This window comes from Phyllostomus hastatus, unplaced genomic scaffold, assembly GCF_019186645.2.
Source record: "Phyllostomus hastatus isolate PE091 unplaced genomic scaffold, TTU_PhHast_1.1 phas_contig_16, whole genome shotgun sequence".
Taxonomy (NCBI): domain Eukaryota; kingdom Metazoa; phylum Chordata; class Mammalia; order Chiroptera; family Phyllostomidae; genus Phyllostomus; species Phyllostomus hastatus.
The window spans coordinates 16,060,843-16,132,931 of record NW_025333643.1 but is presented as its reverse complement, the minus strand read 5'-3'; positions in this window follow the sequence as shown (position 1 = coordinate 16,132,931).

Genomic DNA, 72,089 nt, shown 5'->3' with positions numbered 1-72,089 from the left:
TCAAAACTGCTACCATCTGTTTGCTTTTTAACAATGATCTCTCTGAAGTGGGACAAGGTTCTGTTGCACTTTTCTCTACAAGTTGGCTCCTCTCTTGTATCCTGGTCTATGTAATCTCCAGATTACACATGATGTAAATTACATTCTTGGAAAAACAATAAAATAAAGATGGCCGTTTCTGTGTTCTGACTCATCTCAGTCACTTTCTCTGGGAATCGCACAAGAAGGAAGGAAGCAGGGTGGGCCCTCTCTGGACCCTCCCTGCCACCAACCTCAGAACCCCAGGAGCATGTGGCATCCAGGAGCCCAATGTCTCCAACTCTCCCAAGCTCTCCGCACCTTCAATCCAATCCTCCTTTGATTTCCCCATTTGAATTGTCACAAATGCAAGGTAATTGGAGATGCTCTTGAGAACTTGTGTCTTCTTGTCAATATTCTTAGAGATGTAATATAAGAAAATAAAAAGGAGCAGACTGATCACATTGTTGGGAGCAGCCAGGTTTTGCAGACAGTTCTGCCCCCTCAACCCACACCGGAGGCAAGAGGGTCAAAACAGCACATTGAGTCGGTCTGAAAATTGGACCTCCACCCTGGTCCTGAACACAATTATAATACTTTTTAACATAGGTCAAACAACCCCAGTGGATATTTTCCCTGAAACTATTGAATTTATCTCTTCCCTTTAGAAATGCTAAATTGAATCTTCAATGGAAATATCCAGAATATCAGGCATAACTCATCTTCTTTAGATAAGAAAATAAACTCATATTAGTTGTGTGTATATGTTTTAATTCTGGCACATGTAGCATTCCTAAGTCATCTTCACCTTGAAAACATCATTTCCTCCACCTGAGGGCAACTGAGATCTTCCCTGAGCTAAAATACTATATTCTTAGCAGGGAGTTTCTGGCTAAAGAACTTCATCGATTCTAGGCAGCCTTCTCTGTGGCTTCCAGGACCCTGATCTGTCTCCTCTAGGTGAGCCCCAACTCCAGGCCAGGAGGAATCAATACACAAACCATTATTCTCATGGAGGAGCGGAACAATTACTAAAATCTATTTGCTAGTAAATGTGCCCTGTCTTGTAAATCATTGGGTCATTAACCTTAACAATGGTACTGTGCCTTGTCTATCCAATTCAATTAAAATAGAGAGGAAAGTAATGCTTAAGAATACATTCCAGGCTAAGGAATATGCTATTATAGTATTAGATACTCATAAATTAAACAATACATCTATTTCCCTTCTTGGAGGAAAAACATTGTACAATAAACACAGGGTAGAAAAGAAACAAAGGCAATGATTCTAAGATTCTCAAGAAGATTAGAGAGAAAAGAAGAATCTGAAGGCACAGCAAGCACCCACAGCCACCCCTCTCTCTCTCGCATTCCTGCAGAATTTCTGGTCCAGGTGAAGGATGGAACCCAACAGTGTACTCAGACTGTTAGGGACTTTGGAGACAGATGTCTGAACTGAACCAAAGGGCAAAAACAGGTCACTACTTGTTCCTAGTCTGGCATGACTGTAGCTGAAAAATTCAATGCCAACAGCAAGTAGAAAGCTGAGCCCTGACACAGATTCTCCATAGTCTGGGAGGGAGCCTTCTCTTCCATAAACATTTTGAGAGTAAATCAAGGAAAGCTTCCCTCCCAGCACTTTCTCAGTTTCTTACAGTTTCCTGCTTTAGCGGTCAGGTAGGGATTAAGCAGGAAAATATTATAACAGGAAACACGTCTCAAGAGTTACGGTATCTGTCACAAGATTAGATAACATAGATATGCACATTCATATTCTTCACAAGGGGCTCAAAATGAAGCTTCTCTGCCATCTTTTCTCTCTGCGATTTTTTCTCCCATAATGCCTCCAACTTGATGACTTTAGCTACAACCAGCATAGTTTAATTCACAAGATGTATTTGTTTTCTGTTACTACCCCCCCCCCCAAAGTTGCCACCAACATAAAGGCTAAAAACAACACACCTTTATTACCTGACATTCTACAGGTCAGAAGTGCAATGCAGGTCTCATTAGGCCACAATCAAGGTGGAGGAAGGCTGTCTGAACTCCTTTCTGGAGACACTAGGAGATAAACTGTTTCCCTGCTCATTCAGATTTGAGGACCAAGGTCCCACCTTTCTCCCTGGCTGACAGCTGAGGGCTGTTCCCAGCTTCCAGAGACCACCTGCATTTCTCAGTTTATGCACCCCCCCCTACTTCTTAAAGCTAACAACAACAGGTCGAGTCTTTTTCATGCTTCACATCTCTTCTGGCTCTCCTTACTTGAGGAATCTGTCTAAATTTTGCCAGAAAATGTCTGCTTTTAAGAGTTTATCTGATTACATTGGGTTCAGCCAGATAATCCAAGGTAATCTTACTATCTCAAGATCCATACCTTTACTCAATTCTATAAAATCCATTTTGTCTCGTAGGGTAATATAGCCCCTAAATTCCAGAGATTAAGGCATAGTCATCTTGGGTGGGGGTGAGACTTATCACTCTCTTTCCATGTAAGGATGGTGCTCACACTAGAAGGGCCAATGCTGAGAATAAAAGAAGAGATGAAACCTGACTATCTTCTTTTCCTTTCCCACCTCCTCCCCAGCACTTCCCTTCTCTACTTTGGAAGCAAACTTGGCTACTCACCACATTCCCATTCTTTAAAGGATGGCCTGGTTGCAGGTCTCTTCCTGGAGCTGGTCAAGAAGACCAGCCTGCATCTATTCAGCTTTCTCTGGGTAAAACATTCTTTCTAGCATCTACTCAGTGGTTCCCAAACATTAGCTTCCATAGGAATCACCTGGGTACATGTGTTCCAATTTGGAATCTGGTTCTGATGTGCTGCTGTTGGAAACTGAGTTCACCTGGTGTTCAGTGAACTGGGAGAGGGGTGGTAGGGGAAGTTCTGCTGTCCATCCTGCACCCAGTGGGCTTGGAGCAACTGAGGTACAAATGGGTCCAGAGAAACTGGAGCCCTGGCAGGTGCCCCCACCTCCAGAGGGTCTCCAGATCCTTGATTTATTTTTGTGGCCACAAGAGACTTGTTTTTTCACAGCAGCAACACCATTATTTCTAGCACCCCAAGCCCTGAGGAGAGCCTTAAGGTAGAGCCATACTCAAGAAGCCTTGATGTTATGTGCCCTGAAAAGCACTCACTCCCCTTGGAGTCAGTGGAAGGTCGTGTGATCTTGGGAAATTTTCTAGTCGACACCCCACTGTCCTCATCTATCAGGTGAGGGTAATAATGGTAATTGCTCCAGAAGGCAGTTACAAGGATTCTGGGAGATGCTACCTACAAAGCGCGGAGCATTTTTTTTTCCTGTGACCACACCTGGGCATGAAGTTAAAAGGTACAAACCATCTGGAAAAACAGCTATTTTTCAAAAACAGAAAAGAAATTTTACTTTGCAGTTTTTAGTCTGTTTGAGCTTCTATAACAAAATATCATAGACTGGGTGGCTTACAAACAGCAGAAATTTCTTCCTCATAATTCTAGATCAAGGCCCTGGCTGATTCAGTGTGTGATGTTAGCTGCCTTCTGGTTCATAGACTGCTGTTTCCTTGCTGTAATGTCACCTGGTAGGATGGGTGAGAGATTTCTCTGGGGCTTCTTTTAAAGGAGAGCTAATGCCACTCATGAGGGCTCCATTTTCTTGATTTGATCACCTCTTAAAGTCCCCCCTCCAAATACCATCACATTGGAGATGTTTCAACGTAAGAATTCTGGGGGAACAAACATTCAATAAATGGCAGGTAGCCTATAACATTCTCTTTTGTGTGTGTGTGTGTGTGTGTGTGTGTGTGAGAGAGAGAGTTTTTCTCAAATTTTAAGAGTTTTAAAAAAGAGACATTATATTCTGTTAAAATCCTAAAAATAGATGATAGATAGGTAGATAGATAGATAGATAGATAGATAGATAGATAGATAGATAGATAGATATAGGAGAACACTGTACTTAAGCACTGGATAAAGGTGACAGTTCTGTTATTGCCCAGTGCTGTTCCAAACCTGCTCTGGGACCTGGGGGCAAGTAGCTTTGTCTCTCCAATACTGTTCACCCTCTGCAGTAAAGAAAAGGGGGCCTTTGAGGAAAGGTGGTAAAATGGGAATTTTAACAAGGCATTTATTTGCCCTGGTGGTTTGCTTCATTATCAAAACATAGGGTAATAAAGCAGGAGAGATTATAGTATTGAAGGAAATTATATACATACTATGTTTATGGTATTAGTTTTTTAAGAACAAAGTTTGACAAAATTTTCTATAAAGAGACAGATAGTATACTTTTGCATTTGCAGAACATACGATAATTTGTTTTAGATCGACATTTGGAATGTTCGGGTTTAGTTCTAGTTAAAAGATGTCTATTCTGCCCCTTATTTTATTGTCTTTTACCAGATAATTATGATTTACTGTCCTTAAAAGTACATTTCAATAAATGTTTATGTCCATGGACATATCTGGAAATTTTTCATTGAAATTCAAGTTAATACTTGTGACATTCTGAAACCCACAAAAGGACCGAGTATTCTGTTAAATAATTTTCTCTGAATAGAACTGTGTGATTTTATACAAGTTACTAACCTTCCCTGCCCATCAGTTACTACCTCAGTTCAATTCAAGGCGCAAGTGTTATCTATTTCATGAGGATTCAAAGAGGTAAGCATATAAATAAAATAAGGGATATAGAGCTCTTAGCCCAGTGCCTAGTACATGGAAAACACTCAGAATTGTCCCTGTCATCCTTGCCTGTTTTCACTAGAAACCCTCCCATTAAGAACATTTCTTAAATAAGTCAACATCTATAGAAAGAAACCTGTCTGAGGAAACTAAAAAATAGTCTCAAGGTTAAAAGTAATTCAGCAAACCCATTTCATGGCTTATAAACTGGAGGCCAACAGACCTACTAATTAGGTTAGGCTTAATGTCATATCTTTTTTTTTAATTTGAATGTATTTGAACCACAACTTTTCAGGTAACCACAGCTCATCACTATCTTAATAGAAAGTAGCTACACACTGTATGTTATCATTCTTGCCCTGAAGGCATTGAGCATCTGACCTCTGGTCTAAATTTGTGATGCTAGATTTTACTATTACAACCCTGGCTCCTCATGTCATGATCTCATTGTCATCAATATATCTGGAGGAAGAGTTCTTATCTTTTCAAAAACATATGGCCAGTTCCCAGAACTAATGTCATCCAAGACTGCCAACAAATGATGTAATGAGACAGGATAACTGCAAAATGAGATGTTTCCTTCCTTCCCTGCTTGTAGCTGCCAGACCTCACATGAAAAAGCTGTTTGAGACTCTGTTTTTACACACACACACACACACACACACACACACACACACACAGAAAGAGAGAGAAAGAGAGAGACAGAGAGGGACGGGCGATGGGATTTGTTCCTTTAAAAGTATTCTTTCATTTTGAGAATTATGCTAACATTTATTACTAAGGGTCAGGGGTCTTTGAGGACATATTCATGGGAGGTTATCAGATGAAACATTCTTCATTGTGGGATAACCTGGCTTTGGGAATGGCTCAGGTGGGGCCTGAGTTTTCTCTTCCATGATCAGGGTCAGACAAAGAGATAATGGCAGAGGTCAGGCTAGCTGGGGTCTTGGATGGATGTCCCCATGATGTGATTTTTCTGTGTATTACTCCTAAAACTGCATTAAGGTTGAGCAGCTGGTGAAGCCATTCTGGGCCCTCCATCACAGCACAGGGTAAGGGCCTGGCCAATACTTGTTCAGAATCTTCTGGTCACCTTACCTGGCTCTGGACCTTTTGGCTGGTGAGTACTTAATGATCATTGGTGTTTGGAGGTTACAGGATAGTCACTTGGTGAATTCACTCCACGCAAGCAGCAGAGTCAAGAGAATAGTAATATTGGTGATAACATTTTTAATATGAGCGAGGAGTAATAAGCAATATTTTTAGATCATTTCAGTTTCCTACACTAAAACCTCCATTGTTTTCCCATTTGCCTGAAATAAAACCACCTCTCCTGTCTCACTTTTTTTCCCTTCTAACAACCTTATTGAGATAGAATTAATATTCCACCCAGTCCATCCATTTAAAGTATGCAACTTAATGCTTTTTATTATAATATGTTCACAAAGTTATGCAACCACCATCACAATCAATTTCAAACATTTCCATCATGCTAAAAATAACCCATACCTATCTAGTCACTTCCCATTTCTCCCATCCTCACAGCCCCTGACAACCACTGACCTTCGGTCTATATAAATTTGTTTATTCTGGATATTTCATACAAATGAACAATATGTAGTCTTGTGTGACTGCTTCCTTTCGTTTAGCATCATGTTTTCAAGGTTCATCAATGTTGAAGTATATGTCAATACTTCATTCCTTTTTATGGCTGAATAATATTTCACCATAGAAATATACCACATTTTGTTTACCCATTTATCAGTTGTTGACATTTAGGTTGTCTCTAGTTCTTGATCTTATGAATACTGAGGTTGGGAACATTTGTGAATAAGTTTTTGTATGGATACTCTCTTGGATATGTACCTAGGAGTGATATCGCTGGATCATGTGATAATTTGATATTTACCCTTTCCTCAATTTGGGGAAATTTTCAGCCATTATTTCTTCATATATTCTTCCTGCTCCTTTTTCTCTCTCTTTATCTCTTGTACTTCCAATAGCATATGTATAAATAACTTGTATTTCATCAAAATTAAAAAATTTTGTCCTCAAAGGATACTATCAAGAAAGTGGTAGCCACTGTTTCCCAAGGTGACTGCACCATTGTGCATTCCCACCAGCAATAAAAGAGGGTTCTGATTTTTCCACATTCTCATCTACGTTAGTTACTATCCATCTTTTTGGTTAAAGCCATCCTGAAGGTCTCTTCTTAGGGCTGCTTCCCTCTTGGACAAAATCTCTGAGTCCACCCCCAGAGGTGGTGTCAAGGACAGTGATCTGTTTCTCTTCGTGACACCCTTGCTTTAGGATCAGGGTGCTGGGTGATCTGATCTTTCCAGCTTGCCTTTCCTAGTGTGGAAACTCCACCTGATGGGCAAGCTGAGTGAAGGTAGTGGGACCCCATATATTCAGCCTGCCATACCTGTGGGAGGGCCTCTACCCCATGAGTGGGGGCTGGATAGAGGAAGGGGGCCCCAGCATCTTGGCAACATTCACCTGAATTTTAGCCTCTGCAACATGAAGTTGTGTGGGAGGGGAAGGATAGAATGAGTCCTAACTCAAGTGCCATAGACATTCACTATTCTTACCAAGAATTGTGTTGTAAGCATTTTATATGTATTAATTAATTCCATTTTTACAACAACCCTGTGACATAGATACTATTATTGTCTTTGTTTTACAGAGCAGTGCTAAAATTTGTGCTAAAATTTGAACTCAGGCAGTTTGATTTTAAACTTTTATTGTTAATCACTTTATTAACAATAAATGCCATAGGTGTTCACACATGTTAACCTATTCATTTATTTACTGGATTTATAGTGTAAATTTCCCATCCCAAATCTGAACTATGATAGAATGCCTCCTCAACTCAAGAGAAATGTTTTTAGCTCTGTACATCCATAGGTTGTTGGCAAATACCCCAACAGTCATTAGAGAAAATAGCAAGTAATCTAACTTGTTATCTGCACAGGATGCACTATAGTAACTGCTCTTGGTATTTTTAATCGTTCATATGAGCTTTGCACATTTCCCTTTAGTGAGCCATACATTTAAATATAGGATTTGTTATTAGTAAAAGCAGGTTCTGGGTGAGACACAAGAAGAAACTGAGAATGAACACAGACAAAAGAAGTAGACATGCTCCAATAAAGGTAAAATAGTAATGTTGAGCCACTTAAACACTGACATTGTTCTGCTCTTTGAGTGATATGTGAATATCCTGGCCCATCTTGATTCTGAAATGGGAAGGAAATCTGTGACCATGTACCCTGGTGCATATGTCCAGAGAAAATGATTATATCACACATAGGCCTGACTTGCTGTATTCATTGACAAAATAATGAGTAGATAGAATAGAGACCCCCAAAGATATCCTCAACCTAAACCTTGAAACCTGTGACTATGTTGGGCTACACAGCAAAGGGAATTAAGTTACAGATGGAATTCAAGTTGTGAACCAGTTGACTTTATTATCCTGCATTATTCAGATGGGCTCAGTGTAATCACCAGAGTCCTTAAACATGGAAGTGGGAGGCAGGAGAGTCAGTCAGTCAGAGGAAGATAACACTGCAGAAGAAAAGCTCAGAGAGATATAATCTTTTGACTTTGAAGACAGAAGAGTGCCTCCATCCTATGAGTGGGGGCTGGATGGAGGAAGGGGTCACAAGCCAAGGAATGCAGGTAGCCTCTACAAGCTGTAAAGAATAAGGAAACAGCATCTCCGCTGGAGCTTCAAGAAAGAAATGTAGCCATGCCAACGTTTCTTTCACCAAGTCCACCGAGTCCCGTGTTGAATGCCAAAGACTGTAAGAAAATAAATGTATGTTCTTTTAAAACCACTAACTTGTGGTCATAGAAAACTAATGTGGTGTGAGGTGAGGCAAGGAGCTAAGAATGTCCAGCCTGGGAAGTTTATAATCTGCAAGGCTCACTCTTTCCTGACTGAGTATGACCAGAAATTGCAAGGACAATTTAACACAAAAACAAAACAACAAAGCTTCAGTTTCTTTTCCTTCCCTTTTCTTTTCTTTATTTTTTTGACTAGTCCATTTTTATTGTATTTTTTCCATTACCATTTATCTCCCCTATACCCTCTTCTACCTCCACCAATACCCATTGCCCCACAAAACCTGTTTCTGATTTTAGCAGTTGGAGTTCTTGAGACCTTAAGTGTCCAGAAAATAGTTTCTCTTCCTCTTTCACTTTGCCTGATAGGCAGCTTTTGGAAAACCCTAAGAGATATAGCTAATGGTCAGAATCCCTTTTCTCTCAAGAGTGCCCACTCTGGGGCCAGTAAGACTGGGTGTGGGGGAGCAAAGACTTACAGACCAGGGAGCTCAGAGACTACCATCACCCTGCTGGCTGGCTGCTCAGAGAAAACATTCAGATAATTGTTCTGATCAGGTGCTGTGTACAGACAAAGGCAGACTTAATAGTGGAGAGAGTTCGCTGCTCTCTGACCTTGGTTGTAAGTTTTTCTCCATCTCCTGTCAAGTTTAGCACTAAGAACAAACAATTGCTGGTGAGCTGTTACATGAGAATGCAAAGGGCAGACAGCAATGAGTGAACTCCCAGGTGAGGTTGAATAGAGTCCTAGGAAATGTGCTCTCTTCTAACTTCCCAGGGGAGGGGGCCTGCTTCCAGAGTTTTAAGGCACACACAAGGACTGGTGTGTTTAGCCAGGCACGTCTGCACGTGAGTTACATGATCCTGTGTAGGTTATTCAGCCTCCAGGAACCCGTCTTATCAGTTCAACCAACATGGTTATACCTGGCTGACAGAGTTATGATGGGTGCTCTGGGAAGGCTTCCAGGAAGGAAAGAACAGAGCCACTCCAGCTAGCTCAGGTCAAGGGAGGACGGTGGGATTGATGAGAAAATACACAGAGCCTCACAACACCCTAGAGCACAGCCTCTGATGGGTTCTGGATTCCAGATTCTGGTTTTCTCCAGAACCTATCTACCTGGAGTCCATGGAACTTTTATCTATCTATCTATCTATCTATCTATCTATCTATCTATCTATCTATCTATCTATGTATCTATCTATTTTTGGCCTAATCTCTTAAGTCTCTTGATGGATTTCTTTCTTTCTTTCTTTCTTTCTTTTGTTCAACTGAAATATAATTGATACACAATAGAGCATGTAAATCATAAGCGCATAGTTCAGTAAATTTTTCACATACCCTTTTAACTACCACCCACATAAAGATATAGATCAGAGGTCAACAAACTCAAGTCAGTGGGCCAAACTCCTCTGCAATGGTTCTTATAAAAAGTTTTATCAGAATATAATCACACCATCATTTGTATCTTTTCTATGGCTATTTGAGTGGTTGCCACGGAAGCCCTGTGGCTTCAAAGCCTAAAACAGTTACTAGCTGTTCCTTACGAAAATGTAAACCAACCCCTGAAACAGAGCCCACCCAGTGCCTCCTCTGCCGCTGCCTGTTAATATCCCTCCAAGATAACCACTCTTTCAACCTATATTACTGTAGGTAGTCCTGCTTGTTATAACCTTTATATGAATGAAATATTATAGCCCACACTGTGTGACACTGTCACTCTTGAGCCTCACCATTATTGTGACTTGGTTACATTTCAGGCACCCTTGCTCTCTCCCACACAACAGGCTGGTTCCTCTCGCTGACAGCAGGTGCTTCCCTGATGCTGGCTCCCAACAGGGCCCCCCCAGAGCACTCTGGACTCTCTCTCTGCAGTGGTGCATCCCCCTGCTCTCTCCCTCTCTCTCCTCCATGTGTTTCTGAACCATAAATGCCATTGAAAATTTGATCAGAATTAAGGAGTCTCTCTTCTCAGATAAATATGGTTGGTGAAATGCCCAGCTAAATACCAAAACTTGGTTTTTCTACCTGCATCAGTTGGAAGGATATCAATAACCTACCTTGGAATTAGAAAAAGAGGGGGTGAAAGAGAAAATACACTGTTATCATTTAGCTTCAGCAAAAACAGTAGATGCCAGACATGTACTTCTGTGGTAGCAACAAAAGGGGTAGGGTGGGATGCTTTGCGTTCAGAGGACCTGATCTGGGGTTATGCATCCTCTTGAAGCCATGAGGACAAGGCACTGACCGAACCCTCAGCTGCCACAGAACCTTGAGAGCATGAGCCTGGCTTTAAGACGTTGCTCAGATCACCCCTCCAGGAGCTACACAGCTGTCATTACCACAGGACAATGATGGTGTCAGTGGCTGACAGCAGGGACCAAGCTTCAGCCAAGACTGTGTGGCAGCAGGAAGCATCAGTAGCACTGCACTGATCAATTTCTAGAGCTTTCCTGGCTTGGATGAGGGAACTAGACACTGCCCTTTAGAGCAGGGGGACCTCGGGGTTCTTGGATTACTCAGAGAGTGAGGGAGATTAGAGGGTGACAGGAAAACATCAGTTAAGGAGATAAATAACAGCAATCACTCATTTTTATTATTTTATTCAGTAAATAAAAGATGAGATTATACTTGCAACTCAAATTAGTGAAGCTTTTCACAGCATTTGTATGCATAAACACAAAATTTCACACATAATCTAAATGGGTTCATGGACTCCAGGCTGAGTATCCATTCCAGTTCCATCTTTTCTGCTTCAGCTTCCACTGAAAATAGGCAGAGCCTTTCTGTGCTTAGATTAAGTTCCCAGGAGAATGTTATTGACCAAGTTAATATTTTTAATTAGGCCACACAAATCATGGTCTCTAGCCATTTCACGGAGTAGCTGTCCTTCGGTCAGGCTCTTAGCCCTGGGTCGATCCAATACCGCAGTGGATGAGAGGGTGAAGCAGGGGAGCTGGGAGTGGGCAGTTCCCCTTTGAAGGAGATGTGAGCAGGGCACACCTGTGACCCTCATATCCAGTCCACAGGGCTTGGAGATGATTGATGGTCATTACTCAGTGAATACAATGCAGGAACCAAGTAGATAGTCGATAAATGAGCACTGTGGTTATGATAATAATGATAATGAAGAATTATCGTTACTCAAGATGTGAGTTAGTCCCTAGACAGTCACTTTTTTCTGGATAATTTTTTGCTGCTCTTTCCCTCAGTGATACTGATGGCATTGGTAAGTGTTGAGAGCAGATACTAAATATACACAGGTTGAGAGGCTTGTGAAATGTAAGCATTTGATGAGGACATCCATTTAAAGAAATAAGAGAAATTAAAAGTGCCCCTTAAGTCATTAAAAAAAGGTAGGGTTTTGAAAAATGAATTCTTTTAAAAAATACTTAAATGAAGACTAAATACAGATATTACACAGCAATCTGAATAGGAATATAATCTAAGTAATTATAAATGTTGTCCCTTTCATCTCATAAATTCATGTAATTAAACTAATGTTGCAGTTTGCTCTTGCATGGTGGCAACATGACAGGGTGCAGAATTTTTACTGTCGTTGGCTAATTAGGACAACATGTGATTCTATATCTTAATTTCTTTTTTTATCTTTATTACATTTTCCCACTACCATTTAGTTCCCTTACATCCCCCTTCCCCCTGCAATCACCACACTGTTGTCCATGTCCATGAGTCTTTTTTCCTTTTTGCTCAATCTCTCCACCCCCTAAAGTGTCCCCCTCTGCTAGCCTGTCTCTGTTTTACTTGTTAGTTCAGTTTGTTCATTAGATTCCATATATGAATTAAATCATATGGTATTTGTCTATTTACTATTTTCAATGTCCTTTTGAATTTTACACTCAAACTTCCCCCTTCCTCTTTCAAAACCTGATGTCTGAGTAGTTATAAGTAGACCTCCTAAGTCATAACTTGAATGTGATTTGACTCTATTCTCTTTTTACCCCAAATTAGTTAGGTGTCAGTAATAATTTAAAGAGAGTTCACAAAAGAAAATAGAACCTGATTCTAGGGAAGGGGACCAGGAGGTCTGCTTCTTTTAGGTCTCAACTAAGAGGGACATAGACTGGGTCCATAATGAGACAAGTCCAGGCTTCTTGGGATTTTATTTTTATCCTCTTGCATTAGGGAGTTTTGTTTAGAGAAATTCAAATTTCTCCCAAAGGTGAAAAGATGTTGTAGAAGAAGTTCAATGACTATCTATATTTCAGCCAACTGTACATGTTATTTATGCCATTTCAGTCCTGGCTTCCTCACCTGTGATGTGAAGGGCCTGAATGGATGGCCCTTCCACCCATCCACTGGTTCATTAATCCTGCTAGCATATCCTGAGTGCCTAGACCACTCAGGCACTGAGGAATAAAAAGTGTTTGGCTTTAAAGAACTCACTAGCCCAGAAGAGAACACTGCACAGAGGTTAAGAATCCAGATTCTGGAATTAGACAGCCTATGTCCCAGCTCCCCTTTCTTGCCATCTGTGGACACCAAGATAAGTTCCTTTACCTTTTGAAACTGTGTCTTTATATTTAAAATTATGATATTAAAATAATATCATAAGATAGCTATAAAAGTTAAACAAGATAATGACCTACAAACATATTGGCTAGTAGAATAATCTATATTAGATAAATGTGTTTAAATTGCTCTAATATAGCTATATAAGGAATTGTTGAGGAACACTAAGAAGGGAGGCTTTAATTCTATTTGGGATGGACAGAGGAGAGCAGGCAGAATTTCAGAGGCAGGAAAACTGAGTTGGATTTTGCAGGATGAGTAGTTTATAACACAGGGAGGGAGATAGTGAGGGCAGAGGGGGCCAAATGTGAAAATTCACTGAAAATGAACAGAAATATATTTTTAAAAATCCTCACCCAAGGATATGTTTATTGATTTGAGGAAGAGAGAGAGAGAGAGTGGGAGAGAGACCTAAAGAAACACCAATATAAAAGAAGCATTGTTTGGTTGCCTCCCACATGTGCCCTGACCAGGGATCAAACCTGCAACCTTTTAGTTTATGGGGCGACATTCCAACCAACTGAGCCACCCAACCAGGGCAGAACAGTAATATTTTAAGGCTAAATCATCGATGCCTGCAGGAAATGGTACAGAGGGATTTGGGTCTACTTTATAAGTAGCATATTAATCAGAAGGCTTTTAGTTGATAATAAGAGAAAACACAGCTTCAACTGGCCCAAACAATAAAAGTGGTTTGGTATTTTGGGGCATAGGTAAGTTTATGGCTTTTGAAAACACGAATACCTGGATGGTCAGATTTAATACTTGTTTGATCCCATGACTCAAACATATCACCAAATAAGTGGTTTCTTTACATTTCTACTGTTTGCTCTTTTGTAGTATCTTCATCCTAATATTGATGCCTCTTGTTGTCACTGAGTGGCTGCCAACTGCCAAGTTTACATGTTTTCCAAGAAACATCCAGGGAGAAAAGAAAGCCTGCTCCTGAGACCATTTAACAAGAGACCAACTCACCCCTGAACCAATCTCTGTGGCTAGGAAAAGACATGGGTTTAGGTCTGGGGCATCTCAATCAATCACTGTAACAACAGGCATGGGGTTATCCTTTTGGCTTAGACCAATCAGAGACACGTTTAAAATTGGACAGCCAGTCTCTATAAACCATATGGCTGCTACAAAGATGAGAGAGGAATGGGCTGGCTGTAGAAAGACTGACCACATAGTTTATCACAGAATCACTGCAGGCAATACTTCAGAGTTTGGAGTTTACATTGTGGTCAACAGGAAGTCCCTTATAGACAAAAAGCCACATTTAGAAGTAACTTTGGAAGCTGTATTGGTGCCACTGAGGCAAGGAGGCTAGTTCACACCTAGTTATCTCTTAGGTTCCCTGAGGAGCAAATAACCTAACTCTCCTGAGCAAACAGATATTCTGGGCACACCCCATGCCTCTCAGAAACCTGACCTCTCAGGCTGAACTTCAACTCGGAATGTTGAACTGCTCACAGCTCCTCAGCTGCTAATAGTAAGAACTTCTGGTGATCAAGAAGACATACTTTCAACACCTGTCATGCTAACATCAGTGAAGATTTGAGGATTGTCCAAATCCTCTAAAGTCATAGGCAGAAGGCATAGCAGTCACACAGAGAGGCCATTGGCATTTTTTCTCCCTCAGTAAAAAAATGATTCTGTGTTCCATACCACTCCCTCAATCCTAGAGTGACCTCCAAAGTCCTCTGTTTGATACCCACCATCATGTCATTTAAATAGTATTTCAACGATACCCAGAAAATGAGCTTTCTCACATAAGAAAATTAAACCAACTTTGATGACTTGGATTTTTCAAACCCTCCAACTCAGGCCTGAAATTATGTGTGCAGGATAACATGTTTCCAGAGAATTTGAACAAACTCACATTTTTAAAACAGACTAATTTCCTAATGTGCAGTGATCACAGCAGTGCTTCTTTGATTGTGTTTCAAATGACAGCCTCACCACCACCCCCAGAGTCCTGATGAGAAAACCTTGCAAATAAACGAGCTCCATGCAACACGGTGCCCAGAGAGGCTTTGTCCCAAACCCATGTGTTCAAGGGGGAGGGGCTCACACATACATTTGTTCCTCCAAATACTAGCACTAGGGAGAAGATGGCTTAAATTGCTCTGATTTGTGATCAGGAAATGAATATGTATTTTTATAGCCTTATTCATTATATAGAGTACAAATTTTCTTAAAACAATCCCTATATCATTTGATATGAATGTTATATTGCATTTTACCATGTATAACTTCTGGAAGAAATATTTTACAAAGAGATTAATAATGGGCAGTTTTAATGTATGCTTCTAGCATTCTTTGATGGAGCCAGTCTATTTCCATCTTTCTCCCTGGAGCCAGTTTGACACTGGGATGACATGTTGATGACAATGTTTCACAAAAGAAGACATTTGTGCTCTATTATATCTATACTCTGGTTGAAGTGTGGAGCCTAAAATTGGATGAGAGAACTCATGAAAAGTAACAATAAGCTAAAGGCAACACTTTGAACCAGGTAATGGAAGGAAAATGTGTATACCAAAATGGCATTATCTTTAGAATAAAATGATTAAGTGAATTAGACATTCTTCAGGTAGGTGCAAATTAGGAAACATGGGAAATGAACTTTTCTCACCAAAACTTTGTATGAGGCAACATCTAGGACTTTCCAATTTCAGCACTTGTCCTGCTTCAATTTCCTTCTCTTCCTGAAACTACCCTGTCCATAGTCCCAGCTCAGATTGACAGAACCAGCCCCTGGGCACCACTGCTTAGAACAGAGGTGGCCACTAACCCCAGGCTGGCCCATTCACAGGCTGGCCAGAGGCCATCTAAGTAGCCTAATACAAAGGGACCTGCCCATTAGCTGAGAAGATGTCTCTTTCCTCAGCGGAAACTAGGAAATTCTCAGAGGCCTGGAGAGTGGGTGGTGAGTGGAGAGGAGCAACTGGTCACCTCAGAAGAATGCCAGACTATTTGGTAGATGAAAGAAAAGTATCAAGGAGTCCCGGTAAAAGAGTAGAAGGTGCCACCTAGAGTAGGACAGAGGGACAGGACAGCTACCTGGGACAAGACATTTGAGCCAGGCTTGGAGATGATTCAAGTTCACCAGGCAGAAAAGAGAGCAGGGCCAGGGCCCCTGGGAACAGCATTCTAAGCAGCATGTTTGATATGAGCAAAGCCATGGAGAGGTCACAGAGTTGCCTCAAGATGAGAGGCCTGCCTAGCTCCACAGAAGGGTACAGAAAGTGAAGGAGGTCTAGGGGTGACAATGGTGAGCCACTGGGAAGCACACAGTGGAGAGATACCATGTTCTGATCTAGGCTTCAGAACATTATTTTGGCAGCTGAAGGGAGGGACAGAGAATGGAGGCAGGAAACCTGGCTGGGACAGTTATGCTGTGGGAGGGAACAGCACCCCAGTGTGGGAGAGTGGAGGGGACAGGGCTGAGAGCAGAGCAAGTTTGTAGGTTCCTGAACAGTAATGAGCAGGAGCAGGCTGCACAAGAGCAGCACTTGAGAGCTGAGGGTGCACATCTTTTCAAGCACCGCGTTCAGTGATTTTATGCTGCAAGCTGGAATGCAACCATGAGGGGAGTATTTAACCCACAGGAAGTGGCAAACATTCAGGGCCTTTTCCCCCTCTTTCTTTCTTGTTCTATTTTTCTGGAGAGCCAGCATACCTCTACCAGAAAATCAGTCAGTAATTCTGGAGAAAAGAGGAAAAACATATTTGCATTTAGCTCTCCTTCCACTGCTTTTGGGTAGATTGCTAAGCAAGACTGTACTGGTGGGAATTCTGAGTAAACCACCAGCACAAGAGGTGCTTGGACCCAAAAGCATGAAGAGAAAACAAAAGTCCATCTTCTTAGAATACAGGACACAGTCTAGATTTCATTCACCAAGGCTGTCTGCTCAATACTTTTTTGCATCTAAATATAATTTATAACTAATAATGTCCCTTGGATTGATAGATATGGAGGGGAGGGGAAAAAAGAGAGAATGGGAGAGAAACAATGAAAAAATGAAAAGGAAAAAGGAAGAGTAAAAAAGAATAGAGGAAGGAAGGGAGTGGGGGGGGAGGAAGAAAATGAGGCTGCTGTCGCTGTGTCACTCTGAATTATACACTGCATCCTTGAAGCTCTCTGGTCACTAAAAGGATGCACTAGCCATGTACTCTGTGACCATTCTATATGACAAGTGCAACATATTACTTAAACTCAAATAATAGATGCTATTATTACCTATCCTTCATTTAATGAGAAAACAGAAGTTGAATACTTGTCCCTGTCACCCTTTTAATAAGTCACAAAGCCATGTTTGGAGGAGGGATTTGAAATAAATGTGTACAACCTCACCACCCACTCTCTTAGCTATTACACAATAAGACTTCTACTCCAAACAAAGTACAGTGGGGTTTTCAGTGAATACAGCTGAACACCCACTCAGAGCACACAGGCCTGTAAAGGATACAGAAAAAGTCCCCATGCTCAGGAAATGGCCCAAGTGCATCTACAGGCAAAATAACAATAACTCAATATCAATGAGTGAGCTTGGGGACAAAACTCCAGACCCAGCTGATGGAAGCTCCTTGAATCTGGGGACTGTGCCTTTTTATCTTTGAATTGCTGGTGCCTAGCAAAGCCTTTGAATTGCCAGAGCCTGGCTTAGTACATGTCTACTCAGTGAACAGAGTGAACTTGTATTGGAAGGATGGATTCGGTGCTTCTTGCCAGAGAGATGAGAACAGCTGAGCCAAGGTTTTTGTGTGTGTGATGAACAGAAAGCATCAGATATGTCCATCTAAAAGAGAGCATCACTTCCTGTCACTAAGAGGACACATTCCCAAGCCCTGACTGAACTGTTTGTCACCAGGTTCCCTTTCCTTCAGCTCTGAAGTCCAGGTGGCAGTAATGACACCATTACTAGTGAGTTACAAGTCTTCTGAGGACTCAGGAACTCCCGATGGATTTAGATGGTTATAGACAAAACTTGTTCAAGAGAAATAACAGAGAAGGGAAAGTATAGGATATTTTTAAACCCCAATTCTTTGGTCCAATGAAGGTAATAATTGACAGAATGATAAAAGTGGATTTGAGGTGATTTTAAAACAAATATTCCTTTCCTTCAGATTCTAAAGCTCAGAGAATTGTTAACTCACTCTACTTCTCTGTGTTCTCTGGGCAATGAGCCACCAAGTCTTTCCTGCTGCTTCCACTGCCCTGCACTGAAATAAAGCCATGGCTAGAAGTCCAGGGTATGGATCAATGTTTGCTTAAAAGCTTCCTTAGAAATCACTAGAAGCCCCCTGTTAGAGAAACAGGAAAGTGAGGCCCAAGCAGTGGAGGACTTCTCTGAGATGAGAGGTTAGGGCAGAGTTGGGGCCATTACCAAGCATTCCACCCCCAGGTTTGTTATTTTCAAATGTATAAACCAGGGTTCTTGGCTATAAGCAGGAAACTGACTGCTGATCTTAAAGGAGATTTAATAGAAATATATCAGAATTGCAGGAGACTGGAGGGTCTGACTCTGAGAACAGGCAAGAGCCAGAGGTGACCAGACAGCCAGGCTCATAGTCACGCTGACAGTCTGGTGAGGACACGCTGCTCTGCACAGCTGCTCCTGCCACACTGCAGCAGTGATGCTCTAACCTCCTAATGTCCCCTCCCTGGCACCCAATGCTTGACTCCAGGGGCAGTGCTTGATTCCCCCTTCAGTGGGAAGAAGACACTGGAGAGACCACAGCACCAGACATGCAATGGAGATTTAGTCACCCCTCCCTAGGGAGATGCAGATGAAGAGGGAGGCTATGGAAAGGGAATGGATTCATGGATGGTGGCAGCCTGAATAACAGGAAATGTTTTAAACATTGAACATTGTCTGCCCGGCGGTTCTTTCCCAAATGAACTCTCCCTCTATTTTTCAAATGTACTTTTAGCCCATCTATTATACTACTTGATACAACTTACAATATATGACTCCAAAATCTGAAGTGCTCTAAAGGCAAAACTCCATTAACCACCATTCAAAGCCTGTTTCATACCCTCCCCCACTTAACCCTAATCCTCCCCATGACCTCACCATAGCTGTTCTCCCCTCATATCCTCTACAACCAATAAGGCTGGCCTAATGGTTGGCTCCTCTCACCTTTACCTCTTTCCTTATATTGTTCTTACCTGGAATGCCAGCATCATTCAAATCCTATTTCTGATTCAAGGGACACCTTAGCGCTCTACTTTTATAAGGCCATCCTAAACAGTCTAACCAATACAGATATCTCCTCTGAACTCTTACCTTTACCTCTCATTTGACAATATATGCTCTCTCAAGCTTCCTGCTGGCCCAGAGAAGGCACTAAACATGTGTCTGCTTATCTGTTGAATGAATAACTCAAGAATCTTACTCATTCTTCAAGGCCTAACTCAACTTTCCTTACATCTAAAAAGCTCTCCCTGATCCCCAAGCACAATTACCCCCTTGCTCTTCGAGTTTCCATAGCATTTTGTCTATAGCTGCACTATAAAACTTATCATTCCTGCAAATAGTTCACTCATCAGCCTGTTCCTCCACTTAATCATAAACTCCCCATTAATGGGAATTAATCTTATTCTTTTTTTTACATATTGTATCTAGCACATATTACACCTGTGCTGTCCCACATAATAGTCAATAGGTACATGTGGCCATTTAAATTTAAATTATAATTCATTAAAATGAAATAAAAGATTCAGTTCCTCCATTACACTAGCCACACTTTAAGTTCTCAACAGCTATGTGGGTCCAGTGTGTGTGAGGCTAAAGCATGAGACGATGCCTCTGTATCTTTAGAAGATATAGAACTTTTCTATCATCACAGAACAGTCTAATGAACAGTATTGTACCAGGCATTCACTATATAATAAAAATAGCCATCTTTTGAGAGTTCATTATACATCATGCATTGTGCTAAATGTTTTAGTTACATTATCTCATTTAATTCTGACAGCTATTCTTGGTGGCCAATAATAGGTTATTCCCATTCTACAAATGAGAAAACTAAGGTGCAGAAAGGTTAAGTAATTTGGCCAAGATCATACAACTCGTAGATGGCAGGGTCAAATTTTACTGTTCTCATGGGCAAGTCTATACCCGAAATCACTGTGCTATGTCTCTCTAGTATAAGTAAAATGGACTCAAGTCCAAATTCAAATCCTAACTCCCCACATGTTAATTGTGAGACCTTGAAAAAGTTAATTATTTTCTCCCTAAAATGGATATAATCATAGTTATTTCCCATGATCATTGTGAAGATTGAATAAATAATGTACATGGTGGACCCCATATAGTAAAGAGCACATAGTAGGTATCCAATGAATATTAGCCATGTTCTTACTCAATGTTTCACCTTCTGGGTGTCAAGAACTTCTTAGCTGAGTTATAAGTACTTTGTCAGGCTATTATAAGTATTTTTTAAATGATTGATTCTCATTCTGAGATATTACCCTTTGCTCCTTCACAATATTTTTTAATGTCACTTTTACAAATCCCTTGACTGACTGCCCACTTAATCAGTGTCCTGTTATTGATGTAACGTGATGGGGGTGGAGGGTGGAAATAAATGTTGCCTGCCATAGCTAGGAAACAAGAACTCTACAGAAAGAAAGGAACCACCCAATCAATGGAAGCAGAGGAAAGTGGTAGAGTTTTAATAAGAGAATTTCAAGCATTGACCCCAGCAGGGGGAGAGGGCTACCTTTTCCAGATTAATAGCTTAGTCCCCTGGACTTCTTAGAAGACAAACCTGACTCTTGCTGACTTGATAAGAGCTGCAGTGAATAATAAATGCCACAGTTCATCCAGGCCATTACCATACTAAGTGGAAAGTGATATGAACAAACATCTGAGAATGAATCAAATTATACAAAATCAGGAAGGAATAGGTCTGCCACAAGTTGAGTAGATGGTTAAGAGGAAGGGATGGTTTGGTTTCCAAGGACAAAACATTTGGGGAAAAACACTATTTTTCTGGGTTCTTTGCACTTCTTTATCCCAATGCACTATGTTTATTGACATCCCTGAGCCTTTGTCCTTAACTGTTCCAAAGAAACTTCTGAATTAGAAGAGTTTCAGCCACAAGTAATCTCAAACTTATTTGAATAACATCATACTTGGACAACATTACTGGTATTCAGATATCAGCTAGAACTTCAGGTTGATTTGATCTTGTGGCTCCAGTTTCCTGGGGTTCTACCAGAGCCCTGTTCTCCCTGTGTTCTGGCTTTCTGTGCAGGCAGAAAAGGAGGTGGGCTGCCATTCTTCTGGGTCTCACATCGTTACATGGCCCCGTAACAGATTAGGTTATTTCTCACCACCCCCTCACCCCATCATTCCCAGGAAGGAAAAAACTTCCTGATCTGTTGATGTTGGTGTTGCCATGAGATCTCTGGTGACTTAGTGGGCAGTCTTGGTACTAAGCTTAGCCATGTGACTTTCTTTGGCAAGTGAGATATTGGTAGATGTGATATAGCCTAGGCTTGAGATATGTATGTGTATTTCAACCAGTACTCTGCCATTGTGTTCAGAAGAACATGCATTAGCTAGCTCATTGGTTCTGGAAAGGAAGGGGAGACTTTGGTGTAGAACACAAACTAGCTTAACTGATCTCCAGACTCATTAGTGAGCCCAGCCAAGGTCAAGAGAACTGAATTGCCCCTAATTACCTCTAGAGAGACCTAAATTAACTAAATAAATGCTTATTGCTCTATGGTGCTAAGATTTTGTGAGATTTTTCTCTGCAGCTATCTTCTGAAAATTTTCACATAAGCTCAAAGTAAAATTATATCATAAGATCCCCAGAAAACTTCTCCTTACATCTCATTGGCCCAAATTGAATCACATGCCCAACTACTGGACAGAGGGATAGGTTTTCCCTTAGACAAATAAGGTCTTTTCTTGGAAGTCAGCCACCCCACCACATGGACCACTTGGTGAAGGGATGGACAGAAGAATAAAATCAGGGATCTGTTTAAAGGAGAAAATGGATGGTAAGGTGGTAACATCCTCCATCTCTTCCTTTCTCTGGCCTCAATTCATCCTGACTCATATATGAAAACTGCCAGTACCATTTAACCTACCTTATTTGCTTCTTACTTTAGATTCTTAACTAGACTGCTCTCTTGATACAGAAATGATAATATTCACACTACTTTTTGGGTAGCATCCAGTGCTTTGCTTTCAACCATTGAGTTTTTGTTTCAATCCAAGTATAACAGAAATCTTGGATTCTGTAGTCACATCTGGGTCCAAGTCTTGGCTTCAATATTCACCAGTTCTGTGATTTAAAGAAAGTTATTTACCCTCACTATGCCTCAGTTTCTACATATGTAAAATGGGCTATTAATTGCATTGGCTTTACAGGTGAATGCATCAGTTAGTAAATGTAGTGAGGTTTTACTTTTTCCCTATCAGGAGAACTAGGAAGAATTTTTCAAGGCAGATAATTTGACACTCATTCAGAGTTTTGGCTATATTAAAAATGTCTAGTCAGATGGTGTTAATTGAATATTCTTTAGAAGTCAAGGAGACATGTGTCAGAACTAGAGGCATGGAAACAAGGAACAGACTGACAGAGACCAGAGGTGAAGGGGGTGAGAGATAAAGGAGGAAAGAAGGGGAAGGGCCTAGTTAAAGAACACGTATAGGTGACCCACGGACATAGAGACCAGGGTGGGGATTGACTATGGGAGTGGGGGAGGTGGGACTGGGGAGAGAAATGGGGGACAATTGGGACAACTGTAACAGAACAACAATAAAAAAAAAGGAAGCATATGTCCTCTGAGAAAAGCAAAATAGAGACTTCCATAGTGAGTCAACAGGGGCACACAATATGGCTGTGTACTTACCAACTCTCCTGGTGCAGTTGTTAGTTCTGTATTTGGTTAGGCACATTTTGGTGGCTGGCAATGAAAATCTGCTTTAACGGGGTTAGGCAAAAAGGGACCATCTACCACATAGGACATAGACTGTCTTCTGAAACTCCAGGGAAGAAATACAGAGACTGGAACCAGAGCTAGGGAGTCATTGCACATTTTGCTTCTATTCTGATTCTCTCAGAGAGCATCTGCTTCATTCTACTTCCTCTCTGAAGACCATCTCTCTCTAATTATCTTCATATTATAATTTGGTGTTTAACTTTTTTTTATGACATACTTCTGGTCACTCTCAGACATTAACCTCTTCTCCCTAAGCTCCATTTCCAAATTCTTGAAAAAAACTCTGCCTGGCATTGTTTGGATCAGATGTCTGTCCATCCATAATGCTACTGCCAACCTAGATGCCAGGGACTCGCCTCTGAAAAATGGGTGCCATTCCTGGAGAAAGAGAGAACTGTGAGATGGGCATGTACTTCGTAAAGATCCCAAAAATGCATTTGTCCTGTTTAAGAATGGCAATGCCTGCTCAAGCTACCAACCACCCTGCCATTATAATTCTCATGCCAGAAGTCTGGAGAAAGATGTGCAATTTGATATGTTTTAAAAGGTCTTCAGATGATTCTAATGATAAACAAATACAAAAAAACTTTCCAATACTTACAATATGTCAAAAAAAAGGAAAACTAAAATCATAAAAAAAGATTAAGATTGGATCTTTCAGCCTAGATAAAGAAAGAGCAAGAATCTTTTAAGCATATAGAAGACACACACAGATAACGCCCAGCTCTTTTCTGTCTCCACAAAGAGCAGTAAAAAAGCATGAAGTTAGATATAAGGAAACATTCTTAATAGAAAAAGAATTTTCTAAAAAAATAGAAGAGCTCTTTATCTCTGGGCAGTCTCAGTGTGCCTGAGGATATGTAAGTAGGCCAGCTGACCTTTCAGAATGCTTTTCAGTACAGAGTTTGGATCAGAATCAAACCAGGCTCAGAAATGGAAAACCAGGCCTTCCATATGGGGCTCAAGTTACCAAGAGAAAGAAAAGAGTGAGAGAAATTGTTCATTCTGATCTCCTCTAACTCATCCACTGGGGTCAATCAAATTGCACACTTAACTCCTTTGAAGGATGGGAGGCATATGTATGTGGGTTCATTCAGTAATCAAAGAAGGTGGCAGTGGCCCCAACCCCATCTCCTCTCATCTCCCAGTTTTGGCCTAGGGCAGGATGCATTTATGGACTAGGGGCTGTTCCTCCAGAAGGATGGGAGTTGGTGATTGATGTAATATTAGTGGTCACCAAAGGGATGTGTCTTGGTCCTTACTAGGGCTTCAGGTGCTTGCATGTAAAAGGAAAGCAAGGAGTGGAATCAGGTTTCCACACAGCATCAGAGGCCCATCTGTGCTATGATCTGCATGTTTGTGTCTCCCACCCCCAATTCATATGTTCAGATCCTAATACCCAGTGTGATGGTATTAGGAGGTAGGGCCTTTGGGGGATGACTAGATTATGAGGGCAGAGCCCTCAGAAATAAGATTAATGCCCTTATAAAAAAGGCCATTGCAGGGTGAAAAAGGTGAAAGGAATAAGCAGAAAACACAAAAATAAAACACCCCCCCCCAAAAAAAAACCCTCATAGACACAGACAACAACATGGTGATTATCAGAGGGAAGAGGGTTGGGGAAAGGTAGAAAAGGGTAAAGGGAGAATAAATAGTGATGGAAGGAGACATGACTTGGTATAGTGAATACATAATAGAATATACAGATGATGTACTACAGAATTGTACACCTGAAACCTATATAACTTTATTAACCATTGTCATCCCAATAAATTCAATTAAAAAAGAGGCCTTAGAAAGCTCCTTTATTTCTTCTATCCCAGAGGGACATAGAAAGAAGTCAGCAGTCTGCAACCCAGAAGAGAGTTCTCACCAAAACCTCATCATGCTTTTATTCTGATCTCAAGCTTCCAGCACCCAGAACTGAGAAAAATTTTTGTTGTTTAAAGCTATTCCATGTATAGTATTGTGTTGTAAAAGCCAGAATGAACAAAGACAATCTGCCTCTTATGTTAAATGGGGTGGAGCCTATTCCTTACAGGCTTGATGCTAACCTGCCAACCTTGCCTCCTGCTTTTCCAGCTCCTCCAAGCTCACAGCTGGTGAGTACACCAAACTGAGCTTATTCTCCAGCCATCTTGCTTCCCCTCCCTTTCAGCTTCTTCTTCTGGTGGCTGTATAGTAGTAAATACCAGGGTTTAAATCTGTGAAAGAAAAGGGAATCAGAAGTCCCACTTAGATTTCAAGTCTTTACCAGAGCTCAGCAGTCATGTAGCTGTAGATATGGTGATAGCTTTAAGCATGTTCTTGTTCCTTAAACATATAGCAGTCTTCAGGGGGAGAGCAGTAGAAGGTGATTGACAAGGCAGGATTCCAGCATTCCTGGAACCCAGGGGATTACCATCCCATTAAAACTCAACAGAGTCAATATTTGGGAACACTAGGACTCCAGCACTCTGGCTGAGGTATTTGGGAGGAAATACATGCTTCTTAATTGTACTTCTTTTTCACAATGTGGGTAGACATTTGTCATTTGTTTACTGGTCTTCACCTCTTGAGGGAAAACAACTTTAAAGACCTGAAACTGCAAACAACGTGAACAAACTAACCTAATATTTTGGAAATATAGTTTGAACTTCCTCCTGTTGAATTGCTGTGGATTGTTCTGAACTTCAAAAAGGAACCCCATGAGGGAAAAGGAGAGTCATGGCTCCCCCAAGTGCCAGCTCAGATAGCCAAAGGGCCCAGACCTACAGCACTGTGGGCCTCACATTATCCACGCAGCACACTCCCTCTGAAGATCCCCCAAGGACCAACACAGGAGTTTCCCCAAGGAGGTCCAGAATTCTAATCCCTAGAACTGTTCCTCAGAAAAACTTTCAAAGTTCTGACAAGTTTGGTAAGTGTTCTGCCCCATGTTCTCCCTTTACCCTTAGACATTCACAAAGCAGTCTAGAAAATTAAAAGCACTGAGAATTCTTACAATAATATAACCCTTTGGTTTTGTTTAGCTCAGAGAATCTTAAGTTTATTTTACCACAGAGCCCTTCTTATTTATTTTTAACATAATTCTTATTAAGATTCTGTGAAGCAAGCATTCTACCAAATACAATTTACAAATACCAGCTCACACCAATGTCTCTAGTTCAAATGAGAAGCAACCACTTTTCATGGGTTTCCTGTGCATCTCTCTCAACTTTAATGTGACATCTGTTTGTCTCACTACAATACTTGGACTATAGATTTTTTATTATTTTATAAAGCACTCTTTACTACCAGTTTTTCATGCCAAGTTGACATCATTATTAGGGGTTTGATGGCATTTCAGTTCATCTAGAGCTGGTCAGCTCTAGAGTTGGGGCATTTAAAAAAGAAACTTTCCATAAAGACAAACCTGGAAAGTTAAGGCAACACACTCTTTGAAATCCATTTAGAACAACTTGCTGCCTTATTTCATTACTTAGTTAAAATACCATGTCTGGAAGAAATATATATAATTTTCATTGTCAGTATCAAAAAGTGACAGTAATTGCAATTTCCACAGTGGAACAATCTGTTATAGAAGAAATGTTAATACTCTTAAAAGTCTAAATCCTTTAGAGAGCATGGAATAGCCTATACTCTGTCTTCTGGGTTTGAATGCTTTTCTTTAGATTCTACTGTATTTATAATTCTACACACGGCTCTAGATACCCCTATTTTGAATGTCTCCTGAAATTGAAATTTGGTGCCATTTATCGAAAAGTAGTAAGTATTTTTGACAAGTGATGAAAAGAGTAACCCTCCAATCTATCTCAGTCTCCCTAATAATGGAGGGTGGCCAGGGTGATTTTTCTCAGCTTCAGCTCAATACAGCTTGTTACAGAAACATAGACACTAAATGAGAGGTGACTGTGTGCTCTGAAGATACATCATGTTTGGTTCTTTATAGTGTAAGCATGTGCAGCAGATGGACAAGTGACTGCAAATCACTCGCCAACACAATGTTAGCGAGGTAAGTTGATGACAATGAGGTTGTCAGATATAGGGTGGCATCGTATCTAAATGGTAGGTTGCTAAATGGAGAAAGGGATTAGAAATCAGTGTTTACACCAGAGTTTGACCCCAAAATATAACTCTGACAATGAGTTTCAAAATTGTCCATTTATTGTTTGTGTTAGCCTTTTAAGGTCTGCACAAAAGAAGCCTGCTGGTCTTGACAAAATAAAAATCAACCTTGAAACCATTTGATGATGGGCTGAACTCCCAGTACTTTGTCCCCTCTACACAGTGCCTTTCTGTTGGGATGTGAGTGGCAGGAAAAGAAAGTGCTATGCATAAAATCTACACAGAGGCAGATGTGTCTTCCCACATATGAACTCCTCAATGGAGAAATTCTCCATGTCCTACACAGCATTGCAAGGAACACTGCTTCCTTTGTCTCAACCCTCACTGTACCTGAACACCAACTCCAAACTCCACCCCAGACCTAACCCCCACTCCCACCCCAAGGAACACCTCATGCCTTTCCTCTAAGCATGGAACATTTTACCAGAATAAGGGAAGGAAGGGTAGAGTGCTGTCTTGGGTTTCCTCAGAGGCTGATGGAGTGAACACAGTTTGGAGGTGGCCTGCAGACTTCCCATGGATTTTGCAAATGAGTTGGGTTGGAAAGGGTGCAGGGAGTTCCAACAGACAGAATAGAGGGAAAAGCTGCTCTTGAGGACCAGCCAAGTCTGGAGTTTAAGTCAAAGGACCTGTAATTGAACACCACCCCCTTGCCCTAAATAATTGAAAGCTATTTAAATCTCAGGAAAGCGCTAAACAAGATTACCTTCATTTTACACAGCAAACATTCACAAAGGCTGGTCCAACTATGTAGTTTGCCTGGTACAAAATAAAAATGTAAGGGCTCATTGTTCAAAAATTAAGAATATTTAGAAGATATCAGCAAAACATTAAACCAAGTTTGGAGACCTCCTAAGCCTGGGACCCTGCATGTCTGCACAGGTCACAGGCCCAGGAGGCTGATGCTGTCTCCTCTCTCTCTCTCTTTTTCTCTCCATCTTCTCTCTCTGTTTCCTTTGTTCTCTCTCTCTCTCTCTTCTCTCTCTTCTCTCTCTCTCACTTTCTCAATACACACACACACATACATACACAAGCTATCCTCAAGTCTTGGCCCTCTCCCTTTTTGAGGTTTCCCCAGGTTCTTTCTCAAGTCAGGTCTGCAGACCCCCCTCTCTACATTAGCTCTGTCCAGGTTCCTTATTGTGTAGCTCCACTTGCCCTCTTGCTTCCTTCATTTTCCACTTTACCAGGCCCAGATTCAGTGCTGCAAAGGATGTTACTACTGAAGATAACCAGATACAGCCTTCCTTATAGGCAGACACAAATCTTCCTCACAGGGAGAGACTTGAAACATTTAACTCCTAGTATTTTTATTAGTATTGTATGTATTAGCATTTACTAATTATTGATACATAGCACTGGTTAACAAGTGACAGAGGCTGTTTATCCTCCATAAAATTCAACTATCTCTGACCTCTAAGAATTTCTATTCTAAAACAGGTGATGATGATGATGATGATGATTGTGATGAGGATTATACAATGAAAGAAAGCAACTCTGTTGCTAGGAAATATGCTGAATCTTTTGTCCACATTAGTTCCTTAGTCTTCACAGCTATGTGAGGTACATTATTATTATTATTATTATTATTATTATTATTATTATTATTATTATTATTTCCATGTACAGATGAGGAATTGGAGCTTACAGAGGTTTTTGTTCACCAGCCCCACCCCAACTGGCTCTCTTGCTTGGGTGCTTGATACTATCAAGCTAAGCCACACAAACAAATGGAAACAATAGCTTTTCTATCCACATTGCCTCTCTGCTGGGCATACAATTAAATCCTCAATTAATATTTGCTGAGTAACTTAGTGTGTTGGCAATTAGGTAAACAAAAGAGATGGAGATTTTTTAAATGTGAAAATTGGAAAAGAATTGGCCAAGCCTGGTCAGAGAGTGTGTGTAGAATTTGTAATACCATGTCAATCCTAAGGTTTATGGAGCTTTAAGTAACCATTGCTGAATGTTCACTTGGCTTTAGCAGGCAGAGCCTGATCCAGTTCACTTTAATATTCCTTGCAGACTTATCATGGTAAGTATTTGCTCAACAAATGTTCTTTTAACTGAATTAATTTGGATGGAATGGAATTAAATCAGAACATTTTTGTAAGAAGCCATCATAAGCTGAGAGAGCTTTAAATGGAAATTAAACAGACACAATTACTCTTTAAAAGTGCACAAAATAACAGTTGACAAAGCCCAAGCAACCACAGATACTTGAGCCTTAGCCTAGGGAACCCGAGGAGGTTCCAAGCTTCCACCTCCCCAGCCTGCAGCATGCTCATTTTCCAACCGTGACGAAGGAATTAAATGAATTCATTGTCTTTGAATGCCGCCATACTCCCATGGATGGGTATTAAATAATGTCCCTTTAAGCTACTGAAACTACTGCGTTGGGATTTAGAAATTTTATAATTTCTAAAATTATAAAAGCCATCCCATGACTCCATAGATCTCAAGGAAACTATATGTGGAGATTTTCTTCCCTCTCAGCTTGGAGCACATAAGGTGATTTTTTACTACTCTGAGTCAGAACAGATGAATTTTAATACATTTGCCTGCATACAGTTCAGAATTGGATTTAGGAGAGAAGGTCACCAATCTGGCAGGTCTCAACTCCTGAGTAAAAACATGAAAGCTGGGACAGATGTTTCACATACAGGGACCAACAGCTGTCCTCTGCAGCACATGCTGTCTAACTTCTAGCCCTGAACAGCACAAGGAGAGGGGAGGCAGTGTTACTTTCATCCCCTGGTAGTTGGAGCCATCCCCCTCCCTCCTGCCCCCTCCACACCCGGTCCTCTGAAGCCCTGCCCCTGCTATGTTTCCCAACAGGAATTAACAATGCAAGATCCAACCCAGGTTCTAACACAATCCTATGAGGTGAGAGCATCACTCGCTTTGATCCCTTCACCCCCCACATACAAACATGCTGTCCAGATACAGAAAGCAAAGCACAGCCCAGTGAGGTGGATCCTATGGTTTCTTACACAGGCAATAGCAAAACTGGGGCTATCGCCCCAAACATTTGATTCTATTTCAGTAAGTTGCACCCTGGTACATTGCCCTTTACAGAAATATCAACCTTTCTCAATATAGTTACTGAGTGGTATTATATGAAACTCTGATCTTAGAGGAGAGAGAGTAGGACAATCATTTACAATGAAAAAAACTGATTAGCCGGTTTGTCCATCCTGTGGGTTCTGTTCACCTCCCAACTTCCATGATGAGGAGATTCAGGTATCTGTTGGCTTCCCTCCTCCTTCAGCCAGGCCAACAAACATACACACATATACACACATATATAGACACATACACATATACATACACACACATTCCAGTGCCCCAAAGCATGTTTCATAACTTCTTTATTTCAACCTCTACCGAGTCCAAAGTGTGGTAAGACATTGGGAGTAGTACCCATGCTCTATAATTGTCCCCTTGCATTTTGTAGATGGCTCTTAGCCTCACTAGAGATATTTACCCCCTACAGGACCAACACTTTAGCTACAGACCCTCTTTTCACATTACATTCTATCTCACAACCTCTCTCTTTCTTTTAAGTCCTTCTTTCCTTCCATCCTGATACCATCTCCTTTTTGTGAGTTAATAGACATCCATTTTTCTATCAGTTATGCTTCTAAAAAGAGGGAGCTTTAAATCATGAGGATGAAAGTAAGGATGGTAGATGGAGATGACACCATTACAGTGGCTGGACTCTAGGTGGATTGTTTTAAAGAAATAATTTGACATCTTGTCTTATAAAGATTAACTTCCTGATAGGCTATCTCATATACTTCATTATTTCCATCCTGAATTGGAGTTGCACTATAAAGATTCCCTTCCATTGTTTTATCCATGAAAAGTGCCAGGCCCTGGGGACAGGGAGGACAGAGAAGAAAAAAATACTAATCCTGTCCAGACACACTATATATGTTCGACTAACTGAAATAGACATTTATTATTTTGTGCCAACCCAACACCATTTTTCTTCTTTTGGTAGCAGTACCCCAATTTTCTTTTATAGCTTAGGAAAGACATTAAGGGCTCCTGACATCATTTGAATCATGTTATGCCTGAAACCATATCTACCCAGGGGATATTCATTTGTAAGAACAATAAAATCCTCTGCTTTATCTTCCCTAAATTTTGGAAAGAATCACCAAAGAAACAATTCTTCCTTGAAATTGTAATACTGTCTGGATATTTCTGGTCAAAATGGTGGAGGTTTGCAAGTCTTTAACTGTGACATAAGAGCCTTGGGCAGCAAACCAAGGTTGTCTTTTCCGGTGGTTGCTAATATGGGAGTAGGAGTGCCTCACCAGGAGAAAATGGTCCTTGAACCAGTGGGATGGCTCTGCTCCTAATACTGCTCTTATCCTGCAGTAAACAATGAGCATCCACAGAATCCCTACTTGCCACCTGGGCAAAGAGCACATTCTTATCTGGCCCAAGATGGTATCCTATGCTCCTGCATGCAGCTGCAAAAAGATGAGCCTAGGAAAAAAAGGAACAAAATGAGAAGATTGTGGTGCTGGCTTCTCAGCACTCTTAGAATACACCCCCATTGTTTTGAAAAACAGGGACTCCAGAAGCACTTGTCAGGACAAAGCCCCCTAATTTAAAGAGAAAGGCCACTGTGCCCATCCATTCTCTTCTTCTTTCCACCCCTCTTTCTCTGTCAAGCCTCTACACTCTTTGAAAATGCCAAGCTTCTAAGGGGATGATTTCCAGGATAAAAGGCCAAGTCTCTGGAATTTTTTGTTGTTCAGCCATCATCTAAGATTTTTCTTCCTTTACCTCAAAACCTGGTTACTGGGAGTAACCAATGCAAATGCAAATAAACCCCAAGGGGTCTATTGCTCAGTGAGCTCAGCTAGACTCAAACTGAGCATGGAGACAAGATTCAATTTGTTTGGCAGATAATTAAGTGCTCTTGAAGTCTTCCCAAAGAAAAATCAAGGAAAGAATACAAAATCTTTATGAGACCCCCTAAATGGAGTTTTCTTTTATAGTGGGAGAACTAGAAAATCTATGTTTGTTTATGTTCAAACAGCTTATTTTGTATGCTTGACCTGGTGGACAGAAGAGGTTAGTGTTATTTGAGGGCAAGATCAACGCAAGTGAGGGAAAATTTTTTTTTAATAGCAGTGGGAGCCTTCAAAATATTTTTCAATCTAGACATGAGAGAATTATAGCTAGCATGGGACCAGATTATAATATATAAGTATTTGAGATTACATTTCCTGTCATTAACTCCTTGGCTTAGTCAGCATCTTCCCCTTTCAGTTGTGAGATAAATTCTCTATTCTAAGAGAGGCCTTCCCTGGCCTTCCAGAGAGACCTACATTCCTCAGAATTATTTTTTTTAGTCCCTGTCACACAACAATTTTCCATGTGTATCTGTAGTTATTTGACTAATGTCACTACTTCCCTCTTTTTCTATTTGCTATTGAGATCCCTGTGCCTAGCACAATGGTTGATGTATAGTGGATATTCAACAAATGTTTATTGGCTCAATGAGTGAATGAATAATTAAATATGAATGGATGGATTGTATTGAACTTCATTCCTGAGCATATGTTGTCTAGTAATGGTATTGTAACAGGGTGCAGTCAAGAGGGGGGCCCAAATAGGGATTTGGAATGGAGTCCAAAGCTCAAGGTATCCAGAAAATATTAGGATGTCCTCACCCCTCCCCCACCACAGGTATGAATTGTGGGAAGGGACACATGGAGCAGGAACATGTAGAGCTGTTTTGCAAAGCCACAGCTTTGCAGCTAATCCATGGCATGGTCATATAGCATATCTATAACCTTTAATTGGTTGCATAGCTATGTTAAATAACTATGGCCATGCTTGGAGCCAGGGGGATGGAAGGGACTTCCACCCCAAGATGGAACTGGGGGGCAGGTACCCCTGATTACAGCACCTGCATGAGAGCTTGGAGATTATTGGCCCCACACCATGGGGCCACCCCTGCCCAGACTCACTATGGCAATCCAGTAAAGTTGGAAGGATATGGAAGTGCTGGAAAGTGTAGCCAATTGTGGGAGGAGTTGGAAATGGGGCTGCAGAGGAGGATTAGTGTGGGGATTTAAACCCAGACATGGCAGCTATGTAAGAGAACACGTGGCTGTGGCAATAGAAAGAGAACCACGCAGCTTTGCCAGAGTGGAGAATCACCATGCGGCTTCAGCAGAGAATCGCCACTCGGCTTTGGCAGAGTGGCGACCGGCCACCCCCGCCCCCCGCAGCTTTGCCGAGAAGAACCATGTGGTTTTGGCCAGAGAGAGGACCCCTGCAGCTTTGGTAGAAGAGGACCATGTGGCTCTGGGGTGTTCCCTGTGGCCACATGGCCTGGGAAGCAGGAGAGACTTTGCCTGGAAGAAGGGTGAAAGAACTCCTGCCAGTAGGCCATGAGAAGGTGCCACTTGGCTTTAGATTAATTGGAGATCATGTCTGGACAGTGAAACAGCTGATGGTGCCAGCAGCCTGAAACATGGATGTCTGCTTCTTTTCTGGAGTTATGGTACCCCGAATTAGGGCAGGGGGAGAAGGAAACACTGTGGGCATCTGAGTGTATCCAAAAAGGACTTTGATATTTTAATGAAGACGTTAGGTCACTACTTTAAGTCTGTATATCATTAAATAAACATTTCCTTTCCTTTTCACACATCTCTGACATTGAGAGACGTCTTTCCTAAGGTGGCAGACATAATGAACCTGGGGGATCCTTTTGGTAATAGTATATTGGCTTCCCCTTGGCCCTGTGTGGGTGTGTTCTGTAACAGTTTTTGGCATCCCTGGGTGGGCCAATAATTGTCCCCCATCTGTTCTGTAACAGTATCATGCCCTTAAGGAAGAGGTCATTTGGCTGGGAAACTTACTCTTCTTATATTGTCACCTGATCCCACTGTGATCTGGACAGGCCATGGTTTATCCTAGATGGTCATATGATAATTAAAAGTTCTGTACTCAATTTGAGCATCAGTAAGGTTAATAACAACCACAGATCCAAATATGTTTAAGTCCATGAGATCATAATAGTTCTTTGAAACAACTGAAAATCTCTGAAGTTTGTCATTGGAAGACACTGGAGAACTAATTAGTTATTTTGAAAACTGGCAAATATAGGGAAAATTTCAAATGTTTATCCTGTCTTTCCTATATGATCACTACCACTGACCAACCACAGATATGAGGAAGTTTTATTTTATAGAACTATTGCATAAAATTCTTACTACAAAATAATATCTAAATACCACAATTTTGAAAATCTTGATTAATTAGTTGGCCATGGAAGATTATCTTTTCCAAAATAGCTGTAACAAAGTTAGGTCCCAGAGTCCTGACATCAGATGAAGTTTGTTTCTCCTCTCCTTGAAGTTGGAGGATGTTTTTAGCTTCCTCAGGGAATGAAAATGAGTTCACTACTTTTCCCCCCGTTGTGCCCTGCCCAAACTCAAGGAAGCCTGGAATTCAGAAATGGGTACAGGGCACAAAGTGAGCTCCTGGAGAAGCTGGTTCTGGTATGAGGAATAAGAAAGTCATAAAGAGGAGGGGAAACCCCCAGTTTTCTTTTTTCCTTTTTTTCTCTTTTCTCCATTATCTTGTGCACAGACTGTGGTGGTCCACAGTACTTAAACTCTGAGGAAAAAAGTTTCATCTCTGATCAAAGGAGCTATAGTTTCCAAGACTATCAGGGGCAGACCCTGGTACTGGTTTTTGTTTTGTTTTGTTTTTGTTCTCTCTGTCTTTCTGCTGAAAGGCCTTACACAAGAGCATATTCACAGGAAATGTGCATCATAGTGGGATAAATAAAGCCTCAGTTTTCTGAATGGAAGATGGGAAGGAGAACCTAGGGGACCAGAAAGTACTAGAGAGTTCATAGAAAGAGAGCTTGGGGAAATGAACCCATGAAGTTGTTTATGGATTCTAGACTTATCCCAACTGGTTCATCAGAATTCCGACCCTAAACAACATACCACAGTCAACCACCCAGGTCCCAACATAGCTCTACAAATGGACTTGGCATTAAAACCAATCTCCAGGAGGATGGTTGGAACTTGCAACTTGAACCTAACCAGTTTAAAGACTGGCTAGAATAAAACTATTAAAATTCTTTACAGGATCTAAACAGAGTTTCACAGAAGCCCCAGAGTTTCATAACATTATATTCAAAATGTCCACAATATGATACAATATTAGTCAGGGTATGAAGAACCAGAAAAATCTCAACTCAACAGAACAGAGTCCAAAAATAGACCAACAGAAGTATGGCCAGGCAGTGAAAGACAAATACTATATGATCTCATCTATAAGTAGAACCTAATCAACAGAACAAACAAGGAAGAAAATATAGCCAGGAACATTGAAATAAAGAACAAACTGACAGTAACCAGAGGGGAGGATGGAGGGGATAACAGCAAAAGGGGGAAGGGTCATCAAGGAACATGTATAAAGGCACATGGACAAAGCCAAAGGAAGGTAGGATCAAGGATGGGAGGTGGGGAGGATGGGAGGTGGGAAGTAGGAAGTGGTAGGGGGAAAATGCAGACAACTGTACTTAAACAACAATAAAAAATATTTTAAAAATATGGCCAGTTGATTTTTGACAAAGGTGCATAGGCAATTCAATAGAGAAAGGGTAGATTTTTTAACAAACGGTATTTTAACAATTGGACATCCATATGATAGATAGATAGATAGATAGATAGATAGATAGATAGATAGATAGATAATTCCCTATCTAAATTTCACACATTATGCAAAATTTAACTATAATGGGTCATAGATCTAAAGATAAAGTATAACAATTTTAGAAGAAAACATTCATGGCCTGGGTTTAGACAAATATTTCTTCTTTTTTAAAGATTTTATTTATTTATTTTTAGAGGGAAGGGATGGGAGGGAGAAAGAGAGGGAGAGAAACATCAATGTGTGGTTGCCTCTCACATGTCCCCTACTGGGGCTCTGGCCTGCAACCCAGGCATATGCCCTGACTGGGAATTGAAACAGTGATCTTTTGCTTCACAGGCCAGCACTCAATCCACTGAGCCACACCAGCCAGGGCAGGCAAAGAGCTCTTCTACATGACAACAAAAGGACAATATAAAAAACTGGCAAAACTTAACAGTAAGAAAATAACCCAATTCAGAGTAAACAAAAGACTTAAAGAGACACTTTATCAAAGAAGATATATGGAAAACAAATATGTAAAAATATGTTCAGTATCATTAGTCATTAGAAAAATGCAAATTAAAACAATAATGAAATACCACTGCACATTAACTGAAAGACTAAAATAAAAATTCTGATCATCTCAAGTGTTGACAGTCACATGAAGCAACTAGAACTCCCATACAATGCTGATGAGAATACAAAGTGGTATGGCCATTCTAGAGAACAGTTTGACAGGTTTTTATAAAATCATACATTCCATTGCCATGTGACCCACTAATTCCACTCCTATATATTTACCATAGAGAAATGAAAATTTATATTTAGTCAAACACTTGTATATAAATGTGTATAGTAGCTTCATTTGTAATTGTTAAAACCTGGAAACAGCTCAAATGTCCTTCAGTGGGCAAATATATAAAGAAATGGTGGTACATCATACAATGAAATACTACTTAGCAACAAGAAGAAATAAACTATTGATGTGCACATCACCTTGAATGTAGCTCAAAAGCTTTGAGCTGAATGAAAGAATTTAGCCTCAAAATATGACCTATAGTAGTACTCTCAAAAAGACAAAACTGTGGTGGTGATGAAGGGAAAAATCAGAGGTTGAAATGAGTTAGGAATGGGAGGAGATATGATTATAAGGGAATAGCAAGAGGGAGATTTTGGGGGCAATGGATTTGTTTGGTATTTTAATGATTGTGGTTACAGGAATCTCTCTCTCTCTCTATTATATATATGTTATATTTCATGGATGTGTGTACCAAAAGTGGTAATTTTAATGCATGTTAATATAAAATATAAAGAGGAACAAAAGAACCTCTAGACCATTACTTTTCTCACTAACAGACTCTAAATTAATATCTTAGAAACACTAGAGTTTTATGAGATAAATATAAGAGATCCCTAAATTAATATCTTAGAAACAGATCCCTAGATTAATATCATAGAAATACAAGAGTTTCATAAGAGATAAATATAAACAAATGGCCTTATCACTATCCTACCTTCTACTCAAGTACATGCTAATGCTGTTTTCATATTTATTTATGAACACGTGATTTGATTAAATTTGTCTTGCCATGGAGAACTGCAAATTTAGAGAGATGTGCCTCTCCTCAATGCTCACAAAATAAATGTCAGTTCATTTGTCTTCACTCTTCAGTGGTACTGTCCTCATGATATTGAAAATATGGTAATGGAAAATATTAAAACCCCAGGAAATACTCTGTTTGAATACAGCAGAATATCTCAGCACATTATTGTTTCTCCAGTGGCTAAGACAAATTTTGCCCAGAATGCAATAGGATAGCAGTCAGAAGCAGAGTCTTTTGCAATTGGCTGATAATGTACCATGGTTCCTCTGGTGCAAGAGACCCTGCACTTAAGTGATAGGAGAGAAAGATACCACTGCCATTGAGAACTGTTTTGAAGAAACAAAGTTTGGAAACTCTTTAGAAAGTTTAAATGACAAGTACCTCTGTGCTGGTTTTAATGTGCGTACTGCTCCTATCAAAAGATGATGTCCAGTTCTCCTCCCCTTGAATGTGGGCCGGGACTTGGTGACACACTTCTCACAAGTAAAATAAAAAGGAAGTGACAGTTACATGGCTTTGGAGACTAATTCATACAAACCACTGTGGTTTCCTATTCTCTCTCTCTCTTTCCCCTCTTTCTTGTTGTTTCTTAGATCACTTGACCTGGGGAAAGCCGGTTGCCATGTCCTAATGACACTGTGGAAAGGCTCACATTGAAAGGAACTGGGGCCTCCTACTAAGAGCTAAGTGAGCTCTCTTGGATGTGGATCTTCCAGTCCTGGGCAAGCCTTCACAGATAACTGCAGCCCTGCTGACCTCCTGACCACAACCTCTTTAGAGACCCTGGGCCAGAACTACTCAGCTAAATCACTGCTGAATTCCTGACTCTTAGAAGCTGGGAAATAATACATGTCAGTTAACTAAGATTGGGGGTAACTTGTTATGCAGCAATAGATAACTAATACAACAACAATGCTGATGTTGAACTGCTCTTTGATTTAGAAAGAAAAGGAAAGGAAGGAGAAGCAGGAACTGAAATCAGGGTTTGGTTCAACATTTTTACCAAGTGAAGTAACACTCAATTTATCTAGACTTCTTTCCCTGCAGACCAAGGAATTGTACAAGGATACAAGGTATCCTTAGAAATGATTTTAAAATTCATCTTTGTACATAGATATCCTGAGGCTGATATCCTACCTGGCAGTTGAAGAAACTATACTGAATATCTCACCTACCTCCCATTAGGAATTTCCAAACTGCTATTTTATTAAGCAGTCTCTTAAATAGGATATGTTGTATAAGTTGTCCCAGAAGAATCTAGCAAAGGGATGTGGATAAAGTAGGTACTCAGCAAATGTGTTTTGGTGTTTTTTCTTGTAATTAGCAGACCCTGAGCTCATACCCAAGTCAAAAAGACCAAACCAAAACAAAACCTAGAAAAAGGTTAAAATCATGCTCTTATTTTCTGCAATCATAAATAGGAAATTTCTTTTCCAATATAATCCTAGAGTTTAGCATATGCCATGAGACAGTTACATGAGAATTTACTCTAAGAGGAAAGTGTTTGATGTTTGTATCTTCTAACACTGAAAATCTGACCAGCAACTCACAAATCAACAAAAAGAAAAATACTCTTTGGCAGCATTGCTTGTTGCATTCTTTAAAGGGGAAATTGAAAACCTAGGACCACAAGGGTCAGATGGTTATTATTGGAAGCTGGCTCTTATAAAATACAATACATACCATTTCCCCCATCTAAATTGCATTGCTTTGTCCAAGTCACCTGATGGGGCCCAGGATAAGGTATTTTTCTGATGTAGATACCACCTCATTTTCCAAAAGCCCATCCATTTAAAAGTGGGGTCCTGAAAAATACTGCCAGTGACAGAAAAATGATATATTTTTTGTAACCTCAGCATCACAGAAAATAGTTCCACAGGAAGTGGTTTACAAAAAAAGAAAACTTTATTATTAAACACATATAGTACTATTCAGCAAAATCTGTTGCTGATGGCAACTTCCAAAAGTAGGCCATTTAGAGAGTCTCACTCTATATCAGGATTTTAAGAAACTCTGAACATTTTATCGATCGAAGCATCTTTATGACATTTTTTGTGAATGGGTCTATATGTCAATAAGAGAAAAACTGTTAAAATACCAAATAAATAGCAACTATCAAGGAGATGAAATGAGGAGGTACAACAAAAGAAAATCAATCTGAGCCACAATTTTACGTAAACCTGCAGATGTAGTTTAACAGGGTTTCTAAGATCAGCTAATTACAAAACTCTGCAGGTCTAATAACTAGCCCGTGTATGTTGTAAACAAAATATTGCCTGGATGCACCAACTCTAAACACCTCTAATGCCATCTTGGTGTGAGTAGTGTGAGTAGATAGTTTGTAACTTTAAAACAAAAACTGAGTCTACACTATAGAATGTGGTGTTATTATTTTGAAAACCTGGAAGGAGAAAAATTATTAGTGCCTCCTACTCAACCCCAAATAGCATTCCTCATGAAAGTCTGTGGAAAACCATCTTCCACAAGGAGGAGGCACAGGGCTCTCCTCTGAGTGGGAAACCAGCACTTGGCTTTATCCAGCACTTGGTGCTTCATCTTCACAGAATTAGGCAACAAGTGAATGGTTAGTCAACACTTGTGAAAGTGAAGGCACTAGAACCATAGGTAATCAACTGCAATATAAGGAATTAAGTGCCATAGGATATAAGCACATGAGCTAATTTCTTTGTAAAATTCCCAGAGGCCATTCAGACAAACTCAAATTCTTCCTGAGCTGAAAGGATCACTACCCCTATTCCACCTTAGATAGCTTTAATTCTTAGAAAACACTTAACTATATTAAGCTGAAATTTTTCCCCCTGGGATTTCTTCATATCAGGTTCTGTTTTTACCCCTGGGCTCCAGAACAAATTGTATCTTATCTATATCACACATTTGTCAATTGGAAGATTACTGTCTTATCCTCCATGAGTGGTCCTTTCCCAGATGACAATCTCAGATCAGTGGTTCTCCTGTTGACAATTGTGGCAACATTTCTTGAAGTATGATCCAAAAACATTATCATCATCTGAGGAGCACATTAATCATGCAAATTTCCAAAACTTCTCATTTGAGCCTACTGAATCAGATTCTCTGGGATGGGGACCTAGAATCTGCTCAGATTTAGCAAGCGCCCAGATGAGTTTTAAGCTTACCACAGAATTTTCTCTAAGGTCATCACTCACCCCTGGATGGGCCCCTTTGAACAATCACTCAGGACATTTTCCAATAGTCCACATGTAGTGTAGGTATTACTATCTTACAAACACTGTAGATAGTTCAAATGACTATGAAAGAAACAAAACTAAACTTTGGAAAAGGTCTACACCACAGCTGGCAAACACAAGGCCCACAGGCTGAATCTGGCCCTCCACCTTGTTTTATCTGGCCTGGCACCTTGTTCCACCTTGGGGCAGCGCTGAGCTCTCACTTAACTGTTAAGGAGTAGTTACATTTATACAGTCCTAAAATTACATTCAGCCCTTTGAAGGCAACCGTCAGGCTGATGTGGTCCCCAGTGAAAATGAGTTTGACACCCTTGGCAGTCAGAGCTGTAATGAACTCAGATGGTACTTATCCTGTGGACTAGGTGGTATGGTGTCAGGGTGTCTCAGTGTCTGCTATGTGCCATGCACCAAGCTATATAACTTGACGAGTGCTGCCTTCACAGCCTTTATTACCTGCAAGATCCCTGTTATGCTCAAATTACGCAGATGCGAAGACTGAAGCTCTGAGGGGATCAATAGTTTATTTGTTCAGTACTTAAGAGCTGGGAAATCAGAACCCAGATCCCTCTGACCCCAAAGTCTATACTTTCTCCCCCACTGACCCTCATCCCCAACCTAAAAGTACCAAAAGGAACATTTATTATTTGTGCAATGTTATTGTTGACATGGTCCCTTGAAGGCCCTGCTAAATGTTTGAGCAGAGAACATTTAGGGAAGATTATATTATTTTACACTTTTGTTTCTGGCTCATTCACCAGATTCTGAGTGACATATTTAAGATGAAATTGACACCTCTACATTGTGATGGGTGATGGGCAATTACTTGCCATTCCCTAGCCCAGAACTCAACTCATCCAGGTGAATAGGCTGTGATAAAGTGACACTTAATGTGGAGCTTGAGTGGTTCAGTGTGTGGTCCAAAAACATAACCCACAATGGTGCACAGGACTAGAAACATTCCCCCTCTAACACCAGTCTGTCTACAATGTTACTTTTTATTTCTGTTTTTTTCTTTAGCCTCACCTGAGGACATGCTTATTGATTTTAGAGAGAAGGGAAGGGAAGGAGAGAGAAAGGGAGAGAAACGTTGATGCAAGAGAGAAACATCGATCAGTTGCCTCCCATATGTACCCCAAGGGGACCAAACCCACAACCTAGGTATGTGACCTGAGCAGAAATCAAACCCATGACCTTTTGGTTTATGGGACGATGGTCCAACCAAGCAACACCAACCAGAGTTTCATATGGCAGCAGAAAAAAGAAAAAAGAAAAAACTTTAATGGAAGTAACTTTAGGTACAATAGGCAAGAAATAAAACTTCTGTGTTAAAGGAGAGAGTACCAGCCTTAGAAACAAGAGTTGAACTGGTTCCTCTCCTGACCCCCTGGGCCAATATTTTGAGCAAGAAGAGAATACCAAGCTACCACCTACAGAGGCAATTCCATTCACCTTCCACCTCATGAGGCAAAACTCCAAGCAAGCAAAGACACCCATAAAAATAGCTCATATATTTATTTATAAACTTTCATTCCACTGTTGGGAAAAAGTTCCTAACCAACACAGCCAGTGGCTCAGTACAGATGAAGCTGTCAAATGGAAAGAAATCATTCAATGAAGAGAGACGCAGGTCATGGTTCCTCAGGCTCTCATTCCCATCTCGGGCATGTGGGGTTCTGCCCCCAGTATATCTACCTCATCAAACTGAATCAGAGCAATCTCAGCTCAGCCCTGGGTTGTAAATGCTGCATAAAGGTTCTGGGGGACTTGAACCTACCAACATTGCCTGACAATATTAAAGATGCGAAGTGTGTTTCCATCTAGAATTTCTTTTCCTGATCTCCTGGGAATAGCAAGGTTACCATAAATATGCCAGGAGGTGTGACCACTACAAAGAAAGCAGGAAACAAATAATACCTAGTGCACCATTTATTTGGACTGACAGCCATATTGCATTATAGTTAATGGACTTTGCTAGTCTCCTTTCTGGCAGGGCCAAATTGGAACTAAGAAGAAGTAGCAATGAAGAATCTGTGCAGCTATTTCTGGAGACAAAAGCAGGCCAACACCAGCAGAGGCCATGTTAAGACAAATGGCCCACTCTTGAATGGCGTACCATAATGTCACTGCAATTAGATGGATTAGAGGTTACAGTTCGCCACAGATAGCCATAGGACATCCACTGATAATCACACATTTTGTTCTACTGACAGATAACAGCAGCCCACAAATGAGATGAGCCTCCTCTGTGTACCCACGCTACATGAAATCAATACTTAATTACAACAGGATCTGTGTGTGTTATTGGCGGTCAGTTGCGGTGATGAGGCAGGTACAAGGCTGTGCTGCTAGATGGTGAATTAAGGCAAAAGAGGTTGGTTCACAATGGGTAATACCCGTCCTACTGACCATGACTGAGATCTAGATTTAGATGAATCACTGGACACTAGGCTTGGGCTGGACCTCGAGACATGAAAAATATGCTCTTAGGGGAAGAGCAAGTTCTGCCTCTGATGGCAGTTGCTAGAATGCAACTACAGATCACATTGTTTTGTGGACATGCAAGACCCATGGTACAGCCCTGGGAAGAAGTGGACAGCATCTGAGGAGTAGCCCTACAGAGAAGCTGTGTGGCCAAAGGGAAGGAACAGAGAAAAAACAACCGAGTGACCTGAGAGAGATCCTAGCTCTGCTGCACCTAGAAGCTGCAGAATACCTTGCAGTTCAAGCTACTTATCCATATAAAAAGAATGGTATTCATTCTAAGCGAGAGAGCTACTGTGGGGATTGAGAGGAACCAGATAGGCAGAGAGTACTTTGTAGACTTGAGCCTCCAGACCATTGTTACAGATTATTTTTCTTTTAAAAAGTGATAAGACCTTGGTATGCAATGTCATTAATAATCAAAAAGAAGTAATATCTTCATTTATTAAGTTCCCAGTGCAATGTTAGGTGAAGTCACACTGGAACCTACACACACAATGGAAGAACAGAGATAAACTAACTTGGCAGAGACATTCCAAGTGGAACCAAAGATATAGGCAGGGAAATCTAGAAAGTTCTTCCATAAGTCATCTATTCCATGCTTACATAACACCAAACTAGAGAGCATTATACTTGAAAGCTGTATGTTCATCCAAGAACTCTCCTCTTGTCCTTTTTAAATTTTAGTTCATTTCTATAACCATCTCTTTCTTTAATGTATTAATTTCCTATATCTTATTCAAAGGCCTATAGGTTTATTTATTTGTTTATAATCATCTCTTGAAAAAATGAATTTTGTGGGACTAGCACTGGGAATTGTTTTTAGAAAGTAACATTAAAAACATGGTAGGGAAAGAAAATAACAAAAGGAGAGATTTCAGGGGCCTCTATTAAAATAGCTTAAAAACCTTGTCACCTAAGGAGGAAGTGGGTTCTTTGTGGATGAGAGCTCAGCTCTGCAGTGGTTTGGGCCTCACCACTTCACAGCAGTGCGTCTGTGACTGTGAGGGGATTGTGAGTGGATTTCTGGGGACCTTAGTTGCCTCCTCTGATAAATGGCAAGTGTGCACAAGAAGAATTCAAAGGTTTGTTGTGGGTGGTCCAAATTCTTACAAGTGGTTCTGGTATTCTTTTGTCAGCCCTTCAGCCCTTCAGTGATGCCTACCTTAGTACAAAGCCTTTCTTGAAACTAACCAAGCCAACAACACTTGATGGTACAAAGTCCACTTGCTGGATTTGTATCACTCACCCCTCAACAAAAGCAAAGAAAATTATTTCAGTCCTGAGAAACTGGTGTGGCAATGGAAGGAAAACCTCTTTATTTAATTCACAAAACTTGTCCCATGTGAAAAAAAAAGACACTGTCATCAGACACAAGTGGCCAAGTTTACTAAAACCAGAATTTCCATAGGTGGCTCAAGAGAAATGTACACTGAAGTGTCCTAGCTTTACTGGGCTCCTCCTTCTGTGTTTGCTCAATACAATACGTTTGGCAGTGGCTGTGTTACTGGTTAAATCAAATGCCACATTGGGACATTCTAGAAGGTGTAGACATTAGATCACTGGGCCAAATTACAGAGCCACCACATTGCATACTGATTTAAATTATGTAAATTTAATATAATGTGTCACAAAGTATGTGCAAAATTTGAACTAACTCAACTCTAGCCCCCCAATTAAAAGTTTGTCAACAATCACATAATTTGATCTAAGAGCTGAAGGGGGCCGCTGACCATAAACTGAGCTTATTCTGGGGCTGCTTAGGGATGGACATTCATTGTAGCCAGTAAACCAACTTCCCTCCATCTCCTGTTGGAATTGGTCTCAAAGTTGTTGAATTTTAGATTACGCAAGGGCTCCAGGAACATGTTTCTTATGGCCTTTCTGTGTATGTTTTTCATTCATCATTTAAGAACCCAAAACCCAGACAGAAGGCTGAAGCCTAAGGAGTGCTGGGAGCCAGCAACATGAAATAGATTGTTCTAGAAAGAAGAAAGTGAAGACTTTGTTTTAAAAGGTATGTCCTAACTCTGGTAGAAAGCAGATTTTATCTAAAATTAAAATTTCCTAACAGTCATTTTACCCATACAGTCTCTCAAAGACACACATTCATGACCTTAGCACAGCGGTGCCCCCTCATCTGCAGGGCTTATGGTGCACGACCCCCACTGGAAGCCTCAAACCTTGGAAAGTACTGATATCTACACATACTCCTTTTTTCCTATATATTCATACCTACCTATTATCTAGTTTAGTTTATAAATTGGGCATGATAAGAGATTAATAACAATAATGAATAATAAAATAAAGCAATTATAACAATATACTATAACAAAATTTATATGAATGTGGTCCCCCTCTCTCTCAATATCTTCATGTTCTGTACTCACCTTTTCACTTAAAGGAAGCACTTTACAGTTTCTCTTTGGCACATAAAAATTGCATCATTACTCTTGCACTTGGGAACATTATTAAGTAAAATAAGAGTTGCTTGAACACAAGCACTGTGACAGCTTGACAGTTGATCTGATAACTACTAAGTGACTAGTCGGCGGATGGTGTATACAGTGTGGATACACTGGACAAAGGGATGGCTCATGTCCCAGGCAGAATGGAGAGAGACAATGCAACATTTCATCACACTATTCAGAATGGTGCATGATTTGAAACATGAATTTTTTTTAGTTTTGGAATTTTTCATTTAATATTTTCAGACTGTGGTTTACCTCAGGTAACTAAAAGCAAAACCCAAATAAGGGGGTGGGGGGCCTATAGTACCTAGGGCACGAACAGGAGCAAACATGCTCCCAGGCCTTTGTGTCTCTCTTTGCCCTCCTATAGTCACCAACAGAGGATTCGCAAACTCACAGAAACATTCAGAAACCACTTTCCAGTTTTAGAAAGTGGTTGCACATACACTAATGCACATTGATCTCAGTGGTTGCAATAACTGTGAGTTGGGCAAGATAAAGGAACTAGGTCACAAAGAGGATAAGAGAGTTGCAAAAAGTCACAAAACTTAGCAGTATAAACTCTTCATACACCCACATCAGGAGCTCATTTCATCTCACCAAGCTGTGCTTCTCTTTGGAAATGGTCTAAGAAGAGGTGATCTCTCAGGGTTAGCAACACCTCTCTAAGGTCTGACACTTACTCACTTCACACCCTGGACTGTTTGCTTGCTGTGTTTGACTGCCCAGCATCTATCCCTCCTCCACTGGATACAGTCTAGTGGCACACGGAAATATCCTCTGTCTCCTTCTAAAGGTGGGAATGTGAGCAAATAGGCCATTTAGATGCTTGTTCTCTTCTAGGAATCTCCACATCAACCAAGAAGAGAACAGAATGAAATGGTTGGTGCTCATTCAGTGCACCTCACCAGTCTGATGCTACAAACTTATTTCTGCTCACAAGAGCAGTCTTGGTTCACTCCATTACCAAGCCTGCTTCTTTAGTCTCCCACTGATTCTATAAGCAATTCCATCCCTTCCAGCAAGTTTCTACTTGGTTAAATTAGTCAAAGTTCATTTGGTTATTTGTAATCCAACAAGTGTAGCTTAAAAGCCAACTAAGTCTCCATTTTTGTGACTACGCTGGTACCCAAAGAATGTGAGATGAGAGTTCTAGAGTACGTGTGTGTACATGCATGCAAGTGTGTGCACTTGTACCTACTGACTCTCAAAAATTTAGAGCACATATCCAAAACATACTTTGCAATTTTCATTTCTAGTACTTGATATCTTGTGCTGTTATTGAAAATAATATGCTAACTTTTGCATGAGCTAAATGGGTGTTTAAGAGTGTTCCTGTGAAATGAATAAGAAATTTGGCTTAATCTCACATCCACATACTGTTTTATACATGGTTTTATTGTTTTGCTTCCTCCTACAGTTTTTTCCCACCAAAACTCAAATTACATTTATATAATAATTAGGTTATTTGATTTTTTTTTGAGATGCCAAGTGTTCTAAACTAGCACCAGACTTTAGTTACACACCCAACCTGCCCTTTTTGTGTGCATTGAGCAGCAACAGCAACAATAAAAATGGATAAAAATATTTCCTCTGGCTTTGCAAAGGTGAAAGCAGTTACCTAAGAAGTTGTAAATCAAAAAACCACAAGATTTCTGTCAAACTTAAATTGACTTCATCACATTTCCCCACCCCATTGCTTACTCTTGATGGTGTGCTTTCCCCCCATTATCCCAGTAATTCCAAAGCAATTACATTTCCAAGAAAAGAAATGCAATAAACAAAGTAAATTCATAAAGCAGGGTTCTGAATGCATTTCTGCCACTTTTGGTTTTGGAAGATGTACCCTGAGCCTCAGGGAGATCATTTTTAATCTTTATTATGATGACAGAGACAAATGCCACAAAATGCCCTTCCATGACTCCAGATGCTTCCTGAATTCTTTGAAAATTGACAAAAATATTGTTGTGGGTATCAACAGATGCACAGAAGGGCATCAGTGTATGCAGAGAGTATGTACAGCATATCCTCTTCGAGTTTATGACCATGCCGCTAGCGGGCTTTAGGCTACAAATGGGCTGAAGCATTTCCATTCCCATGGAGGTGACCATATTGACAGCTGCTTCCCCAAGTTCATTGTTAAGGTTTTACCTGAACTTGAATGGACTTATGTGTTTTCATTGACACTGAACATTTCTAAATATGTAATAAATGGATTCAGATTGGAGAAAAAAGGGAGGAAAGAAGGGAAGGAAAGAAGGAAGGAAGGAAGGAAGGAAGGAAGGAAGGAAGGAAGGAAGGAAGGAAGGAAGGAAGGAAGGAAGGAAGGAAAAGAGGGAAGAAGGGAGGAAATTTCTTCTTTCAGTGTATTCTTTCATTGTATGACATATGAGCAAGTCAGTTATCTACATACCCATTGTCACTGGAAAAATGACAATCCCAAACAGACTTCCTCATTCCTCTGTCCCTGCCATATTCTCTTCTCTGATTTATAGCAGCCATTTTTTTTTCTTTTCAAGAATGCAAGCTCCTGTTAAATTATCCCACAAAGAGCATCATTAGGAAAGAAAATATCAGGGATTGCTCAGGTAGATTTTATCATACAGCCCCATGGAGAGGCATGTTAAGCTTTGATTTGGGGAATTACCTATGCTGTTTTTTCCTTTCAATAATGTAGGTATTTAAAAATTAGCTACACCTACAAAATACACTTTTGTAAAAGAGGCATGCAGACTTAATTAAGAATTTAACTGAATGTTATTATAAAAGAATTACTATTGTGTCTAATGTGAAAGGTTTAAATTTTCCTCCTGTTTAGTTTGTTCATTATTTAAGTAAAATGATAATCTGGTATTATATCCCAGATTACATAAAAGAATGGTATAAATGTAAATTTTCTTAAAATTATTGTATACTCCAGTTTTTCATTCTACCAAATTTAGGAAACGTGTAGCTCATAAATATTGATGAGGCTTTATCATCATTTAAATATGCCAACTAAATATAGACAATTATTTTGAAAACACAGTTCTGCATTCAAGCTCACTTGATACCGCCCACTAGTCCACCAACAGATGTGTCTCTACCATTCCCCAATGCCACACATCCCCTGGTCCAGATACAAGAAGGGTCTCTGCACCTACCACTGCTTCCCAGAAGCCTCCCCACCCTCCCTTGCCCTGGATTTGGGACCCTCACATGTGCTCCAATAGAGCTGTCCTTCTTCCCCAGACTCCGTCCAGTGGAGAACGTCTGTTTCTAAGGGTTCACTGTGAACTCAGTGGACCACGGCCATGTTGCCTCCCTGCTGTATCCTGTACAACACAGGTGGCAAACACAAGGCCCACAAGCTGAATCCGGCCCTCCACCTTGTTTTATCTGGCCTGGTATTTTGTTTCTACCTGGTGGCAGTGCCAAGCTCTCACTTAACTGTTAAGGAGTAATTACATTTATACAGTCCTAAAATTATATTCAGCCCTTTGAAGGCAACTGCAAGGCTGATGTGGCTCCCAGTGAAAATGGGCTTGACACCTTGCTATACAATATGTAAAATAGTGCTTAGCACACCAGTGCTCCAAGAGCAGGATCTTTTTTTTAAAAGAAACAGAAGTTCTTTTTTTAATTCTTTTTTTAAGATTTATTTATTTATTTATTTATTTATTTATTTATTTTTAGAGAGGGAAATAGAGAGGGAGAGAGAACCATTAATGTGCAGTTGCTGGGGGTCATGGCCTGCAACCCAGGGATGTACCCTGACTGGGAATCAAACCTGCGACACTTTGGTTCGCAGCCCACCCTCAATCTACTGAGCTACGCCAGCTGGATAGAACAGGATCTTGTCACATGTTCACTCATCCCCATCTCAGTGGAGTCAGACTTATTCCTCACAGCACTCCTCATTACCTGCAATAGCGACCTGTCATTCAGCCCTTCCACCTCCAGTCTGTTCTTCATACCAAAGCAAGAATGTCCTTCATAAAAGTGTGTATATATCAGAGAACCCCACTCTGACTCAAAACGGCACTCTTGGGAAAGTCTGCAGCACCCCTCATCAGGCCTTGCATGAGCACTCCAGTCTCACTCTCAGGCCTCACATTTTACCTTCCCCCTCCCCCACATACACTGGCCTTGCTGATCTCAGGACATGTTTAACACGGCCAGCTCAGCATTCCCTCTGCTTAGAACCCTCTCCAGGTTTTCCTATGCCTGGCTTCAGTCCCTGCTCAAATGTCTTTTTTTTTTTTGTCAGAAAAGTTTTGCCTCATTACCTTACCAAAAATAGTCTCTACCATCGTTTACCTGCTTGCTGGCTACATTTTTCTTCAAATCACTTACATTATGTGTTTATTTGTTTATTGTCTATCTTATCTCTTCAAATGTAGATTTCATTAGTGAAAGCACTTGACTTCCTTCACCGCTCTGCCTTAAGGTCTAGAACAGTGTCTGGTACAGAGTATATACTCTCTCATTTGTACAGAATGAATGGATACACTTCCTGCCTGCCAAAATCCCTGACTTAGTTACCCTTCAGAGTATCACCTCCTCCTGGGTTTCCCAGGACTGAGTTCTCCCACACCAATTCAATAACAAAGCTCCATGATACACTACTGATTATTTCACCTGCACTGCTCAATACAGCAGCCATGAGTCACATGTGGCTACTGAGTCCTTGAAATGTGGCCAGTTCTAATTGAGATGCATTGTAAGTACAAAATACACATCAGACTTTGAAAATTTACTATGAAGAAAAGAATGTAAAGTAGCTCATTGAGATTTTTTTATTGATTACATGTTAAAATGATATTTTAGATATATTAGGCTAAATAAAAATTATTGAAATTTGTTTCAACTGTTTATTTTAACTTTTTTAACTGTGGGAACTAGCAAATTTAAAGTGACATACTGAGTTCTCATTTGCAGCTTGCCTCATATTTCTGTTGGAGAGTGCAGCTCCAGACCAAAACTGTTCTCTAGGTGGGAGGTACCAGGTAAAGTATAAAGTGCATATGCTTCACATCACATAGACAGGCTGCAATGCTGGCTTTCTGGTACCAAGGTTTTGACCATGAGCAGGATGCTCAACTTCTCTGAGGTTCAGTTGCTCATTTGTTCAGTGTGTGTAATGGAAGTTACTTTGAAGTATAGTTATAAGAAGTAATACAAGAAGTAATAATAACTCAGAAAATGGCCTTATGGGTCCCAAGGTATCCTGCTCTCTCCCCTTCTTCCATTAACCACAAAGTCCTGCCATCTAGGCGCCATACCTTTTCAGTCCAATCCCCAAGTTCTACCTCTTCCTACACCTAACCAGGCCAGACTGTGTTCTGTGCTATGGTTAGGATGGAGCATTTATATGGTCATTTCACAAACACTTTGGAGTATCAACACTGCATGAGAAATTGTGCTGGGAGCTAGAGAACAAACCCATGACAAGTAAGGACGACAGGCTCTGCAGTGTCCTGTTCACAGTGAGGTGGCAGAGCCGACCAAGTGCACATGCACTGCTCTCCCCTCTCCAAGCCTCCACTGGAGGCTCTTCTGCAGATTCCCTGGCCCTCTCCTTCAGTCATAGCCTGTCGACAGGCCTGGGCTACTCCTCTGGGACTGTGGCATGCCTCTCAAGGGCTGTACTTCAGAAATTTCTGGAAAGCTAAATATACAAACTAACAAACAAAAGGCAACATTTCCTAGATCCCTACCTGGAGGTATTAGGGTAAAACTCAGGAGTTTGCTTTTTTAAAACTCCATACTGATTTATACAATCAGAATTAAGAATTCCAGGAAGGTGCTCACAAATCACTCATTAGCATTTGCATGACCTCCCACAAAATAAGCTCCCTTGGGCAAATTGCAGAGCCTTCTGGACCTTCAGACCCCTTATCTATAAATTGACACCTATTTACAAGGCAGAAATAAGGATTAAGTGGCATAATGCATAGGAGGCCATTATAGACCTAACTGGACCTCATGCCTGGCAGCCATTTCAGTACTGTTGTTGAGAAGCTAAAGCAGGAACAATGGTACCACAAGGAAAAAGAGCTCTTCCATCATTGCCTGTCTTCTCTGGCATGTTTGACTTTGCTCCAAATTTTGAGCCATCAATTTTTTCTTAGTTATTCTAAAGCATTTAGAACAGGTGTTTTAAGTACTGGCCTAGCTAGACATTTCATATTGGTACAGCAAAACAATTACCACTAAAATTCAATTGAAATGTCAATATTTTAGTTAAGACTAATGAAGGTATCTCTCCTGTGGACAGTGGTTCTCTCTTTCTCATGCTGTGCAGATTTTTAACTTTGCAGTTGAAATGTCACTCCCTATCCCCCAACAAAACCCCCATGCACCTTCCCAGAAAACCCACATGGGCTGGAACTAAATTTCTCAACCATGTCATAAAAGAAAAGGACTGGAAAGTTGGTCAAAAGCTACCCCGGAAAGGTTAATTTTAAATTTCTTTGGAAGTAGACAGCCTGAAGGTTTTTAAACTTTCCTAGAGATTTCAGAAAGGAGTTTCAGCACATCTGGCATTTTGCTCCATCTTGAGAATGAACTGAGGCCCAGATTCTCTCTCAGCTCCTGGTCCTAGGGTTTGGCAAGGAACCCACTGACCTTAAGAGAGAAGGGGAGCCCTGGCTGGTGTGGCTCAGTGGACTGAGTGCTGGCCTGCAAACCAAAGGGTCACCAGTTCAATTCCCAGATCCAGACACATGCCTGAGTTGCAGGTCCCCAGCAGGAGGTGTGTGAGAGGCAACTATACTTTGATGTTTCTCTCCTTCTCTTTCTACCTCCCTTATCCTCTGTCTAAAAATAAATAAAATCTTTAAAAAGAGAGAGAGAAGGTGAAAATAATTACAGTGTCTCTGAGATTCATGCAAAGGCCCTTCTTTGCAGCTCTCAGAAGTGTCAGAAGAATTCCTGAGGAATCAGGTGGTATCCCCATCCAATTATTCTTTTATAATTTTAAATCACAGAGAAATTTCTTAACTATGTTGTATAGCAATTTCTTGAAATATCTTCTCTCCCAGTTCTCCCATAAATTTCTTCCACATAGTGCCTGTGTCAAAAAAAAAAAAATCAAGTGTTTTATTTCTTTCCTAAGTCTATTGTCTAGTTAATTATTGGGTAACAGTTTGGCTTGGCAAAAAGAAAATAAAGAAATAAATAAACAAATAAACAAACATGAACCCATCTAGTTTTTCTTATCCTGAAAAATATAGAGGTAACAAATTACAACTGTATTGTTTTCCCTGTGATGCTAACACAGGTGTAACAAATGTGACATGAGGACCAAATCAATACAATGATCACTGAAGCAGCCAATGAAATAATCCTTCTGGACCACAAATATCCTATATTCTGAGAGTGACAAGTGCCTGTCAGAAGACTTTAGTGCCAATCAAACCTCTTTGTATAACAAGCAACTTGACACCAGGTGAACCACCGGGCTGGGGAAAACCGCCAGGTTTTAACTAACTGGGGAAAGCCACCATCTCCTGAATGTCCCTCACATCTGAACATTGGTTTCCCCTTTAGATTTCCTTGGTCTAATGTTCTTAACATTCTTGCCATTTCATAAAATTCTTTCTCTTGCTGTTTTATTTTCTTTATGGCTTTGGGGTGGTTTTGCGGTAGTGTAGAGGGTAGGATAATTTCTAGGACTTCAATCTCTTGATTTAATTTATGTTTCTTAGTGGAAAGAGTCCATTGCAGCAGGCCCAAAGGACTGAGGTGATTTCCCAGTCCAGATCAGGATTCATTTCCCAGTCCAGCTAGATTTCATTTAATGAGAGCTCAGTACCTACAGGTCCACTCCTTTGGCCACTCAAATCCAAATTATCATGAATTTTAAACATTGGGCCCATCTTTAGCACTCTGACTTTCACTTAAAATTTAAGCAGCTGACATTGATTTAATTAAAAAATGTTTAATATTTGAAAGAGTCAATATTTCTCAGGCCTGAAAGGACAGAGTGGTATAGATATGATGAACCAGATGGATATACTTAGTGCATTTCCATATAGCCTTTTCAGCACATAGAATTTAACAATAAGAATGTGTCAGTGTTGTAAATCACACTGAAGAGAAAACTATATATACTCTAATTCACTTTTTAAAATAATGTCATTTGGATTGAGGTATCATTGTGATGTTTAAGAGAAAGGGTGATCTTTTTCAGGAATTTTGTTTTTAATAGAGTAATATAGAATTAAGGACTCTGCTCTGTCCTCATAAACCATTCCCCCTCTAACTGGACACAAAAAGTCAGAGCACATAGGCTGGGTATTCAATCAAGTGTGTAAAATCACAGCAAAGGCTTGTGTCTTTGTTCAGCTGTCCAGTATGAGAGTTAAGTGCAGCATTCCTGGTCAGAGACATTGATCCAAAGTACCTTCATGCTAGAACTGAGATGTGATGCCACAAAAGGAGAGAAGCATGGGGGCAGTTGGACCTGGACAATCTGGAAGCCTCTGGGCCAAAAGACAAGGTAATTCAAATTAAAATAAAATAAACTGATAATAAGAGAAAATACTGGGATAGAACCAAAGATATATTAAAATGTCTATCAAGTTCTTTCTCTTTCATTGCTTTGATCCATTATCTAATTTCTTTAAATGTTCTTACAGAATATATTTATCATTGCTTTTACTTATGTTTTCATAAATAATTTAACCATGAAAATACAAAATTTCTGGTGACTCAGCCATCAGTTCCTGAGGAGAGAAAGTGAGCCAGCTTGTCTACCTCCATGACCTATTTGCAGGCTTCCATAGAGGGGAGTGATCAACACTTCCTGAGCACCTACACTATGCCAAGAAATCTAAAGACATGATTACATTTCATTATCAAACCTATCCTGTGATGTAGGTTGTCATATCCATTTTGCAATTTAACTGAGCTGAAAGAAGCTAGATAATTTGTTCAAGATCATGCGACTAGTAAATGGTAGAAATGGGATTTAAACCAGGCCTTTCATGATTCCAAAACTTTGTTTTTACTGCACCAAACCTACAGATATAAGTCCCTGGAATTAAAAAAAAAACCCATGAAAAAAAATAGGCCCTATGGAGCTGACCACAGAGCGATATACATTTTACAGTAATACCACAAGATCCTACATTGGAAAAATTTTCTCATATTTTTAATGTTTTCAGAAATTTGATCCTTATAATCCAGGACACCCCCCCCAAAAAAAAGACTTCTATATTCAAGGAAAGAGTATTTTTTTTCAAGTCAGCAGAAGCAAGCACAGTGCTTGTTGTACATTTCTAAATTTACTACTTCTGCTAATTTTCTTTCTTTTTTTTAACAAAAGGCACAAGAAGAGTTACCAAAATCTGAGTTTAAAATCATGTCTTCCATTTGTTTCCTGTTGATTATAACTTTTCAAAAATAAATCCATCCCTTTCACACTGTAGGAATATTTGCAACACTGACTCTGACCTCCAGTGACCACATAAACTCTGCTGGTGGGAGCATCAGCTTCTGCCTGTATTTGTCCTTTGAGAGCCACCAAGTCCAATATACTGACACATCTGACAATGACCATTGCCATAACAGTTCCTGAATCATAGACAACAATGCTACCTGAATATCTACAAGGCAATAATTTTTAATTTGTCGAGTAATTTCTAGGGTCCCCCTTGCTTGATACTCATCTCATAAGTAATCAAATCAACATTGAATTTATGTTATACTTCACACTGGACAGAAGCTATTAAAATTCAAAACAATACTGTTTAATATTCAAGCAATGTCAAAGAAGAATATTTAATAACAAATAAAAATATTCACTCTATATTGACAAAGGAAAAGAGAAAAGGCTCAAAAGGGTTTTAAAGACTGTGAGTCTCATTAAAAAGTATCTAGAAGGATATGAGCTAAGCTATTACTAGTGATTGTCTCTGTTCAAGGGAATAAGTGGGTTCCTTTGTTCTTTTCTGAATTTTTTTTAAGATTTTTTATTTTATTTATTTTTAGAGAGGGAAGGGAGAGAGAAAGAGAGAGAGAGAAACATCAATGTGGAGTTGCTGGGCCTGCAACCCAGGCATGTACCCTGACTGGGAATCGAACCTGCGACACTTTGGTTCGCAGCCCATGCTCAATCCACTGAGCTACGCCAGCCAGGAACTCATTGTACATTTGGAGAAATGGAGATTAAGTAATTCGCTACTAGCTTCCAAGTGGAAGAAGACAAAGTGAAAGTTAGACCTGGTGTTATTTCCATAACTTCTCCATATACTGATATGATTACAGTTTTAAGAGTGTTGGTTTTCATTGCAACTATGTGTACCCATAGTACAACTTTCTGACAATATGGGAACATTAGATATGATATGACATAAAGCTCCCACTGTTCTATCAATTTGACACAACAGTAATGGCAGACACCACTGATCAATCACAGTACTCATCCTGCTGCCACAAGACATGACTTTAGAATTCTTCCCAACCTACTTCTCCAGACAGCCACTTGCAGGTCAGGGTTGGCACATGAGAAGAATTTAGTCACATGCACCAGAAAGACCATGAGGGCATTCTTGGCAAGAGTTTGCCATCCTGGTGTAGCAGATAGTGCATCATCAGCAGTTATGTGTACGCGCACTAGCTCACCTCCTGCCTTTAGGTTCATTCTTCTAGCTGCCTGATGTGTGTTAGACAACAAGGAAGAGATAGGAGTGAGCATAAATCTTACGTTCAAGGGGACTACATTTTATTAGGGAAGAAAACGAGACTCTAAAAGCCTGTACCGCAAAGGAGAGAATTCTAAGTACCAGGTGTCCTCTGCTCAGAGAAAGCCAAGGGAATTTGGAGAAGGTCAAGATTGTCTCCAGCTACAGCATACACAAATAAAGCATTTGAGCTGGGTGCCGAGGCAAGGAGTTTGGGATTTGTTTCACAGGCAATGGTGAGTTTATGATGGCTTAGAGAAGATGGGCACCATGACAAAAGCTGTGCAGAGGAGCACAGCTGGCAGTATCACATAGAGTCACCTGAGTGGAAACAGACCTGGGAGTAGAAGGACATCACAGAAGGAGAACAGCAACTCCTAAGCCCAGGTCTGAAGATGGTACTGCCTATTTCAGACAGCCCAACTGCAAGACAGATAAATATCTTTGAGCACTGTTAGTAGCTGCTCCTCTCTCCTATACTCAGACTCTGTGTTGACCTGACCTGGAGGGCTCTGGCTGCCTCTTAAAGGAAGATAAAATGTGGCCAGTTCAGTAATGGAGACCAGGAGCACACACGTGCTTGCTTCCTCACTGCAGGACAAATCCATCAAGAGCTCTCTCTGCTTTACCCCAGCTGGAGCCTGATTTATCAACCAGCTAGCTCAGAGCTATACCTTCCTTACAGGACAGAAAATGGAGAAGGAAGAGGAAAAACAGGAGGAGGAGGGAAGTCAGGGCAAGGTGCCAGAGGTTTCCACTCCAGAGACCTTAGGGAGATGACAGATTTTGGAGAATTGGCAACTAGCATTTATTGGACACTTTCTGTGGATAAGTACATTATAGGTGTTATTTCATTTAATCCTCAAAACACCTATTACACCTGCATTACAAGTAAAGAAACCCAAACCCAGAATCAGTGCAACTGACCAGAACCAGCTGAGAATTTCCCTATGAGCAAAGAAAAGAAGTCACTTGCCCAAGATATCAAATGCAAGTGCAAGCGGGCGAGCTGGGTCTCATCTCAGGCCTGCCTGACTCTTTGGGCCATGTTTTCCCACTGCACAGCTCAGCCTGACAACACCGAACGTCTGCACTTGCTGGGGTCCAGGTTAGGATCAGAAGTGGGGGCAAGGGAGGTCATCATCTCTCCTTAACTTATTTTCACGCATCCCCTTAGCTCACTTTCTGTATTGATTTGGAGTTTTGGCCTTTCTGAGCAATGTGTTTATTTCCAAAAAGTTGCCCATCACAGCATCAAAATGACTTGTCAAGCTCCCCTCTGGTGTCAGCTGCCTGACACACTGTAGCAGCCCTGTTCTCCCCTGGAAGGTCTTTTCAAGTTGCAGATGTTTACCTTTCTCATATAGATTTCTGACATGAGTGTGACAGCCGTGTGCACCACTCTATTTCTTTTCTGTGTTTTACTTTCCACTCCACCAAACTAAGTTTCATGCATGCATTTCTTGGTGTGCGCAGTAAAGCCCTCAAGGAAGCTCTGGCAGCACTGGCTTATCACTGTTATTTATTGCTTGTCTCCTCCATTCTGGATATGGTAAGGGAAATACCACCATTGCTAAAATATCCCCGGACACTGAGGAAGGCAGAGGACAACAGGCAGGGGAGTGATAATGCAAGCTAGGAAAATAAATAAATCAGGAATGGGCCAACTGCAGACCCAGAAGTCCAGACAATAGACATCAACCATCACATACAGAAGGGGACTGTCCTTTTGTTGGTACTGTTACTAGGATAGGTTAATTCAGTCCTATCCTAGTAGTCTCTAACCTTGGGGATCACAGCACTCCCTGCCTGGCAACACTTACATTTGCTGGAGCTAGGAAGATAATTCCCAGTAAGGTCTGCATTGGGAACCTTTCGATGAAAGGTTATCAGGTCAAAATAAAAGGGCATTTCATGCTTAACCACGGGATGCCTTGTTGGTGGCTTGGATTCTCAATCCCACAAGGGCCACAAAGACCTAAGTCTTTGTTTTTCTCCAAAAATGGAAATATCTTCATTGATTTCTTTACTGATTATTAAAGTAATTCATGTCCATCATAAAGACTTAAGAATTTTATAAATCCTCTCCACTCCATAAAGTAACTTTAGTTACCACTGGGATAAATAATCTTAGTAATATGTTATGAATATAAAGTATATTTTTTAACACCAAGTACTGTAATTTACTTTCTTATGTTTGATTTTATATCAAGGTTCTATCTCCATGTCGAAACAGTGGCCTTTCAATTAGAGATAATAAAGACATTTTCTCCCTCTGAACCCACCCAAAACAACTTTAAAAAATGAAAATGGAAGAAAAATATATCCCTACAGAAATGATAGAGGTAAATACACAAAATTCCAAATCACAGGCCATGAGCCACAAAACACAGTTTTGTGATATGCTTTGAAACTTGGTCTAAAATGTGAAAAGTCACTGAGGGCTACCCATAACCTCCCAAGAAATGAGGCAGGATAGAGAATTCCTTCAGTATGCTAATGACTTAAGTCTGAAATGTCAATGTAGAATTCACTGGTAGAAATAATGAGATGTAGGAACATAGACAAGCCAAAAAAGTAGGGACAAACTTGAGCCCTGAACAGTCCTATTATTCTCCACAGCAGGAGGGCTAAGCAAGTATTGCTCAAGAAGGTACATGACGTTTTTATTGTTCACAGCCCAGGCTTACAAACAAGATGGTTTGATGAGCTGGTGTGGCCGCTTTGTGCCCACTATCCTCATTCAACTGTAAGTAGCACCTCCTTTCACTATGGAGTGAATGACCATTTGAACAATAAATTCCATGGTTTCTCTACTTACTGCAAAGAGATACTGCTGGAGAAGATGTGTGATAAACAGAGGAGAAGCAACATTAGCCACTGGATTACAAACAAAGAATTGTGTATCTGGGGTCACAGTAATATTGAAAACAGTAAAACCAGAGGGAGACATCATCGGTGGGCAGAGGAAGCAGTGGTGAAACCTGAATCAAAACAGCGGCAATTATCCATCTCCATTCATTGCCACACATTCTTACATACGAGGTCCGGCAGAAGTAATGCCTGCTTGAGTGTGGTTGGTAGGGTATGTGAATGTCTTGCACAAGATAGACAGCAATTTGAACCTTTCACCTAAAATATCATATGTGTTTGCATGTGATATTGTTATGTTACAGAATTACATGCTTATGATTTTGTAATAAAAGATTTTGTAATAAAAAAGGAGTGTTGTTTGTGCTGGGCCCTATATAAGCAAATACTTGATTTTATTTGAATTTCTACTTTACTCAATTACTTAGTTGAATTATTTGATGATAAGTAATAACTGGAAAGTATTCAGCATGGAACAAATATATAAATAATTGGTAGGGGGAGTGGAAAGGATGAATGAAGTATCATAAGCAAAAAATACACACACACCAAGAAATATATATTAAGAGGAATTAGCACCTCAAAGAAATTTCTAACAACATGATGTCTACCAAAAAAAAAGTGAAGATGTTCCGATTATCTACTGCTCTATAACAAGCACCTTAAAACCTAAGGGCTTAAAATTTATTTTCTCACAAATCTGTGATTTGGAAGAAGACCGTTCATCTATATCCCACTTAACATTAGCAGAGTGACTCAAATAATACTGGTGAATCCCCTGTCAAGACAAGCTTCTCAGATGGTTCGAGCTGGGTGCTGAGTAAGCCGGGAGCTCAGCTGGAGTTGTGTCCCGGGTCCCATTGTTCTCTTTCAGGTGGTCTTTCTATCTGCCTGATTTGAGCTTCCTCACAGCACAGCTCTTCTGGCGGTTGGACCTCTTCTATGGTAGCTCACTTCTAAGAGTACACAAGTGGAAGCTGCCCTTTACTGACATGGTATCACTTTCAATGCATTTTACTGGTTAAAATGAGTGGCACCACCAGCTCAAATTCATGGAGAAAAAAAAATTCCCTAGAGCACAAACACTGGAATGCATGGCTTGTTATGAGACACTAAAGTGATAGTCTATGGCAGTGAGCCCTCTGAGCCCTAGTGATTCATCACATTCTCCTAACCCCCTTATGCCAAATACATCTGAAAAAGAATCTGGTGATTCTTTTTCAAGAATCACCAGAATCTTATTCAATACAGCATAAGATTTTGATTTAAAGTCTGGATATTGTCATTTAAATCAGTTCTGGATGTGAATGAGGCTCCTGGAGTGCAGTTATTGATCTGAAGTTGTGAAATAGAGACAAGTTTCTAACTCCCCACACATGCATCCCATATATAATGGTGATATAATTCTTATAAGAAAACTGTGGAACTCCTAGCCATCAAATTAAAATTCACTCCATTAGACAAGAGCAATATCCACAAAATCTCTCTCTATTTTAGGACTGAGACAGAGTGCTTTAAGACCCTCAAGAGTTTCAAAAATCCTATTGTTCAGGTAAGAGGGTCTACAAGTTATGCTCCTAAATATACTGAGTCTTTTATTTTTCTGGAAGAGAAAGGGTCTACAAGGCACTACCCTTTGTCTTTCTAGTGTCTTAACAAAGGATCTTATAAATTCTTGACCAAAAAGCCACATTTCACTGGCAGTGTTCTCTATTTATTTTAGTCCTGAGGCCACTTTGTATTTTGAGAAGGTTTTCCTAACTAAGAATATTAGAATTAAAAAATAAATTTTATTTTCTAACTCAGCAAGTTCTGGATTGGACATAATTTCTCTAATTCTGTTATAAAATGAGACAAACAGCTCCTTCTTTGGTTCTTTTCTCTGTAACTGTACTTTATCATATGTAAATAAAAGTATCAGTTGGCACCTTTAAAATTCTATCTGAAAATACCCTTAGACAAATACATAAGTTAATTAAGTACATTTTCTATTTTTCAATTTTTTATAGGCAATAGTCGAATCCAGTGATTTTCAACTAGTGTGTCACAAGAGGCACACTGGCGTGCCACAAGAATGTTTTAGAAAGCCCTGACCAATGTGGTTCAGTAGGTTAGGCATCATCCCATAAAACAAAAGTTCACCAGTTCAATTCCCTGTCAGAGCACATGCCCAGATTGTGGGTTCAGTCCTCGATCAGGATGGTGTATAGGAGGCCACTGATCAATGTTTCTCTCCCTCTCTTTCTTTCTCCCTTCCCCTTTCTCTAAAAGTAAATAAATAAAATAGTTTTAAAAATTATTAAACAGTAATTTTTAAACATGTAATACCTGACTATTTAGTCAGGAACACTGATCTCTTTTCCCCTAGACTGTTAAATTAAAAAATGACAACAGCCAATACCACAATAGCTGCCCAGTGTGGATGAATCAAAATTATACCATTTTTCTATAAGATTGGCAAAAATATATACATTTTGTTGTGCCACAGAATTTTAGTAACTAGTTTATGTGTGCCATGAGATGAAAAAGGTTGGCAATCGCTGGTCTCATCATCTGTCCTTCTAATGGGAAAGTTGGGCCCCCTTTTATGAGGATTCCAATAGTGTCTCCATGCTTTGGCCCACGCCACTCACAAGACCTCTGGTCTCTGCCCAATGCCAGGTCCCAAGAAGAAGTCTTTCAAAAGAAATTTCAAGAAGAAAAACCCCAATGGGCAAGAATATTTTCCTGACATAAAAATTTGAATTTATAGTCAAAGGAATATACTATAATTCAGGAAAAAATAATACAAGAGAAAATATAGGAAGAAATATCCTGATAAAGCTACCAAACTTCAAAGATACACAGAAAAGATTTCATGGACACATAGGCCAGAAAGTAGTTCATGCACAAAGGGGAAATACTAGACTTGCTTCAGATTTCTCCAAAGGAACTTTAGATGATAAAAGGCAATAGAGCAAATGTGTGGCAAGCTTATATCCAGCCTAGTTAACTGCAAGTACAAGGCTAGAGACAGAAACTCATAAGCCTTAAGGACTCAGAATACTCCCCCATGAATCTTTATTGAAGGAAGAAAGATACATCCAGCCAAATAAATGATAGCTTAAAATGAAGAACTTGAAAAAAATGAATACGCTATGATAAAATACCAGTGAGAATTAAGTCCCATTCAGCATAGGGTTAAGGCACACTAACATCATGACCTGTGGTTACAGAGCAAAAATGAAATGCTATACACTTTAATAATGTGTAAATAAAAATATAAAAGAATCAGTGAGGGAGCAAGATGGAAGGAAGTGAAGGTATCGCCAACCTCCTCATCTTTCAGACTAGAGATTCTATAAAGCCTAAATTTGATATATGTAATTAAGAGCAAATTACTTCAAAGTCTTAATGTTTTCCATATTTTTAAAAATTAGAGTATTATTTAATAATCATAGCTCTTCTTACCCAAAGCTATACATCTTTATCTGATTTTTCATGCAACTTTATGCACCATGAAATGCAACTTTATACACCATGAAAAAATGGGATTTATTCTAGGGATGCAAGGATAATTCAACATCCACAAATCAGCCAAGGTGATACAAAATGGAGGATAAAAATCATATGATCTCATCTTTAACTGAAACCTAATCAACAAAACAAACAAGCAAGCAAACTATAACCAAAGACATTGAAATTAAGAACAAACTGACAGTAACCAGAGGGGAGAGGGGACAGGATAATGAGGGAGAAAGGGTGAAGAGTTTCCAGGAATAAACAACTATAAAGGACACATGGACAAAAATAAGAAGGGGGTGGAAAAAGGGAAGGGAGGTGGGGATGGCTGGGGTGATGGACAGCGGGGAGAAAAAAAGGCAGAAAACTGTACTTGAACAACAATAAAATTAAAAAGCATTTAATAAAAAAAATCATCTCAAGAGATACAGAAAAAGCATATGATAAAATTAAATACCCATTTGTGATAAAAACTCTCAACAAAGTGAGTATAGAGGAACAGACCTCAACATAATAAAGGCTATATATGACATGTCCACAGCTGACACCATACTCAATAGTGAAAAGCTAAAAGATTTTCCTCTAACATTGGAAAAGATAAGAATTCCCACTTGTACCACATTTATTCCACATAGTATTAAAAGTTCCAGCCAGAGCAATTAGGCAAGAAAAAAGTAATAAAAGGCATCCAAATTGGGAAGGAAGAAATAAAACTGTCACTATTTACAGACAACATGATACTATATATAGAAATCTCTAAAGATAGTACCAAAAAAAAACCCTCTTAGAACTAATAAACCAATTCAATAAAGTTGCAGGTTACAAAATCAATATACAAAAACCTCTTGCATTTCTATACACTAATAACAAACTATCAGAAATAAAAATTAAGAAAACAATCTCACAATTGCATCAAAAAGAAAAAGTACAAAGGAGGTAAAATATCTGTGCACTGAAAATTATGCAACATTAATGAAAGAGATTAAGGAAGACAAAAATAAATAGAAAGATATTTCATGCTTATGCATTTAATAAGTAATATTATTTAAATACCCATACTACCTCAAACAATCTACAGTTTAAATGTAATTTCCATCAAAATCCTAATAAAATTTTTCACAGAAATAGGACAAACAATCCTAAATTCATATGGAACCACAGAAGACCCTGAATAGCCAACACAATCTTGAGGAATCAAAGTAGGAGCATCATCACAGATTCTGCAAAAATTAAAAGGACAAGAAACTATTATAAACAATTTCATGCCAGTCAATTCAACAACTTTGATAAGGTGGACAAAATTCTCAAAATACACAAATACCAATGCTAAAATAAAAACAAATTGAAAATTAAATAATCCTAAATCTATAAAGGAAATTGAATTCATTACTAAAAATTGTCACACAAAGGTAAGTGAAGGCCCAAATGGTTTTGCTGACAAAGTCTAATAAACATTTAAGAAATAAATACTCAATCTTATACAATAATTTTCAGAAAATAGAAGGAGAATTCTCAATTCATTTTCTGAACCCAGTGTTATTCTCATAGCAAAACTCAATAAAGACATTGCAAGAAAAAAATCCTGTGTGCCAACATTCCTCGTGAACATTGTTACAAAAAGCCTTATAGGACTATCAGCCAATAAAATGCAACAACACACAGAATAATCTCATGATTGAGTAGAATTTATTCTAGGAACAAAAAAAATTGATTCAACATTTAAAAAACAGTGGTTGTAATTCACCATACCAACACAACAAAGAAGTAAAACCACATGATGATGTCAATATGTGCATAAAACATTTGGCAAAATTCAACACCCATCATGATAAAGTCTCTCACTCAGCACACTGGAATAGAAGGAAACATCCTCAACCCAATAAAGGGCATGCAAAATAAAACAGTAAAAAACCCCATAGCTAATACCATGCTTGATAGTGAAAATTTGAATGCCTTATCCCTAACATCAGGGGAAGTATGTTTGCTCCCACTACTTCTATTTAAAGGCTAGAAAAAGAAACAAAAGGTGCCCAGATTAAACAGAAAAAAAGTAAATCTGTTTTAGTAACAGATGACTTAAACATAAAAAACACTAAGAAATTTACTAAGGAAATCACAAAGAGAAGCACTAAGCTACTAGAACTAATAAGTTTAGCAAGTGTCTAGTTATCAGTGTATTGCCTCTGGGCTCCAAATCGACCTGCCTTTGCCCTGATTGGTGATAATGGAACTAGACCTGTAAACATTTGTTATCACTTGGTGCAACGTCAGTCTTTGTCCATAGAGGAAGCTGGAAAAGTGCTTTAAGGTACGGCAGAAGCTCCTCTTTCTAGTTTTGTTCCCCACACCTACAACTTTGCAGTAGGCTTACCTGCAGCACTGAATGCAGAAGACTCAGTGGCAGGTACTCTCCAGGAAGTTTCTCTGGTACTCAGGCAAAAGACCTCCTGTGGACCAGCTCCAGCCTACCACCAGCACCTCAGCACACAGCTGCATCACCCAGTGGAGTTCAGTCACAACCCCTCCAACTAGGTTTAAGTCTCATCCTTGGGATATGGTCTTCTGAGTTTTCAGTTCTGCTTTTGGGTAATTTGCATCAGTCCTAATTCCCATATTTGCTATTCCTAAATTGTTTAAAGTTCTCTTTTACTCCTTGTAGCAGTTAACTAACCCACTGTTACTATTTAATATTTTATAGAATAAACAAAAACTACTTATTAAAATTCTTTGTGTTGGTGTGGTTTTTAGTTCCTGACTGGATACTGACTAACACAGAAAGGTTGGTGAATACAAAGTCAATACACAAAAATCAGTTATATTCCATATTTCTGAATACTAGCAATGAACATTTGGAAAATGGAATTTTAAAACAATATAATTTATAATAAAAACTTTAAATCACACAAAGCACTTAAGGACAAAATATGTGAAAGACATAAACTAAAAACTACAAAACATTGCTTAAAAAGTTAAAGACAACTAAATGAAAAGATATACCATTTTTATGGATCAAAAACTCAATAGTGTTGAGATGTCAATTCTATCTCTAACACTAAGCTATACATTAACTTATTTAAAATTAAAATACCAGCATATTTTTGTAGATATAGACAATCTGATTTTCAAATGTAGGTGAAAATACAAAATACCTAGGGAGTCAAAACTATTTTGAAAAAAAGAACAAAATTAGAGAATTTAAACTAATTTCAAGTCTTATAAAAAAAATTGTTACCAAGAGAGTTTAATAGTGGCATAAAAATAGACATATGGAACAGAAAAGAGAATCCAGAAATATACCCACATATATATGGTCAATTTGTTTTCAACAAAAGTACAAAGGTAATATAATGATAAAAACTAGACTTTTCTTGTTAATATGGGAAAAATTAAACTTTTGTCATTAACTCACACCATGCACAAGACTTACTTAAACTGAATTGTACACTTAATCATAAAAAAACAAAATAGTAATACTTCCAGAAGAAAATTTAGGAGGGATTTGTTCTTTCTATTTTGCTATTTTCTAAACTACTTAAATAATTAAACAATAAACACTTAAAATAATAAAAACTTGCTTTAGTCTTCATGATATTTTATTGTATAGACATACCTTAAACTATTTAACCACTCTCCTAGTGACGAAAATGGAGGCTATTTTCAGTTTAAAGTCATTATGAACAACAATGCAGCAAACAGTGCTGCCCAAACACACAGGTGAAAGAGGAAAGGGTTGCTGAGTGTTGAATGACAGGAGGGATCACATTGATGAACACCCAGAAAAATTTCATTTCCTCATTTCCACAGCAAGGATGCTTCCTTGACAGTCATATCTGAATGCTGGTTCAGGCAGGTGACGGAACAAGATGAGAAGGAAACAAGACAAAAACAAGGAATATAGATGATAAAAAATTGAAGGGAGTCTTTGGTTTTGTTACCAAATTTTATTACAAAAATTTTCAAACAAATAAAAAAATTGAAAGAGGAGTGCAAGGAATACACCTATAGCAATCATAAACCTCAACAACTGTTAACTTTCACAGTATTTGCTTCTTGCTTCCTTCTGGAGCAGAACCATTGTAAACTAAGCTGCAGGCATCCTGGCCCTTCACCTTTCACTGTTCCCACCTGTAATTCCTATAAATGAGGACTTTCTCCTATACATTCTCATATAATACAATAAAACATTACCCCCAAGAAAATTAGCCAGTAATTTTCTTAGTGATGACTATTACCCTGACCATAGTTTTTGAGCAGAGCAGTGTGCACTCTTGTTCATAAATTAGGTGGGGTGGGTCGGCAGGGGAAGAGCCTTCAAGGAAGCCTGGATGGGTGCTCCCACCCATTTCCCCACCCCTCGGCACAGTCTGAAGGCACAGGACATCAGCAGCTGTTAAGATCCAAGTTTTTATTCCTATTTTTTCAAAGATTTTTTTCTGAGAAGTGAAGAAACATATACTCGTGATAGAAAATGTAGACAAAACAGGAAAACAAAAAGCAACAGAAAGACAAACTAGCCACAAATTCAGCCCTTTTTCTTTTTAAGGGTCTCACCAAGACTGACACAAACAAGTGAATATTCACAGCACAAATGGCAGTTCTCAGACTAAATCCTGTTCACACTCGGTTCTTCCCTTTGACTGTTCTGGCAGGTGGGTACGTTGGGTGGGTGTGTCTGGATTCCACCCCAGACTTAGCCACATTTCAACACTGAAGTTTGTACTTGGAAATAGGCCTGCCTGCAAAAAGAGATCTGGGATGAAGGCTCTGCATCCAGGTGCCAAATCCAGGCCTTATTATATACACTTCACAACTCTGACTACTTTGAAATTTTTTTCTCCTCCAAATGAAAGATCCAGATGAACTGTCTTGACAGTTCTCCCCACTGGAATAATCAGAGAGCTCTCAGATGTTTCCAGGAAGGAGGGAAACCATTTCCTGGTAGGAAGACAGCATTAGAGACTGCAGTTAGAATTTGAAACATAAAAAACTTCCAATGACTCAGAGTCAGGCAGCTGGCATGTGCCAGGACATGCTCGGCAAGTAGTGTCCACAGCTCAGCAACATTCTCTTTCTGGCACAGCCAGGGTTTCAAAGGGCACCTAGGCTTTTCACAAGGAGGAAAAGCAGCACTCCTCACTACCTCTCTATCGTGGTCAGTCAGGGTTCTCACCCCTCCAATTTCTACCCTTTTTCTTCCCCACCTCACAGTACAACTGCCACCTGCTCTTCCCCCACTACCAACTCTGGGAGTCCGGTCTTAGACTGCAGAGAGAGAAGAGCAACCACCTCCTTGCAAACTCTTCTCCAGGTCTAGAAACTTTCTGGTGCCAAGACTACTTTCAATCTTTTCTTTAAGGTGAAACTCAAAACACAGAGGTGTAAACTGGAATGTTTTTGAAGTGTAGTCCCTTTCCTTGCCCTGGTTCCCCAGGAAGGACTGTGGCTTGAGCTTCTATACAGAACTAATCCATTGCTGTTTTCATTACTGTGATTGGTTTCCAGGATGCTGCTTCACTTTGCACACAGCTGGTGTCTTCCAGGATACTAGTTCCAGCCTCAGCTGTAACATCTGTAGCTTGGGTTTTAGCACGGAGACCTAAATCCCAGTGACAGCAATCACAACCACAGTGATGGAAGCAGCACTCTCTAAGTGTGTAAGTCTTCAAAGTTTTCTATGGCACTCTGATTCTGGGCTCAGACAATTCAGTGCAAATGGGGCAAAGACGGTGTAAAGGGGTTATTACTTTTAGCTGGCAGTGCCAATTTCTTTGTATAAAATATATGTAACTGTAAATAATTTTGACAAAAATGAATCTAACTTCCCCACTCATTCCCTGCCCCCCACCTGTAGTGGGAATAGTGGCAAGTTCAGGGGAAATGGAGATGGAAAAGTAAATATGCAATCTCACTTAAAAATAAATTTAATTTAAAAATTAAACAATCCATTTAGTTCAGTCCTTCTTCACAAAGATTCTCAGCCTCTCAGAGGCTCCTCTTCCCCATCTGTCTCCCTGAGCAGGTGTCTAGGTATCTTGGTGAGGAGGTTTGGAGTTTGCACGATACCAGGCAATGTAGGAAGCTGCTGTTCTCAGGTCTCCAGGGACAAACTCTTGTCTCCCGGTCACTGTGGTCATGCTGACACTCAGTTGAATTTGAACCAAGCCCACTGCTACTCCCCAACTGTCTTGGCCTCCCCTCACTATCACTGGCTACAGCCTCAAATATCTACAAAGACTTTCTGGCACAGCCATGTGGCCAAAAGCCTCTTGTCACATCCCAAGCTTATACTCAAGGTTCACTCAGCAGGGCAGAGTGCAGCTATGCAGGCCAGAAGCTCCTCCTCTTAACCTCTTGTACAACTCACCCAGATGAATTCCAGGGAAGTCCAAGATGAGTTCCTTGTCCAAAGTCCTCAATGACAAGGAATTAAACCCTCCCTTAAATAATGTAACTGTGCCCTTCCCTACCCAAAACTGAGAGGGAGGAAATCCAGATGACACCCTCTCCTCTTGCCCTTTCTCTCCACTTAGTCCTTTCTCTTCCTACCATTTGCCAGGCCAGAAAAGGGTGGGCTATTGGCCTTTTACTTGCCCTACATCTTGACACCTACAGCCAGCCTAGCAGACTAAGCAGAAGGGCTATTTTCTCCACATCCTGTGGTAATGCTATAGACAGGACCCTCCATTCTTCCGTGTCATGGATCCTCCATTACTCCATAAAAGGTAATACATTTTTCAAGTATTATTGCAAGGAAATTATCTAACTTGCCAGTTGTCTTGTTGTCTAATCTGCTTTTTTAAAAATTTAAGTTTATTTGGGTGACATTAGTTAATAAGATCATACAGGTTTCAAGTGTGCATTTCTATAGTACATGATCTGTATATTACATTGGGTTCCCCCACCCACAGTCAAATCACCTTTCTTCCTTCACCATGTATTTGGCCTCCTTTACCCTTTGGTATCTTATAAGCTAAGGATTATCTCCTCCTTGGTTTCTGAATTCCTTCCTTAACAAACCCTAATCTTTTTCCTCATTCCCAGAGGCCAATTCAGGCAGATGCCTAACTAAACAAAGATCAAATTCCCAGAAAGACAAAGAAAAAAAGTACATTAATAGTTTTGAATAAATAACTCATTTACACCAAGCAACACTTTCATTGGGTTACACTGAGATTTAAATAAGATATTGCATGTAAATTGCTTAGAAAAATACCTGCTCAATAAGTATAAATAAAACATATTATTTGTCACCTATTGTATCATTCAACCCACTGAAACCTATGAGGCAGTTTGAACAAGTGGTACTGTCTCTATTTTACAAATTATAATAAGGAGTCTCAAGGGTACTACTATTTTCTCTAGGTCATATGAAGATTAAGAAAAGGGGCCAAATTAGGAGTTTGTAACCATTTCTGTACTCAGAGTTTTAATCTTCTTTTCTCAGTCAAGTTCCACCACTTATACAAGTTTTCTGAGACTCTAAGATCAAAGATTGGTCATCAGTTTTCATTAAGGGTGAACAGTAAATATTTTAGGTATTGAGGGCCCCAAGGTCTCTGTCACAACTACTCAACTCTACTATTGTAGCCCAAATGCAGCCACAGATAATGCACACAAAAGGCTGTGGCTGTGTTTCAATAAATCTTTATTTACAGAAACAGGCAGTGGACTGGATTTCACCTTTGGATTAGTTTGTTGACCTGTACTTCATATCAATGCTAAGAGCCTGGCACATAGGGAGCACTTCAAAACCAGTCTGGATAAGTAACTGAATAAAACAATGGTTTGTCCTACTTTGAATTCTTTTAGCCCTACAAGTCTCTACTAACTAACCTACCATTGAATTAATTACATGTCTTTGTATTATTCAATATCATTTTATATGTTTCTTTTTTTTCAACATGTGAAATTATATTAAATTTCTTATTTGAGCAAGTTAACCATGAACTTCTGTTTGTTCATTTGCAAAATGAGGATGAGAATGCTAACTTGCAGTGGTCTGAATTTCAGAAATTATGTAGGTATAGTGCCAAATGAAGAGAAGGCAGGAGCTAAACTACAGTCCCTGTGGACATGGACTACTTTTTCAGTTTCTTTTCAAAAGTTTCTTGTTTTTAATCTTCCTCAGTGCTTTATAAGTGGATGGGAATTGGAACTGGTAATAATTCTGGTCCATCACATGGGGAGAGGAGGCTCAGACTGGGAGGCATGCCACATGCTAAGTTGACTTAGCTGCTGCATCTTCTCTCTAGCTGTGTCCAACTTCTGGGGTTCTACAAAACGCCAGGGGAAGGTTTCACTCTCGGCCTGAGCTTATTGCTCATAGCAGCTGTTCAATAAGCTATCAATAATAACATGTTGAATATCCATGTTTGAAATGCACTCTTGAAGATTTTAACACCTCACTGTCTAAGTTGAACTCTTCAACTGATGTAGGGAAGCATTACCCCTTCTTCATGGTGAACTCAAACCTGAAGTACAGACATGACCAGTCAAAGAAGGAAGAAGCCCCTGCTCTAGTCAAAGGACCAGGGAGAGCCTACAAGTTAGAACGAGTGAATAAGAGTGCCAGTGCTGCTTCTCACTTGCTATCTGACCTTTCTTTTTAAAGATTTTATTTATTTTCTTTTAGAGAGACAGGAAGAGAGGGAGAAAGAGAGGGAAAGAAACATCAGTGCATGAGAGATACATCAATTTGTTTTCTCTCACATGCCCCCAACCAAGTATCTGGCTGATAACCTAGGCATGTGCCCTGACTGGGAATTGAACCCGTGACCTTTTGGTTTGCAGGCCAGTGCTCAATCCACTAACCCACACCAGCCAGGGCTTGCTATCTGAGCTTGAGCAAAACAGTCCCATTTCCTTCTCTGGGCTTAAATACTTTCTCAAACTCAGGAATTTATATCCCATCTTTATGGTATTTATCATGTCAATGCATCCCCATACTATTACTGTTATTCTCTATTTCAACTAAATCAACAAACTTACTTTACTCAACCATGTCTTATGCAATAAAACTTATTATATAATAGCACTGGTACACTAATTATGTTTGTCTTATACATTATAACAAATATATACATACATACTAAAATATATAACTGTTATAACTCCTTAAAGGTTTGTATAAACTTGGCAACAAAGAAGAATAACTGGAAAATCCCAAAAAGAAAGTCATGCCACATGCCAGAAAGCCAGTCCTGACCCTCCAGCCTCACTGTGAAAACTGTACTAGTTCCTAGGTGAGGTCAGCAGCTTCCCTCCAAAGAAGTCAACTTATTTAGAGGTGTTGCTTCTGGTCCTCTCACCTTAACCTTGAACTTTTTGTTATCCCTTAAATTGGGCCTTGTTCTTTGGCCCTCACTCATGCTCACTGATAAGTTATCTGGCTTAATTACTAGGAGGAGTAAGGTCCTGGGACTCCAGGCAACTTCAAACCATTATTAAAGCA